General features: G+C 42.0%; 1 protein-coding gene across 1 annotated transcript; it reads left to right on the forward strand.

Annotated features, from left to right (window-relative positions):
* Nucleotides 1-965: 965 nt before the first annotated feature.
* On the forward strand, nucleotides 966-60156 carry LOC145355596 (uncharacterized). The gene is made up of 34 exons (XM_080207846.1): nucleotides 966-1073; nucleotides 4245-4295; nucleotides 6052-6126; nucleotides 6234-6462; nucleotides 10659-10776; nucleotides 12583-12673; nucleotides 14562-14653; nucleotides 16327-16516; nucleotides 18710-18835; nucleotides 19539-19659; nucleotides 19749-19887; nucleotides 19990-20082; nucleotides 20160-20232; nucleotides 20565-20702; nucleotides 21373-21531; nucleotides 22525-22619; nucleotides 24139-24265; nucleotides 29486-29720; nucleotides 29799-29857; nucleotides 29948-30045; nucleotides 32340-32488; nucleotides 32582-32720; nucleotides 35327-35431; nucleotides 35578-35769; nucleotides 39719-39964; nucleotides 43650-43806; nucleotides 44209-44334; nucleotides 46015-46153; nucleotides 49120-49148; nucleotides 49903-49932; nucleotides 50597-52280; nucleotides 52359-53865; nucleotides 59619-59778; nucleotides 59885-60156. The coding sequence occupies exons 1-34, from the start codon at nucleotides 1025-1027 to the stop codon at nucleotides 60139-60141; spliced, it is 7278 nt and encodes a 2425-aa protein (XP_080063972.1). The 5' UTR covers nucleotides 966-1024; the 3' UTR covers nucleotides 60142-60156.
* Nucleotides 60157-62628: the final 2472 nt, after the last annotated feature.

Here is a 62628-nt window from a genome sequence, read left to right on the forward strand (position 1 = left end):
GGGCGCTCCGGTTTCCTCCCACACTCCAAAGATGTGATCTTAGGCTAATTGTTTTTTACCAAATTGACACTATTTCTTCCCTGAATCTGACTGAGTAGGGTTCCATTCGTAGACATGCAGGGTAGAATAGGTGTAGGGTGATGCAGCGGCGCGGGCTCGTTGGGCCAAAGGGCCTGTTTCCCGTGCTGGGTTGTTCTTTGTTCTTTGTTCTTTAAACTTGGTTCGTTCTCACTGGAACAACGGAGGTTGAGGGGTGACCTGATAGAAGTCTACAAGATTATGAGAGGTATGGACAGAGTGGATGGTCAGAAGCTTTTTCCCAGGATAGAAGAGTCTAGGGGGCATACATTTAAAATGTGAGGGGCAAGGTTTAAAGGAGATGTACAAGGCAAGTATTTTTACACAGAGGGTGGGGGGTGCCTAGAATTCGCTGCCAGGGGAAACAATGGAAGCAGGTACAATAGTGACTTTCAAGAGGCGTATTAACAAATGCATGAATAGGATAGGAATAGAGGGATATGGTCCCTGGAAGGGTAAGGGGTTTTCGTTCAGATGAGCAGCATGGTTGGTGCAGGCTTGAAGGGCCAAAGGGCCTGTTCCCGTGTTGTAATTTTCTTTGTTCTTTGTAAGTAATTCTTACTTAATCAAGAAAAACAACGTATCCTATATTACATTTAAGGTTTTGGATTACAAATACAAAGAGCACTGCTTTCAGATTGCAGCTTCAGAATGATATGAACTATGTTTCTTTAGAATGGGACAAAATAATTGAATATAAGTATGAAAGGAAATTCGCAAGGTTCAACTTTGGAGCTTTCATAAGAAAATAGTTTTCTAACTATTGCACCTGTCTCCTGTGATTGGCAGAATTTTAATTATTGGGCACCTCCATTCTTTATTTCCATTTCCTCATTCCATTTAGATAACTTAGAACCGATTGCCAGTATAAAATGCAGAGATCTCAGTATGTAGCAGCACTGTTTGGCATGACATCAAGTTCCAAGTTTAGCCTCGAGCTAATAGAATGAAGAACTCTGTATTAGCAGTGATCTGGGCTCTTGCACTCATTAAAGGTGAGAGTTTCTTCAATGATTTTGTATGTTTGCGCATTTTACTTGTTCCGAGGTATATTTATTGATATATATAGATTGCCTTAGTGACATTTCTGTTTTACGTCCCTTACCAATCTCAACCTCTGCAATTTAGGTCAGGCAGTTCCATTGCCTCTAACTCCCTTTCTTCTCCACCCTACCGGTCTCTCGAACTCCTGTATCTGCTGCAAGTCATACTTTTCAGTACGTTAAGCTCCTGTGATGACAAATGGGGGATGAGACTTGAATGTTGTCCCATGTTATGTTGTCTGCCAGTTCCAGGACCTCAGCCACCAGGGACTTGAGCACCTCATCCCAATAATTTTGTACTGGCTTTGTTTTGGAGGGAGGCATGGGAAATGTTTGCACCATGCTGGGTGACACAGTGACGCAGTGATTAGCGCTGCTGCCTCACAGTGCCAGGAACCTGGATTTGATTCCAACCTTGGGTGATTCTTCATTTGGAGTTTGCACATTCTCCCCGAGTCTGTACAAATGTCTTCCGGGTGCTCCGGTTTTCTCCCACAGTTCAAAGGTGTGCACGTTAGGTGGGCTGGCCATGCTAAATTGCCCCTTCATGCCAAAAAATGTGTAGGGAAATGTATGGGGTTACGTGGGGATATGTTCGGGGAAAGGGTCTGGGAAAAATACTCCATCAGACAGAGTCAGTGCAAACTGAATACTGCCTTTTGCACTGTAGCGATTCTATGATTCAAAATGTGCATTAACATAAAATTGGTAGTAAAATTCTCAGCCACAACAAATATTTTCAATTTCCTGGTTACACAGTCCACTGTGTATAGCAGCTGAAATACAATGCCACCAGTAAACTCACTATAGGCAGTGGGTACTTTGTGCACTTTGGTAGCAATGAATTTGCTATTTCACAGAATGAAATGTGGATTATTTGTGTCAGATAAGATGAATTGTGTTTATATTATGATGCAAAACAATTAAGTTTTCAAGTTCCAACAGTGTTTTCCTTTCCTAAATTGTGATTCAGATGTTCAAAATAACGCAAAACTAGTGTCAATTTTTTGATGGCTGTAAATGGAGTTTGGTAGCGGAAAATCTCATGGATTTTTATTAGCCAAGGATTTTTCTGAAAGACAATTTCTAAAATTTACTCTGATTTATTTTCTAACTGTAAGTTATGTCTTAGTGAGCAGAATGGAAGGCTGTAAATAAAATGCATTTGGTTTGAATGGACCTTTAGAAACAATATTGATGCCAAGCCTTTTATGCAGAAAGAACTCTAAAATCTCTTGCCAGTCAATAGAAAATTGAATTCACCATTTTGTTTCATCGGTTGAACAATGTTGTTGAACAGGAATGTCACCTAAAAGTGAATTATTAGTTTATACTTTCCGAGTAGAAGTTCTGCATTTTCTAATTTTTGTTTGTTTGCCAACATGGATTAGATTCAATTCTAACCCTTTGTGGACTTTCAAAGTACCAATGTTCTTCTGAAACTAATTGTTAGCAGTGGGTGGAATTTGCCTTAAAAAAAGTGTCATAATGGCGAGAATACGGGATCCATATGTGTCGGTCCATCAGGTGCGCTTTGCAAGCCAATGTTCGGGGAGTGTGCTAACCTAACCACTCAGCTTGGCTGCAGCATACAAGGGTGCCCCAATCTCATAGTGCACAGTGTAACAGACCCTTCAACTGTGACACCGGGGTCAGGAAAGTGGCAGGGGGTGGTGGTTCTCAAGAGTGGGGTAGGCGCAAGGGATTGTGAAAGCAAGGAGATAGGTGGGTGCCATTAGATCCAATTCTTGTAGGATCAGATTCCGACTAGTTCAGACTCTCCACTGGAAACAACAATTGGATCACTCTCCTGCCCTACGTCCAGGACTAGAATCTCTTTCCACAAAGCTCAGGAACTGGACTTTCCTCCGACCAAGGAATTGTATCCCTCCTAGGATTGGACCTAGCGGGGGATGAAGTCTCGGATATGTCCTAAGGATTGTAGTTACAGTAGTTTAGGGAGATGCATTTCACACCTTCTCATGTATTTAATGGACATATCTCTAATTATCATACACCAGCACTGGGACTAACATTGAATGAAGGATCAGACTTTTAACAAAGGAAACATTATGCAACAACAGCATCAGATTGGAGGCACTCCTTAAGGGAAATAATCCCTCTATATTATTCATTCTGCTATGGAACAAAATGAACGTAGAAGATATAATAGTCATCCAACACTTGGAGTTTCTTGATTGGTAATTTCACGTTCATTTAGTAATTCTTTTATGGGGATAAATCTAACAAGGTGACTAAATATCAATTTTTGTGAGAAGAAATCAAATTGTCACAATTTCAAATTGAGAATGAGGCACAAATCAATATGACTTTCAATAAAGAAAAATGTGGCAAATCTTCCGATAACTGGTGGGAGAAGCCATTACAAGGAACTCACGGATGCTTTTAAACCATAGGGTAGGATTCTCCAACCTTACCCGCAGCTGGGATTCTCCAGTCCTGCTGCTGTGAACAGAGATTTGACTGAGTGCCAAATTTTCCTTTCTTGCTGGCAGTGGCAACGGAATGTGAATTCTGGCTGCTATGTTCAGGTGTCCCTGAGAGACAGTAGGGGATTGGTTAGCTCATTAGGCTGTACGGCTGTTTCATGATGTGGATTGATGCCAACAGCACAGGTTCAATTCCTGTAATGGCTGATGTTGTCCATGAAGGCCCTGCCTTCTCAACCTTGCCCCTTGCCTGAGGTATAGTGACCCTCAGGTCAGTTGACCACCAGTCAGCTCTCCTTCAAAAAAGGATGGGCAGCCTATGATCCTCAGGGACTATGCCAACTTTCATGGTGTTTTAGGTTGACAAAACCTGACCCTTACCTTCTGTCTCTGGTCTTCCAAGGTGGTTTTCAGTATCTCAAATCAATCACGATGGGAGCTGAACCAGAGCTTATCCTCTTTTTTATGGTAAAATTAGATGGAATCTTTGCTGCAGATAACCAGATTTCTGGCCTGAGACTAAGGGCAATCTTCTGCTCCATTAAGCTTGTATTTGAAAGCTAAAAATGGTAAATGTAGAAAATAAAAAGAAAGGCTCAAATTACATTCGAAATGAGTTATTTTCCTTTGCTTCTTTCATTAAGAAAATGTGATCTTTTTCTTGACATCACAGGTCATGATGCTACTGACTGGACTGATCATGACTATTCAGAATCCACTTTTGGTAAGTTGACGTCGTAATGTAGTACAATCATTTCTATGGTATAGTAAATTCAACTGAACTAAAAGATTAGGTATAAAATATATTATTAATATTTAGAATAGCTAATGAGATGCTGTAATTACATTTTTAGAGTTTTTCTTTATTTAAATTGTCTGTTAGCATCTGTTCATAAAGCATAATTGAGCCTTAATTTGTTTCTTGAAAAACAAATGTTAAGGACCCAAGATCCTGATCTTAGCTCTCTTTCATTTATGGATTTGATTTACAATTTAAAATGCACACCTCTCTGTTTAAATACCTTCATAATCTTTACACATTTTTAAAAACCTCTGCAAACCACTCCAGCCCTTCGCCCTCCCCCAGATGTCTAGTTCTATTAGTGTTTGAAAGAGACTAAGGATCAACTGTACCAAACTGTTGAATACAACATTTTTGTTACCAGCATTATAGCTCTCCTGTTCCGATGCTTGGGATGCAATGAGGTACAAAGTGACCTTGGTGTACAAATTCATAGATCCCTGAAGGTGGCAGCAGAGGTACATAGGTTGGTGAAGAAGGCTTATGGAATGCTTACCTTCATTAGCCATAGGGGCAGGGAAGTCTTGGTACAACTTCAGATTCATCAGGACGTTGCCTAGGATGGAAAATTTCAATTATGAGGAGAGACTTTTTAGGCTGGGTTTGTTTCCCCGGAGCAGAGGAGGCTGAGGGGGAATCTGATAGAGGCATACAAAATTGTAAGAGGCGTAAATTGGGTAGATCGTAAGAATCTTTTCTCCTTAGCAGAGGTGTCTAAGACCAGAAGGCATACATAGGTTTAAGGTGAGGAGTAAGTGGTTTAGGGGGCATCTGAGGAAAATGTTATTCACCCAGAGGGTGGTAGAAATATGGAATGTGCTGCCTGAGAGGGTGATGGAGGCAGGTACCCTTGCAACATTTAAGAAACACCTGGACAACAATTTAAATCACGAAGACATAATAGGCTATAGGCCAAATGCTGGCAAAGAGGATTAACAGAGATTGGTATTTGATGGTCGGCATAGTCATGGTGGACCAAAGTGCCTGCTTCAGTGCTCATGACTCTATGGCATAAAACAGTGACAAGTAATTATAAAGCACTAATAAAATTATGTAATTTTATTAAAAAGAAAACTACACCAGTATATGCTTGGTTTGCTCCAAAGTACTGTGCAAACCCGACAGAGCAGAGAGTGAGGGGTGACGGGATGACACAATGACTGTAGTATAGAGAAAAGCAACATGAGAAGGAAGTGTGACACAGGATCCAGAATTAGCACTAAAATAAGCCCAGGCTGAGGAACATAAGGTAATGATAAACATTCTGTCTAACATAAACTGAGAACAATTTCCTTTCACAAAGAGATAAACCACCAATGTGAAAGGCTTTGATTTTTTTTATCTCAATTCCAACGTAATCAACCAAAATTTCTTCCAATGCCATTCGTCCTCTCTCTCTCGCAAATGATGTTTTGTTACAATGCTGTAAGTATGAGAATGTGAGTTGCAGAGCTTTTCAAAAAAATAACTCCAGGCAACAGGCGTTTGTGCATTTTGGATTTCAGGTAAGAGGTTACACTGCAGTGTAAAATGGTCACAGGTCCTATTATCAGACCTAGTTTTTAAAATTAAACTTGATTGTATAAGCATAGACATAAAATTATGACAATAAACCGTATGTTTGTCGTACATTTCCATAAATAATTAATTTGGTTATAAACCTCTATTTCTGCATTAGATCTGAACCAGGCTACTCTTACCCAAAACTTCAAGCGATCATTGGGTGATCCCTCTCAATCACTGGAAAATCACCGTGAGTATTGAACGTTGAATACGGTATAGAGATGTGACATGACATTGAAGTTATAAAAGGAATAATCCTTGAATATTATAACATAGGAGGTTGTCCTTTTTTTTCAGATACCTGCAACACGTGGGGAGCTGGAGGATTCAAGAATTTTGACAATGAAATTTTCCATTTTGCATCAAGCTGTACTTTTATCATGAGCAGGCTTTGCAATGGCCGGCTTGATGATTATATGGTGCGCATCCAGAGAGGTTCAGATGGAAATCTTGATCACATATTCATCAAAATTGAAACCACCCGTATTGTGTTGACGAATGGGACAGTTCAGGTTAAAGAACAGATGTAAGTTAAACGCAGCAGGATTGCTTTTGGCATTCATTACGAGTCTGAGAGAACCGCTGGAAACCTCTGCCCTCACACCCAGCTAGGATTCTCCAGTCCCTTTGCAATTAACAGAGTTTTGGCTGACTGCCAAGTTCTCCATTCTTGCTGGCAGCGGAGATGGGGCAAATAAAAAAAATCAGAGAATCTGCCTAACTATTGTTTCATAATCTCAGCTCACCCTTTCCTAGCACCTAACATGTTAATAATATATTTGGCATTTAACTTCAAAATGATTCTAATGCTGCAGCAAGAAAGTGGGAAATCTTTCCAAAATAGGGATGTATCTTCTGTCAGAAGATGGATTGATTTGTTTGTGGACTCTTTTAAAATTGTAAAAACATGTTGCTATAAAGTGGGGTAACATTGGGATCACTACTTAACACAATATTACAAAATACTACTTTCTTTTAAATTGTGTTAAGCTGTAGAATATTAAAACAGAGATAACATAGAACATAGAACAGTACAGCACAGTTCATGCCTTTCGGCCCCTGATGTTGTGCCGAGCTATATCCAAACCCAAGATCAAGCTATCCCACTCCCTATAATTCTGGTGTGCTCCATGTGCCTATCAAATAGCCGCTTGAAAGTTCCTAAAGTGTCCGACTCCACAATCACAGCAGGCAGTGCATTCCACACCCCAACCACTCTCTGAGTGAAGAATCTACCTCGGACATCCCTCCTATATCTCCCACCATGAATCTTATAGTAATGCCCTCTAGTAACAGCTACATCCACCCGAGGAAATAGTCTCTGCACGTCCACTCTATCAATCCCTCTCATCATCTTATAAACATCTATTAAAGAGAAAAGCCCCAGCTCCCTCAACCTTTCCTCATAAGACCTACCCTCCAAACCAAGTAGCATTCTAGTAAATCTCCTCTGCACTCTCTCCTTCCACCTCCTTCTTATAGTGAGGTGACCAGAACTGCAAACGATATTCCAAATGTGGTCTCACCAAGGTCCTGTATAGTTGCAGCATAACCCCACGCCTCTTAAACTCAAACCCCCGTTAATTAATGCTAACACCCTATAAGCCTTCTTCATGGCTCTATCCACTCGAGTGGCAACCTTCAGAGATCTGTGGATGTGAACCCCAAGATCTCTCTGTTCCTCCATGGATTACCAATTTACTTGCATATTTCATGTGGACATTGACTTGTTGTCTATTATACCATAGAATAGCTGAGGTGCTAAAGGCTAAATAGATTAGGAAGTATTTCCCTGCTAAATTATGATTAAAAATTTAAGAGGAAGACACAAATAAGAATAGCCAAAATACAGTACCATTATGTAATTTCTCAGCATCAGTCATGATCTAATTATGTTTTTGTTCCCCTGGGACTATTTACATTAGCTTTCAACCATATATTCTGAAATTTTTGAAGCTTGCTAGAATATTGACATTCTCTGTATTAGCAGGAACTTCTTTTTTAAAAGCTTGCCTTTCTTTCCTGAAAATCAGGTACTAACATGTTACATTTCTTCAGCTTTGGTGCTCTGAAAATTAAATGAGTCTGGAACTTTTTGACAGGGAGAGCTGAACCTCTTTCACCAAATTTATGTTCCCTATAATACGAGGCTTCCCTTCTACCATATTTTTCTTGCATTATTTTGCACCTCTATACCTTCTAATAAATGTACTGAAGTTTGATAATACACACAAACCACTGTTCATTTGACCACTATCTAATTCTATTAATTGCGTGTCTTTTCCCTCTTACATCATCAGATTATCTGAAGATCCCATTTTTATTCATTCTGGATTAATTTATGCAACACAAAATGATTTTACTCAAGTATGGGATATGAGGAAAAGAAAAGGGGTTTTGTTCTGAAAATGTGTTTTATTTAAGTAACTGAAGTATGTAGATAGATTACAATGGCCAGAACTTTCCTGCTGTTCACTCTGGCAGGATCTTCTAGTCCTGCCAGTGGTGTACCGCCACCACAGGTTTCCTGGCGGTGTGGGATGGATTCAATGGGAAATCCCAATGACAGCGGCGGGACCAGAAGATCCTGCCATTGGCTAACGGTAGGCCACCCCCCCACCGCTGAGAAACACATCGCAGGGAGGCCGAAGAATCTTACGCAATGTATTTAACTTAACGTCAGAAAAGCTCATTCGTTATGCTGGCATATACCCTAGAAAAGCCTTTGACACCCGTAAAGTGATGTCCATGAACTATCTGAGGAATTGTGGCAGACAATAGAGGAAAAGGCAGGAAAAGGAATTGGTCAATGGGATTTAATGGCTGGAAGTGTGAGGTTAAAAAAGGCAGCGATTGAGTCATTTGGCAGATGTAGTACAGTAGAAGGAAGATTTGAGGGTATAAGAATGTGCCTTTAGTAACTTCTGAGTTAAATCAGGCCCACAGTATTTTTTTAACTTTCAGTTATGTGAAAAATAAAAATGGATTTTTGTTTCATTGAGCTTCTCTGATCTTTACACAGTTTTGTTGTGTCTTACTTTTTCCATTAGTTAACTCAAAACTAAAAGAGTAACGTGAAAAACATAACACATTTTACATATAATAATCCTTACCTGCATTTTTCAAATGCACTTCAATAGTTACTATGATCTTGAATTTCATAATGATGTATACAATGATGTATACAAACACACACACAGACACGCAAACATTCTTATACCCTTCCTTCTACTGTACTACAACTGCCAAATGACTCAATCGCTGCCTTTTTTAACTTCACACTTCCAGCCATTAAATCGCATTGACCAATCTTTTTTCCTGCCTTTTCCTCTATTTTCTGGTTGTAAAGAATGGGTGAGTGGTGATAGTACATATTAGTCATTTTTTTCACTGGTGACTTTAGTCAGGGCAGCCACAGTCCTTCAGATTTGTTTTTAGTTGTAGGCTTATTTACCTTAGTGATGTGGGTACTTGCCTCTCTACATGTTCTCATCACAGCCCTCTGAAATGGACTAGCAAGCCACTCAGTTCAAGGGCAATTAGGGGTAAGCAATAAATGCTGGCCCAGCCAACAAATTCGACATCCGATGAAGGAATAAAAAGACAGTTGTTATGTTCCATGTAACCAGGATGTGGGGGTCACTAACAAGATATGTTAATATAGTAAAGCTGTTCTGTGCTTTTATACAACATTGTAGCTTGCTAAGTAAGTCCTTCAGGTAGTTAGGATTTCCCTTGGGTTTTCTGAACCCTGCCATAAGTGAGTCAGAAATTCACACTGTGTGAGAAATAGTCATTGATTTTTTTCCAGGGTTGACCAATTGATGGCAGAAGGGTGGGTTTGTGATCCAGTAAAGGAACGTAGGCAGACTCTTGAAGTTGGGGGACAAGTAAAAGGGTTGGGGAGGCGGGTCGCGGTGGTGGTTGCTCCAGCACCCATGTGGGCATGGATGTCTTCTATGCCTGTCTAGAGCACTGACCCCTGGTCCGCTGCCAGCAGACTCTCTCGACCCCTAAACTAAACCATGTGCTTGCTGAGACCTGGCAAGTGCCTGTAAAATCACAATTGGCCTCCTTTACTTGGCTTCAAGTAGACTCCACAGAGTTGCATCAGCTACCTGCCATGGGCTACTTACAGTCCCTGTCTGTCTCCAGCGTGGGCAGCTCAAAATCCTATCCTTAGAGTCATCCATACTATTACAGGGGACTTGAATCACTTCCCAGCCTGAGTGGATAGGACCACCAGACCACTTTTATTTAAATCACATACAAATTTTCAAAAACTGCTATGTGGGACTTGTGATTGTGTTTCACTGGATTACAAGACAGAGGTGAGAAGGAATCTCTTCGCTCAGAGGGCCTTTAATATTTGGAATTCTCTCACCCTGCAAGAAACTGATTCTGAATCACATACTTCAGTCTGATTTAGATAGTCTCTTGGTTGACAAGGCAGGCAAGGGATGTGAGACTAGTAGCAAAGTGGAATTAAGGCCATATCAGATCAGCCATGACATTTTGAGTTGCAGGGTAGGCTTGAGGAGGCTGAATGGCCTACTCTACTCCTACCTCCTAAAGCCTTCTGGTCTAATAGTCTGGTGAGAAAACTGCTGCCTTACCAGACACAGAAAGAAGAGATAATAAATGAATATGGATCAAAAGTAACATTTTGCAAAATGTTTCGCAGTCACATTTTTCCACTTAATCCCCATTTTACTATTATAGAAGAAATTTGCCATATGCTGACAAGGTGGTCAATATTTGGAGAAATGGACAAAACATCAAGATTGCAAACAAGAAGCATTCTATATCCTTGTTCTGGAATGAAAAAGATGCACTGATGGTAAGATAGTTTTTAAATGTTGTATTCAGTTTCATTTTTTCTCTTCTTCACTTTACGAATGAAGTATGTATGATGAGGCTTTTTATGAATGTGTTCTCAAGATGTAAAGCTCATGCATGTAGGTGAAATCATGTTTCTTAGAATTAGCTCTGCGCATCATCAAAGAAACATTAATTTTTTGGAGTTTTTGCTGTTTTAATATTTCACCCTTTGCAAATTAATTTTTCTCATATCTGAGCTCAACATGTAACCATCAAGTGATGTCTGTATGCTTCTTCAGCTCAGATAAAATAATTGATAATCATCTCAATTATTACACTTCTATAGGTAAAACTAAATGATTATTTGATGAAATGAACAATAAGAGAGTTCTGATTGCAGAGAAGGTGATCCTTTCCCTCTATAGATGTCTTCTTAGGATTAACATTGAGATTTGTTTTGAATAACAACAATAGCGGTTTTAGAAATTGCTCAGTGTGATCCAATTTTCATTCCTGAGAGAGAGGCATGAGTGAATGCTAATAAGAGTTCAACCAACATTGCCCAGAAATAGTTCAGAGGAAACCATAGAGGTTGCCAGGTGCATAGACAGGTTGTCCAAAAGGCTGGTCTTGGTGATCTGGGACCTCGCCCCAGCTATATATAAAAAAAAATCAACAGTCCTCACCCTTGCCACACCTCCCCCATGACCTATTGATGCCAATCCAAAGCTATCTTGTTCCCCGTAGCACCTCATGCTCAACATGTTAACCTAAGATTCTCTACTTACCCAATACTCCTCATATCCTCATGGCAACCTATACCCCTTGACCCACTTCCATGGTTTATTTATGAAAACCCATTCACAACATTTGCATTCCTTCAACTATATAATCCCTTACAAAAAAAAAGCATTTTTATTAAAGTGCTTAATCTCAGATAAAACACATAGTTATATTTATAGTCCCATATCAGACTTTATAACTACTTGGAGCCGTTAATCACTGATTGTGAGATCAGTCATACAACGCAAAATATATAATGATAGTTCTCAGGCTGATGCAACCAAAATCAAATGGCAAGGATGTTTTTTTTTCAAAAGCCAAATGATTTAAATATCTTCTAGCATGAGAGTGCAATAGGATTTAATTGTCTCGACAGATCGACAGTTCTACTATATTTATCCACATTTTATGCACATTTATGTTTACTTTGCATAATTTCAGTGAATTTGACATTGTCCAAAGAGCATAATCTCTGCCAAAATTGTCCCTGGATCTATCCAAAAGGATATCCTACCTATCCAAATAACATTAGACTTTCTCTTGAAAAGTACAATGAAGCGAAAGCTTCCACATACCCTATCCCCCCTCAGTGAAAATGGGGGGTGCTGGGTTTAGGGATTGGGTTTCCGGAATTTGTTCTCCAGCATCATTTTGGCTACGCTGGAGGCCCTCTCCATTTTTCTGAAAATTCAGAATCCATTATCTATCATCAAAACCACTGTCTGTTTAATTTGGGCTTATTTTTCACCATTTACAGGCCAACTACTATTCTGATGCTTCAACTAGGCCCAGTCATTTCCATTGTCCTGAAGTACATTTGTAATAATGACCACTGCCAATTCGCTCTGATTTGCCCTGAACACTTCATGCTTACTAATTGGGCAATGGAAAGCTGTGCAAATGGCCAAAAAAGAGTACATTTAATATTTAATTGTTAATGATCCAGCTTGAGAGCGACATTGTTCGAAAAAAACTTTCAATAGTCAAATGAGGTAAATATTTCTTCTTTTATTTTAAATACTGCATCTATTTTCTTTTTCAGCTAAAACTTCACCCTAGATACAGTGGACATGTTTGTGGGCTTTGTGGAAATTTTGAAAAGAAAGGGAAGAAGCGTAATAGAATAAAAGAAGGTAAGAGTGAGCACTCAGTTTTTAAGTAAACACCAATTTTCCTACTTGTCTAACCGTTTTTCTCAATGTCACTATTTTTCACAATAAAGGAAATCTTGACACAAATGAAATCCACACAGAATTTTAACTCTGCTCCCTTCTGTGTTTGATATGTGTTTCCTTATTTCATATTACAATTCTATGATGAGATATGGGGCAGAACATTTCAGCCCACATCTTGCATGTTAAAGGTGGAGGGTTGGGGGTGGGGGTGAAGGAGAGGCAAGCGGGGATGGTGGGGGGTTGTTGTGGGGTAAGGGGTAGGTCTTTTTGAGGCTGCGCTGCCGGCAGTAACTTATGTTTTCAAAAGGTGCCTTGATTTAAAAAGTCAGAAAAATAGAAACAACACCCTGATACGCAGAACCACCCCACCTCATGCAATCTCCCTCCCCCCCAACACTCACTACAGAATTCCCTCCACTCCCCCCCCTCCCCCCCACCATGGGGTCCCTTCAACACAATAAAGTGCTCCTCACTTGCATTGCAATTACCCCCCTGCGCAGAATGCAGCCACTACCTAACTCCCTCCCCACCCCCACAATGGGCAGTGCCAGGGAATGGTGCCAGGGTGCTGTCATGGCATGTCCCTGTCCCCCTTTGGGACTGTAACTCACCTGTGGACCTCCAATGAGTTCCTGTCACTGAGTGCACACAGTAGGAGATCCGTACAGGATTCGTACAGGCATGAATGGAGAGTTTAATGTGGGGTGGCTATCATGTGTAAAGGCCTGATAAAGATACTTAAATATATTCAAATTGGGATCCTGGTGTTCAACGTCAGGATACCTAATACATCATTGGTGGGGACAGCAGAGACAATCATGACAGAAATCTTGCTGGCATTTAAAGCTTTCGCTCTGAAGTTAAATCATCGATAGTTAGATATTAAATGTATTCCTTCTTGGCCATTTGGACAGCTTTCCATTGCCGGTGAGTATGAGCTGTTCAGGACAAACTAATAAAATCACAGAAAATTGGAACTCCTGCCGGATTGTCCACCCTGCCAATGTTCAACCACCACCACTCACATCGCATCCCCCCCCCCCCCCCAACCAACCAACCAACAACAGAAGGCACGGTGGCACATTGGTTAGCACTGCTGCCTCACAGCGTCAGGGACCTGGGTTCAATTCCCGGCTTGGGTGGAATTCGCTCATTCACCCCGAGTCTTTGTGGGTTTCCTCCCACAGTCTGAAAGATGTGCTGCTTGGGTGCATTGACCCAAACAGGCGCTGGAATGTGATGACAAGGGGAGTTTCACAGTAACTTCATTACAGTGTTAATGTGAGCCTTACTTGTGAATAAATAAATAATAAACTTCAAACTTTAAGAACCACCACCAAACCTCCCCCCCCTCCACCCCAGCTCATGACAACCAACGCGCTCCCTATGTCATTTCCTTTTTTAAGACCCTAGGAAATAGACCATTAGTTAGAAATGCCAATCTTTAGTTCTAATAGCTTTCTAGTGTCTTTTCTCTCATGATTGTGATTGTTTTAAGTTCCTAACCCTCTTTTACTTCTTGATTTTCCAGTATTTTTGGCACGCTTCTTGAGTTTCAGCACTTCTAAAATCTGTGTGTTGTTTGTTGTTGTTTTCTTGGACTTAAACTCTACTTCTGTTTTCAAACAATTCAAGTCCACTGAGGGATGTGCTACATAAATGATATTAAATAGTCCCAGATGACCACTGGCTGCTCTCCCCTTTGCAGGGGAAGAGCTAACTTGTGATGATTTAACCTGAGGGTCACCGCCCCTCAGGTAAGGTGCATGGTTTTGAAGATGAGCTTTTGTGAATAATAATCAGATTGCAAAACCAAAATGTGTCACTTTCTCCTTCTTTGTTCCAGTGGATGTCATCTCAATCCGTGAATACTCAACTGCACCTGGTAACTGTCCTATCAAAGTACATGGAGACATAAGTTGTGCAGAAGGGAAATCTGTAAGTTATTTATTTCTAGGGAGTTCTGCATTATTGCAGATACAACTCACTTTAGTACAACTTGAATCTGACCTGTGTTCTAGTAAAAAAAAGAGGTGTACTGAGCCAATGATACGAAACATTGAGCTATGAATAACAAATAAACACCGTCCTAGAGATGAAATAATGAGATTATTCTAATATAAGAATGTAAAAAAAAGGAGCAGCTGGATGCCATTTTGTCCCTTAAGTCTCCTATGCTATTCAATTCCATGGCACAGCGGCACTGTGGTTAGGACTACTGCATCATAGTGCCAGCAACTGGGGGTCGATTCTGGGCTTGGGTAACTGTCAGTGCGGAGTCTGCACATTCTCCTCATGTCTGCACAGATTTCCTCCCACAGTCTGAAAGACATGCTGGTTGGGTACATTGGTCATGCTAAATTCTCTCTTAGTGTACCCGAAAGGACTCTGGAGCGTGGCAACTAGGGGATTTTCACAGTAACTTCATTGCAGTGTTAATGTAAGCCTACTTGTGACTAATAAATACATTTTGCAACATATGTGTACATTTGTGAAACTAAGTGAAAGGAAAGGAATAATGTATCATAATCAAACTTGTCATTTTTTTTTCTTGTTAAAACTATTTGTGGTCTTGTGACTCTATTCCTCCATGTTTTCCTTAAAAAAAAGTAAAAATTAGGATCTTTTGAACTGGGGTTCCATTCTGGGATCTACTGGCCTAGTTATAATATCAACTGGGGCCCTAACACTGCTCTTGAAGATGTGCAACAGAGGGTCATTAGATTGATTCTTGTGATGAGAGATTGACTTGCATGACATGATCTTACATTATTTGCAGTTTAGATAGGGAGAGGTGATCTCATTTGAATGTACAAAATTCTTAAAGGGCTTCACAGGGTAAATGCTGAGAGGCTGTTGCCATCCAAAATTGGAGACTCAGTCCACATAAGGAACTTTGTTTGGTTCAAGGGACAATTAGGAATGGGCAATAAGTGCTGGCCCAGCCAGTGACACCCACATCCCATGAATGAATAGAAAACAAATGAATAGAAAAATTTGCAAACCCCAGTAAAAAGTTAGTGATTATGGCACCAGTGTTATGATCTGAGATGGTCCACCTTTCAACTCCATGACCTATATACAGCAAGAGCATCAGACATGGGGGAGTACCACCACTTGGACTTTGCCACGCACTTGGATGTTATAAGACACGGGCTCTGTTTTTCCCATTATGATTCCAGGGAGCCAACTGAGACCATCCCTGAAGTTCCTCCCTCACTTTGAAGGCATTATTAACAATACAATTTGAACCTAAAATCAATAGGGGTGTAAAGTTGCTGGTATTAGAGGCGACCCATTGCACATAGGATATTGATATATATATATATATATATATATACTGTCTTTATGTGGAAGTATTTTAGGGTGTTGTCATATATCTATTAGGCGAGATCTGAGTCATTTTCTCCACGTTCTCCTTCCATAAACAGTCTCCAAGATCTAATCATGAATACTAGTACTTTTAACTCCTTTAGGAAAACTCCTTTGGCAATGCAAAAGATTTTTGAATTTAATCAGAGATCTTCAATTGTAGTAGATTTTACAGATTGAAGACTCAGAAGTAGACTTGTATATCTATAATATTTCACCATTGTGTTTCATTTCATCAGAGATGTCTCAGCATCATCTCAAGACATTTCTTGAGTTGCGTGGACTTTGGACTGTATTTCACAATGTGCAAAAAGGAAGTCTGTTCTTCTCCAAGGAATGATCAGAGCCATTGTCCCGCTTTAACAGAAGCTGCACGTCAATGTGGGGCAGAAATTGTTGGATCCGGTTGGAGGGATACTGCAAAATGTGGTAACTTTTCCTGCATATTTAGAAAGACTCATTAATAATTTCATTCTGAAATCGAAGAATATCTATATAAAAGCAAAATACTGCTGATAGTGGAAATCTGAATTTCCGAACAGTCTTTACCAAAAAGCTGCAAAGTCTGTCCGTCCAAAGACACGGACTCTGTTTTTCCCATTGTGATCCCAGGGAGCCAACTGAGACCATCCCTGAAGTTCCTCCCTCACTTTGAAGGCATGATTAACAATACAATTTGAACCTAAAATCAATAGGGGTGTAAAAGTTGCTGATATTAGAGGTGACCTATTGCACATAGGATATTGATACATATATATATTTAGTGTCCTTATGTGTTGTTATCTATTAGGTGAGATCTGAGTCATGTCCTTCTATAAACAGTCTCCAAGATCTAATGGCCTAGATTTTATTCCTAGCTGGGATGATTCAGAAGCCCTTTAAAAATCACAAAAGTAAGCCAATTCCAGTTTTCCCTGATCCCATTCCCAGCTTTCCAGTCACAAGCCTAGAACCTGGCATTCCTGACAGTGCTGACTTAATTATGGGGATGAGCCCGTTGTTGTCCGTCACAATTTTCATGGAGTTGGGACTTGTCATGGTTGATAGCATCTCAGGGAATTGTGAATCCTGGGATGCATGGGGAAATAATTCAAAAGGCAAGTTCAAAAGGCCAAGCTCTCTTGGCAAATCATGGCACTTCCACACCCATTGTTGCACTTTACACTGTAGAGAACCAATGAATCCTATGGTCACATGGGAAATGTGAAAAAGAGCTTAAAAACAGTTATTCAATCATTCTTTTCATTAGGATAAAAATGTTTTATTACTACAGGACAGTGAAAGTGTCAATCATCCAGACTCTTTGAAGTATCAATAGCAGAAACTGCAAGCACTTGAAATCTAGTAACCTTGTACAAATAAACATTGACAAAAGAGATCAGTGACTTAAAAATGTCAATCAAACAGATTTTCCCTGGGGCTCAAGTATTTCAATAGAGTGCTGAATTTCTGAACACTGAGGCAAGCCTCATTATGCATTCCTGGCTGAGAGCTCAGAGATCTCAGACTCAGTTGAAACATTGGAACCCTAGTGAAAACCCTGATCTCAGTTGGAACTTGACTCTTTATGTAACATTAAGAGGTTTCAAATGTTTGCAGCTTCTGTTAAAGGGTCTGGATGTTTGACACATTTATTACCTTGTAAAATGAATGTGGAAAATAATGAATGAATGACTTTCTTAAAAACCGTTTTTGATTAGAAATCCTATTGATTCTCTTCAGTCAATAGACATGGAAATGCCTTGGCCTGGCATAGGGAATATGGGCAATGGTGTTGGAGGGGTGGAATAGAATCATAGAATCCCTACAGTACAGAAGGAGGCCATTCAGCCTATCAAGTCTGCACTGACCACAATCCCACCCAGGCCCTACTTTTGTAACCCCATACATATTTACCCTGCTCATCCCCTGACACTAGGGTCAATTTAGGATGGCGATTCAACCTAACCTGCACATCTTTGGACCCTGGGGGGAAACCAGAGGACCTGAAGGAAACCCATGCAGACACATGGAGAATATGCAAACTCCACACAGACCGTGACCCGAGGCCGGAATTGAACCCAGGTCCCTGGTGCTGTGACACAAGAGTGTTCACCGCTGTGCCACAGGGCTGGACATGTGGTGGCATGAGGGGCCATAGGGGTGAGTGGACAGGCATAGCCTGACATAAGGGGCATGAATGGGGCATGTGGAATTTGTGGGGAGTGAGGAATTAGAGCTAAGGAGCCTTACTATTTTCATTATAACGTGGCTAAAGTCCACAGCACTAATGCAGGCACCTGGTGGCTCCTGTTGTTGCCTCCAACCTTTTTCCCGTGTTGGCTGGCCTGACTGCAGCCTGCACCCCACTCCCAAACCTCACCATCCGTGAAAATTCCTTCTCTGAGGATACCTTCTGATGAAGTGTCCATGGGAAGCCAGATATCCATTCTCCCAACAAGACGTTATCCGAGTTTGGTGTTAAAAATCCATCCAGACCAATATTTCAGGTCAATGTTTCATCAGAACACCTCCTGATGGAAAGTCATCACCCTGAAATTTTAGATCTTCACCTGCAATGACATTCGTGCATTTGTATTCATGATAACACAAAACATGAAACACATGATTTCTCCTTTCCAGAAAACCCTAGTTGTCCTGAAAATCAGATTTATAAGGAATGTGGTTCAGAAGTTATTTCAACATGTACTGATCCCAAACCTCAACAGAAGGCAGATGTTTGTGTGGATGCTTGCGAATGTCCAGCAGGTAACAATATTGCTTTGACTGAAACAGATTTATTACATTGCATTTTATGGGTCTGATTATACGGATTAAACTCACCTCCTGCTTCTTCATCAGGTGAATCAGGACAGTGTGAGTGAAAAGGGGGATAATCACAGGTTAAAGAGGTGTGAATAGTCTCAAGCCAGGACAGTTCTTAGGAATATCACTCATCTGATGAAGGAGCAGCGCTCTGAAAGCTCGTGATTCCAAATAAATCTGTTGGACTTTAACCTGATGTTGTGAGGCTTCTTACTGTGCCCACCCCAGTCCAACACCAGCATCTCCACATCATGTATTGTACATGGGCAATTGAGATAAATTTTAAATTTTCAGACCTGGTTTGGAAGTTGAGGAATAATGGTACCAATTTGAGACACTAGATGGATAATAGCTCTACTTTTATTTTAACTGGGATGAAGTCCCACAGTGCTGGGACTGATCTTTGAATTGACCTAGCTCTGAACCCAAGAGCCCTCTTTCCCAGGAATTCAGCCCATATCCACTAGCCAGCAATGACAATCCCATCTTTGTGAGCTCTTTCTTGAGTTGGGTGAGAGTTTACCTGACTTCTGCCACCCTGTTTGGTTATAAAATTCCTGCACTATGCCATAACAAGATCTTCAGTGCCGCAATTAATTTTGTCTTAGTTGGATTTCAATGCACTTAGATATGTGTTTTTCTTCAGGCACCGTTCTTGATAACATACGAGGCACCAACAAGTGCATCAGGAAAACAAGTTGCCCTTGTGTATACAGTGGAAAGATTTACAATGTCGGAGACAAAAGAAACACTTCCTGCCAGGCTTGGTAAAACCTCCTAATTCATCTCATATCGAAACAGTCACCAACCATATTGTCAACTAATTCACTAACAACATTTGCCTCTTCTGTCTTAGTGTTTGTAAGAGTGGACTATGGGAGTGCTCTCATCTTAGCTGCCCCAGAAGGTGTAAAATAGAAGAAGGAACACACATCACTACATTTGATGGGAAATATTATAATTTGAGAGGAAATTGCAAATACATTGCAGTTGCTGTACGTGAGATATTTTGCGATATTATGATCTCTATGATATCCATCCTTGTTGCCAGGATTTTGAGTTTCAAATATTAAAATCAAAATTTTTAAATCCCACAGGGAGAATTCTGGCGGATAGAAATTGAGATGCACATATGTCAAATTGCAGTTAGACAGATCTGTCTGCGACGTGTTACATATATTCAGAACAAAGTAAGCACTTTTGATTTTTTTTACTGCATGTCTATTCATTTAAATTACGCCATAAAAATTTACATTTTTCTTCGTAGACCACGTATGAATTCAACAAGAATGGCAACATTTATTCTGGCGGAGAAGAAATTAAACTTCCTTATAAACAGGGTAAAATTATAATTGAAAAAAAATTAATTTCTCCTTTTAAATAAAAAGCTAGTATTGTTCAAATTTAAATGAAGCTGAAACCAGAAGAGAAAAGGCTGGAAAATCTCAACAAGTCTGGCAGCACCTCTAAGGAGAGAAAAGAGCCGATGTTTTGAGTCTCAATGACCCTTTGTCAAAGTCATCTGGACTCAAAACATCAGCTCTTTCCTCTTCTTACAGATGCTGTCAGACCTGCTGAGATTTTCCAGCATTTTTTCTTTTGGCTTCAGTTTCCAGCATCCGTGGTAATTTGCCTTTATTAAATAAAAGTGTGTTATTTTTTAATTTCACAGATGGAGTAATAATATTTCAACAGTCTTCACAGTTCATTCAATTTGCAACAACGTTTGGACTAAAAATGCAAGTGCAAATATCTTCCACAATGCAGCTGTACATTTCAATGCCAGAAAACAAGAAAGGATCTGTAAAAGGTATTGCTAAACAGTTGCTTATGGACTGCTGGGTGTGGGGGTGGAATTCATGGGGCAGGTGGGTGGGGTGCCCCAGTTATGGAGGCTTTTCAAGCAGTCACTCAGATCACTTACATCCAGGAGGATGGTGTGACGGCACGGACCTTTGCAGGCCACCGATTCCTCACTTCTGATGAAGCTGCTGAATTTACTAATGGTCAGAATGCACGAATGACAACTGTTAACATTTATAACCTGCAACCTCGCCACTGCAATTAAAGCCGGAAGCCGTGCCTTTGGAGTGGATTGGCTGTCCACTCAACCTCTGCTCTCACTAAAGGCCAGAAATGGTTAAGTTGGAGATGGATTTGTATCTGGAAACAGGCATAAGGCAAAAGCAAATGTTAAAACGATGTTACAATTTCGGCAGGATTTTATGGCCTCGTTTGACCCAAGACTGGAAAATCCTGCCTGAGGTCAATGGATATTTCTGTTGTCCAACCCTTGCCCATTCTGAATCCATGGCTGGCAGGGCGGTAGAATTCCACCATTTGTTTATTATTGTTTGAGGAATATTCCTTGAAGCTGTTTCAAGAAATAAAGCATTGAATATCTGGCTCTGTTAGAACAGCTAGTCAACCAAATCAGATCATTACATTTTTATGACGTGCCGCAACTGTTTATTTTTCAGGTTTATGTGGAAACTTTAATGACAATGCCGCAGATGACTTCATGTCTTCACAGAACATAGTGGAAGAATCTGTTGTCAATTTTGCTCAATCGTGGCAATTGGATTCAAACTGCAAACCTCCTGAAACAGTAACCCCCAGTTGTATTAGTTCAGAGAAAGGTAATGCTCTGTCTTCTGCACCCCTCATATAGGAAGTCAGGTGCTGCAAAGCTCCATGTTTTCTTGTGCCGGCATCTTGGGCTTTTTCTCCCTTTTTACTTGCTCCACCTTTTCCCTTTTCAGACTTGACAAAAGTGTCAGTGAAATCAAGTTTCTCTGAGCCTTTCCCATGTCTGTAAGGATTTTAGTGATCTTATGCTACCTTTTTCCCTGTAACAGTCTATCATGTAAGGTTTCACTGCCCTCTAATTTTTCATTATCGCTCTCCGCACCTGTTGGGAACTGTGTTTGAAGCTACGTATAATTATGATAATGATTTATGATCATGACAAAGCTCATTCTAGACCCTAAAGTCAAACGTTTTAGAAAAACATGTGAAGAATGAGACAGAATGGCACATTGCTTTGTTGGATTGTGTCATGTCAGACCTGGCCTGTGAGCTTAACTAAAGAGAAGATGTGTACCATAGCAGTCAGAGGCCTTGTGATAAGCAAGACATCCAAGGTTTTATTGCATTATAGCTAGAGAAGTGGACCTTGCAGCGTAGAAGGTGGATAGTTTAGAGCACACATTGCTCCGGGTGATAGATATACTGCAGTTGGTGTTCTGGCATAGATGAGGAGTGGTGCCCAAGTCTTCTGCTTAACAACATTGACATCTTTTGCTCAGCAGCCATTCAGATATTTACCCCCAACAATTGTGCACTGAAACTGGCCAGCTGAATTTTTATTTCTTTTCACTTCAGCATTTACACTGTACAGTTAAAATTGTTTTCTCACAAAACAAACACTTGAAAGCAATCCATTTGAAAATTGCTGTGACCATTTCAATAGCAAACATGTTTTTGGTTGCATTTACAGTCAAAAGTGGAATTTTCAGTCCACACGTGATGATATCTCAAATTGCCTTGACAGAAGTATGATTTATTCTCACTATATTTGTATTAGATTCAGTTGCTGAATGTAAGCAATCACATCTTTGTATTTGTTGCAGATGCCTATGCAAAACAACATTGCTCCATGCTGCTTAACCACAACAGCATTTTTGGTAAATGCCATTCGTTAGTGGATTACCAAAAATACTACGAGGTAAGTGGGAACATTTTGCAAGAATGTGTGAGTGAATACATTTCAGAATCAAAAATCAAATGAAATGGCACAGTCTTTGGACAAAATTCTCTTCTCTCATTGTCAGCATTTCCCTTGGAGGTGGCTGACATCGCGTCACCACCGTTGGTGGGATTCTCTCAACCCACTTCTGTCATTGGGAATTCCATCAGTGTGAATGGCCAGGGAATCCTGGCCTATATTTAACACCTGTGGAACACTAAATGGGGACATGGATTAAACAAGATATAAGATGGTCCGATAATTATTTGATAAATTACTGGCAGTAAAATGTATTACGAAAATCAGGCATTTATTGTAGAAGGGAGAATATTCCTTCAGTACGTTAATGTGTGAGTTATATTCCTATGGTTGCTGCCAGCAAGAATGGAGAATTTGGCACTCAGCCAAATTTCCATTCACATCAGCGAGACCAGAGAATCCCAGCTGTGGGTGAGGTCGGAAAAGTCCGGCCTATTTCTCAAATATTAAAGTAACTCATGCAGAGGAGTCTATAAGGGAAGGTAATATGCTGAGCTAACAATTCAGGGCGTTATTTCAAAAATTAATTTCTCCCCCACCAAAGCTGCACCACTTATAAAATCCCAAAGAATGCAAGGAACTTAAAAGCCGGGATTCTTTGGAATTCTCTGTTCCTGCGGGTAGTAGCCCCCCACCACCACCACCATCCCCATCCCCAACCACAGGTTTCCAGGCTGCATTGGGTTGCTCCAATGGCAAATCCCATTGACAACTGCAGGACCAGAGGTTACACATGTTTTATTAGTCACTTGACAATGTCACTTGGAATTTTATGGTAAATGGAATGATACTGATACAGACAAACACACGTCACCTGTTGGTCCATTACACCAGGATGCATTGTGGGGAAAAATAGAGTAGAAGTCATCAAAAACTTTCAAAAATAACATAGGAAATGAAAGAGCCTACTGCCAGGTCTCCAATAGGGCCCACCTGTTTCAAGCAAGAGGGTCTGTGTAATAAATGAATTTGTATTGTGTTAATAGGATTCCAGTTACTGCACTAACTCAGAACTGGTGGAAGTCTGCATTGTGTCATTTTACTTCTGTGGTCCCCTGAGCAGCACAAATGCTTGCAAATAAACAATCCAGGCTGCTATTGCCCAGGCACCTCACACTCCACCCTCTGTGACCATGATGCCCTCACAGCTCATCTTGCAGCAGTCATCACAGCTTGATAAAGAGCCACAATTTAGCAAGTTGCTTCATGCCACCTCTTTGGTGTACAACCTGATGGCAAGCCATTAAAACCATCAGGACCTTCTCATGGGCAGAATGGACAGACAATAAGTGCACTCCAACAGTCGATTCGACCCCGATATGCTTTGAAAAATTATTTGACTTTGAGCACATTCTGGCATTGTGATTTTGTGATTCGATTAACTCTAGAGATTTGCAAAATATGCATTAAGTTACCAAAGATAAAGAAAATGATCATTTTAATTGCATTTGCTTTAAAGATGTGTAAGAGCTCCATCTGCACCTGTCAGAATGTTGATCACTGCATCTGTGCTGCAATCGGAGCCTATGTTCATGCATGTGCAGAAAGAGGTGTCCTCCTGAAGAAATGGGCTGGAAATATTTGCAGTAAGTTGGAATATCTATCTTTCATAGAATTTTGCACCAGTTTCTGCAGACAGAATTATTTGCTTGAACACAATTTATAGAATTTACAAATGAACATATGTTTATTGATGCCTAGAGCCCATATCTGTACGGTTATCGATTGATGATGTGCCCTTATATCTGCACATTTCGTTTCTTTTTTTTTGTGAAAACGCACTCGAATTTGACAGGAATTTCTTCCCTGATGGATTCAAGATTTAAAAGATAACGGGTTTAAGATCTTCATGTAATAAATTAGTACTACAGTAACTACTTCAGAAAATTGGTCCTTTTCGTTCTTCAATCTGACATCTGAATTGGCTATGTTACATGCTTCTGCACTGTTTTCAGCCATGTTCATGAGATCAGCAGGGTGCTTTGGGTCACTGAGTGAGCTAGATAAACTAGAAAATAGTGTGAGAACATTGTTGAATTGTTTTTTACCTGAATCGTTGAATACACCATATTTATCTGTGACAATTTGAATGTTATTTTAGGGATATATCATAGGTTGGTTAAAAATTATTGGATCATTGTTTTCTATAGAATATGATTGGCAAAACATTTTGGTGGAGTTCCTGGAAAGAAACTGAAGCTGGAGAGAACGAGGTTTTATGTAGTGTGATTGTTGGAAAAGGAAAGTAGAAAATGACAAATTGGGTAGAGTGACATTTGACCAATTCAGAAGAAAACTAACCAATTGTCAGAACTTTTTTTTAAAGTTTATTTATTAGTGTCATGAGTAGGCTTACATAAACACTGTAATGAAGTTACTGTGAAAATTCCTAAGTAGCCACACTGTGCCACCTGTTCGGGTACACTGAGGGAGAATTTAGCATGGCCAATGCACCTAACCACTACATCTTTCAGACTGTGGGAGGGAGTCAGAGCACCCGGAGGAAACCCATGCAGACACGGGGACAACACACTAACTCCACACAGACAGTGATTCAAGCTAGGAATCGAACTCAGGTTCCTGGCACTGTGAGATAGCAGTGCTAACCATTGTGCCACCATGCTGTGTTTTGTAAGCAGCAAAATCTGAGAACCTCTCATATAAATATAACAAAATTTGATTTTATTCAGGGGAGATCCTTAACTAAAATAGGCCCCAGTTAGTGAAGCGATTACCACATGTAGGTGGAAATAAACTGCCAATTGAAAGCTTTCAGCAGACATTTTCATTGTGGAATAAAATGTATTGACTGTTGATGGTTTTTTAAAATGTAGTTATTTAATTATTTAAATGATAAATGCCAGGCCAGCATTTATTGCATAACTCAACTACCTTTGAGAAGGTGGAGGTAATCGTCTTCTTGAACGTCTGTATCCCCTATAGCGCAGTGTGTTTCTCGGTGCTGAATGATAAGAAGTTAAAGATGAAAGATGAATGCTGATATATTTCCATGCCAGGATGGTGTAATCTTGATATTCTCAAGCCCTTGTCTAGCTAGATGGGAAAGGTCACAGATTTGGAAGTTGCTGTCGTTGGACTCTTAATGAGTTGTTTCAGTGCATCTTGTAGATGATATACACTGCTGCCACTATGTGCTGATGAAGGAAGGGATGACTCTTTAGATAGTGGATGGGGTGCCGATCAAGCAGGTTGGTTTCCCCTTGTTCATGTTGAGTGTCTTGCATGAACGTAGGTAGGAATCAGTTGATGTTAAAATCAGATCAGCCGTGGTACAAAAAACAACAAAGAACAAACCAGCACGGGAAACAGGCCCTTCGGCCCAACGAGCCCACGCCGCCGCATCACCCTACACCTATTCTACCCTGCATATCTACGAATGGAACCCCTAACTTAGCCAGATTCAGGGGAGAATAGTGTCAATTTGGTAAAACCAATCAGCCTAAGAGCACATCTTTGGGGTGTGGGAGGAAACTGGAGCGCCCGGAGGAAACCCACGCAACCACAGGGAGAATGCGCAAACTCCCACAGACACAGGCCCAAATCCATGTATCTGCACAGCTAGCAGTGCTAGTCACCAAGTTGTTGCAGCGCCCGTCTACCGGTCCAGGATCAAGCACACACACCGACACGAAGTGCTAGGCCACTCCCGGATCTTCCAAGAGCAGCCCACGCACGACCCACCGTGTGCATGCCCCTCGTTTGACACGAGGTGGACCTCCACCTGCGGAATAAAAAGACAAAAACGTTAATCTTACATGCCTGCTTTTCCGGTGTCTCCCGAGGTTCTAACCTTATTTAATAGCCCCTACCATAACCCTCTATCCTCGTTTTACTCATGTGCCTATCTAACTGAACCTTAAACGAGTCCAACGTTCCTGCCTCCACCACTCTACTCGGTAGCATGTTCCATACCCCCACAACTCTCTGCGTAAAGAACCTTCCTCTCACTTCCAAATTATACCTCTCCCCCCTCACCCTTAAATCATGACCTCTCGTGTTTGTACCCAGTCTAGGGAGCAGTCTCTCACTATTAACTCTATCTATTCCCTTCAGTATCTTATATACCTCTATCATGTCCCCCCTCAATCTCCGTCTTTCCAAGGAGAATAGTCCCAGTTTCTCCAACCTTTCCTCGTAACCCAGCCCCTCCATGCCAGGCAACATCCTGGTAAACCTCCTCTGCACCCTTTCCAGAGACTCCACGTCCTTCCGGTAGTAAGGTGACCAGAACTGGACTCAGTACTCCAAATGCGGTCTAACCAACGTTCTGTACAACTGAAGCATTAGACGGCAGCTTTTATACTCTATACCCCTTCCTATAAAGGCTAACATTCCATAAGTCTTCCTAACAACCTTCTCCACTTGTGACGCAACCTTCATGGATTTGTGAACCTGCACTCCCAGGTCCCTCTGTATGTCTATACTCCTAATCTGTCTACCTTTTATCACATAGCTCCTCTCTGCATTATTCCTTCCAAAATGCATCACCTCGCATTTGTCAGGATTAAATTCCATCTGCCATCTATCTGCCCAATGCACCAACCTATCTATATCCTGTTGTATCACCTGACAATCCAGTTCAGTACCCGCCAACCCTGGTCTTACTGAATGGCTGGGGATTCAAAAGGCCAAGTGGCTTACTGCCTAATTCATATAGAGATGTATGATATTGGAACTATACATATTCATACATGTGAGTATTTCACCACACTTTTCACTTGCACCCTGTGGACAGAGTTTGGGAAATCATGGGGAGAGAAACATGCCACAGAATTCTCAGTCTCTGACCTGTTCTTGCAGTCATGGCAGACTCAGTTAGGTTTGAGGTCAATAGCGATGCCCAGGATATTGATGGTAGAGCAGTCAATAATGATAATGTAATTGAATGTCAAGAGGCGAAGTTAGGCACTCTTATTGGAAATGGTCATTGCTGGTCAATTAGTTAATATTTTCCCCCGGTCAGCTCAGGCCTAGAATACACATGACTGTGTCATTATCTAAGGAATTGTGCATGAAACTGAGCTCTGTGCATTCATCAGGGGTGATTTTGAGCATTGTTGGCATAAATAGCGATGCAGGCTCAAAACCCTGCAAGAATGGGGAGACGAGGTTCTCACCAGCAGAATCTCAGTTCCTGACTTTTCCTGTCCTTTGTTGGTGACGTGACAAAGTTCACATAATTTCAATATATTTCAAAACATTTAGCATCATTAAAGGGCTTTTCAGCCACATGATCCCCGTCACTGAATATTCATACCTCGTCAAAATGACGTCACATCGCTGAGGTTTACAACAGTTAGACGAAAACGCGAATCAGTCAAGGGAACCTACTAGGGGCACCATGATAAGGCTAGGCCACGTGGGGTGGTGGAGGGGTGGGGAGGTGGAGGGGGAGAAGGACATGTTGGGCAAGTGCCCTGGGACTGCCCTTGGCACAAATTGACACTGCCATCTGTCAGTGCAAATCTGGCAGTGCCAATCTGTACCCTGTATGCTTGGTCATTTTGCCATATCATGACAAATGAATCAAATGGGCCATTGATAGTCAAAGTGGGATCCTCAGGAGGAAGCCGGAGTGAATCATCTACTCAGCACATCTAGCTGAAGGTGGTGGAGAATGCTAAAGGCAAAATACTATGGATGCAGGAATTTGAAGCAGAAACGGAAAATGCTGGAAGATCTCAGCAGGTATAACAGCATCTGTGGAGAGATAATGGAGCCAATGTTTCGAGTCTGGATGACCCTTCTTCAATGCTGAATGAAGGGCCAGGGTCTGACAAAGGACCATCCAGACTTGAAACGTTGGGCTGGATTTTACCATCGTGTTGTGCCCGTTTTCGAGCGCGAAAACTTGATAAAGTTGGGTGTGAGGAGAATAGCGTGATCCGTGCCCGCCACCGCGCCAGTTCTTCCTTTACCAGGGCCCAAAAATGGCCACGACAGCTTTACCGCACTCCCCCCTTCACCACCTCATTCACCCATCTGGGATTGGTGCAAAACAGGCATGCTCTATATAAGTCTGATACTGGTGCTTCATTAGTGAGGATTAGTGAGGAGGTGAATGCCTAGCGTCTGATGGGTCTCTGCTTGAGATCAGTTGGGCAGGAGGGTCCGCTGCCACTCTGCCTGAGATTAGTGGGGGTGGAAGGGCATCCGCTGCCACTCTGCCTGAGATCAGTGGAGGGGAAGGAGGAGTCAGCTGCCACTCTGCCTGACTTCAGTGAAGGAGAAGGGGGATCTGCTGCCACCCTGTCTGAGATCAGTGGGGCAGGGGGAGGGGAAAGGTAACTGAGAAGCTATTGATTTGGGTGGTGGGGCAGTGGGGGATAAGGGGGAGGTGGGGCAATGTCTGTGGGGATTGGGGGGACGCATTATTTGGCCTGGGAGGGATGTGACAGGGAGCATCATTCTATCATTTTTTTTCTGCCCATGCGCAGTTGGAGGTGCCAATCGGAGCTGCAGGATTTCAGGTGTGTTAAATCCCGCCCACAGGCTTGTGCAGTGTGATCCAGACTCGCTGGTATTTTTTCAGGCAGAGTGCATATGGGGTGCCTCAGAACGGATTTAAAAGTTGGATCTGAAACATTCCCAATTTCAAGTCTGCTCAGCACTTAGAATCAAAATAGTAAAATAGGGCCCGTTAGCTCTGTTCTCTCTCCACAGATGTTGTTAAACCTGCTGAGATTTTCCAGCATTTTCTGTTTGTGGCGGAGAATGCTTCTTGCTTACCTTTCACTTTCATCAGTATTCTACTGTAATCTGATACTAGTGGTGTCTGTTTCTAGATACAACTTGTGAGAAGAACCAGGTTTTTGACCATAACATGAAAGCCTGCAAGCGGACCTGCAGATTTCTGGGCAAAACTGACTTCACCTGTAGCGTTAACGATGTTGCCGTTTACGGATGTGGCTGTCCTGATGGAAAATATATGGATGAAAATGGGCTCTGTGTTGATAAGGGAGACTGCTCATGTTACTACAAGGGCATGTACATTGCATCTGGAGAGAGCGTTGATGACTGGTAAGCATACTTGTCACGATGTACCAAAGTTGTACCATTAAACATATGAAAAGAGATCCTTATCTTTTCTCTCTTTAGTTTTTGTATAGAAGGAGTCATTACTTGCCATCTGGTTTCTTCCACAACGCAAAGTCCAGGTAAATTATTGATATCTTCTAAAGCTGTCATTACTGGAAGCGTGATTTAGACCTGTATGAGACAATTTCCTGCATTTTCTGTTTCGTTAGGGTGTCCTGTGGGTAAGGAATATCTTAATTGTTCAAGGGCTGGAAACGAAGATCAGAAACACTGTGGGAAAAAATGCAGCAACTTGAATTTACCATGTGTAAGTGACGTCCAACAATACATGCTTGTAAAGAGTCCATACATACTTGCATACAACATAGAAGAGGAACATAAAATATTTCAACAAGTGATTCCAAACAATGGGAGATATATTTCGATCTGTTGACAGAGATAGAACAAAATTCTCTCGTTACATCGTGAAGTTTTGCAAGACAATTTTTCATGATCACCGACTTATAACTTCTGGAAATGCATAGATTCTAGAGTAATCTCCATGGTTACAAAGATAGTAAATATAATCCAGCTGTTTAAGGAGGGAAGCAGAAAGCAGGGAGCTCCAGACTGGTTAGCTTCAGATTAATGATAATGACAGGAATAGGACCTAAGGGCACTTAGAAAATCATAATATGATGAGGCAGGGAAGCATGTGCTCATGAAGAGGAAATTATATTTGACAGTTTTTTAAGGGTGTAGAAAGGAGGGAATCAATGGATGAAATATTTTTAAGCCAGGAGTTTACGGCCCCGCCTGTAGATGCAGTGTGACCAATTTAAATTGCTGTTTGCTCCAGCAGGACTGAATGTTTTGCCAGTTGGGAGGGGTTTTAGAGAATTGCTACACATTGAGTAGTATATTAGCGATAAGGTGTAATACATTAGCATGGATTGAGGATTGGTTAATGGATAGAAAACTATGAGTATGAATGGTTCATTTTCTAGTTGGCAGATAGTAATTAGTTGAGTGCCACAAGGTTTTGGCTTTGGCCCTGAGCTATTTATGATCCACATTAGTAACTTAGATGAGGAGACTGAGTGCAATGTACCTAAGTTTGCTGATGACACTAAACTATGTGGGAAAATATGTTGTCAGCTGGACATAAGGGGCTTCAGAGAGATAGCACCTTGTCGAATGATTGGGTTAGAAGGTGGCAGAGTACAATGTGGAAAAATGTGAAATTGTCTACATCGGTAGGAAGATTAGAAAGGCAGAATATTTTTTAATGGGTGAAACTGCTAAATATGAGGAGCGATTTGGAACCATCACATAGAGCTAACATCGAGGTATATCAAGGAATTAGAAAGATAACTTGTATTTAAATCTAATTTGCAGCGGGTTGATGACTAAGAGGAAAGAGATTTTTCTGAAATTATTTAATAATTTGATGAAAACACAAGTGGAGTACTCTATATTGTTTTGGTCTTCTTAAGGAAGGGCAAAATTGCCTTGGAGGAGGTGCATGAAGGTACATTAGGTTGATTCTTGGGATGAAACAGCTGTCTTATTAGGAGCAATGGCACAGAATAGACCTGTATTCTTTGGAGTTTAGAAGAATAAGATGTAATAATAATAATAATGTCATTGTTGAAATGTATAAAATTCTTAGATCATGAGTTTAGTATCGGGGGCTTGAAGGATTTGATAGGTGGTCGGGGAGCATGAGGTGGCATGGAAGTATTTCCTCATATGCCCTACGCTAAGCTCTGAAATTTCCATGTCCGTCAATCCACTGTACATGTGCTAGAAACAATGAACACCATGTATAGTAGCATGTGTACAACTTGAGACTTGGCTAACAGCCCAAGTTGTTATTACAATAGCTGTACACCAGAGGGAACATTGTTCGATTGGCAGCTCAGACTCCCTAATCTCCGGTCATTCTCACAAGTTTGTTGACACAAATTCCAAGGATTCTGAAGGCCTGGAAAGAAGGTGCAGAACTTGGCATAGGGGGCACGAGAGGACATAGGAGTTGACTCCATGAAAATTGCATTGGAATAGGGCATGCCTATCCTCACAATGGAGCTGATCTGTTCAGGAATGCCAGTTGTGGGCACTTGACAAAATCATGCTTTAAAGGCATTGCTGAAAATTCAACAGCCTAGAATTGGGATTGGAATTCCCAGAATGGGAATCTGCCTGCGATTTTTAAAGGGCTCCCAAGCCAACCCGACTTGGTTAAAATTCATGGTTTCAGGATAAGAAGCTGGTCATTTAAAAATGGCATGAGAAGAAGTTTCTTCACTCAGAACATTATGAATCTCTGAAATTCTGTACCGTGACTCATTATAGTCAAGACTAGGATATGGGGAAAAGTGGAGTTTAACCACCTAAACCATGAATGCTTATTAAATGTCTGAAGGGGCTTTGAGGGTTCATGTAGGCTGGCTCTTGCGACTATTAAAGTGTGTGTGCGTATGTGCATGTTTTCTTTATGCAGTAATTGCAACCTAAGTACGGCATCATTGATAAGCGTAAGTTTATATATTTTTCATGTTACTTGACATCAATATTAAACAATAGAGGATTGACTGAGGAATTTCTCCTTTCTAACAGCCAGACCCATGTGTTCCTGGCTGCGTCTGCCCAGTTGGTAAAGCTGAAGATGAAAATGGAAAGTGTGTACTGCAGGAAAAATGCCCTTGTTTATTTGAAGGAGAGAGTCATACTGAAGGACAAGAAATCATAAAGGATTGCAACAAATGGTGAGATTCAACATATGTCAAAATTGATAAATTGCCAATGTTAAAGGCACCTTAATGTTGTAGAACCCAATATATTTGTTTTTTATGCTACAGCACCTGCCTGGGCGGAACTTGGAATTGTACTCAGAAACAATGTCCAAAGACCTGCAAGGTTTATGGTGAAGGCCATTACACAACATTTGATGTGATGCGCTACACCTATGAGGGTAACTGTGAATATATATTTGTTCAGGTAAGTCACCATGGTTAAATACTTGACTTCCTAATAGTAAGAAATGAATTATGTCTTTGCATTGATTTTAGTTGTGGCTACATTAAGATCCTAAGCAGATATTACAATTCCTGAAGATCCCTGAAGAATAGTGATATGGTGCAGACACAAAAATAAAAGCCTTGATATGAGCATATAGGTAAAGAATCGCTGAGCAGGCTGAATTGTGCAGCCCTGCAGAGCAGAGGTGGCTTTTGAGGTGGTCAGGGATGAGCTGTGGCGGGGGAAGGTGGGGGGAGCGGAATGGGGCGGGGGGGGGGTGGTTATACTCTGGAAATTTGTAACACTGCATGTCATGTCAACTTCATGATGCTTTTCCACCGCCTTGAACTTTTGCCAGAGGTGGGCTCTCACACACACACACACACACACACACACTCTTGCTCTCTCTCTCTCTCTCTCTCTCTCACTCACACTCTGTCACTCTCTCACTCACACTCTGTCACTCTCTCACTCACACTCTGTCACTCTCTCACTCACTCCCTGGGAGATGGGGGAGTTGCTTTCATAATGGGATGTCAGAAATTAATAGAAATTAGAAGCAGAAGTAGGCAAATTGAGCCTTTCAAGCCTGCTCTGAGAATCAATCAGATCATGGCTGATCTCTCCTTGGTGTCAAATCCACCTCCCCATCTGTTCCCATATCCCCTTAGCCCTTTTTTTCATTAGAAATATATTTATCTCCTTTTGAAACCATTCAACGATTCAGACTCCACCGCACTATGGAGAAGCAAGTTCCACAAATCCATTACCCTCTGTGAGAAATAGTTCATCCTCTTCTCATTTTACCTTTACCTTAAAGCACTCATCAACAGCAAATAGCAAAACTGTGGTCCACTCATATCGCAGCTTGCCATTGAATAATGAAAGTATGGAGCTGGCAGGCTCTGATGGCCTTACTGCGCTTTGTTTTCCATCTGCTCCAATGATGCTGACTGTGGTTGCATTGCCACCCTTTTTGACTTTTATGTATGTGTGTAATCTTTCAGAGTTTATGAGCATTAGTCCTGTGGAAGTCAGCTTTCATAGAAGCATTTGATTCAGAAGGGGCTATTCAGAGCATTGTGCTCATGTCAGCATTTGAAAGAACAATCCAATTAATCCCATCCCACTTCCCTGCACCTTCCCCACATCCTTAGAAATTATTCCTCTCTAGAAATTGATCTAATTCCCTTTTAAAGTTACAATTTAAAGTTAAGGGCAGCACAGTGGCACAGTAGTTAGTACTGCTGCCTCACAGCGCCAGGGAGCCATGTTCACTTCCAGCCTTGGGTCACTGTTTGTGTGGAGTTTGCATGTTCTCCCCGTGCCTGCTTCAAGTTTCCTTCCATGTCCAAAGATGTGTGGGTTCAGTTGATTGGCTATGATTAATTGTCCCAAAGTGATTAGGAGGGGCAATTAATCATGGCCAATCAATCATATGTGGGGTTGTGGGGATAAGGGCCTGGGTGGGATTGTTGCCAGTGCAGACTCGATGGGTCAAATGGCCTCTTTCTGCACTGTAGGCATTTTATGATTCTAACTGAACTTGCTTTCATTAGTATTTGAATGAGTGCATTTCAGATCAGAACAACTCACTGCATTAAGCAAGATTCCCTCATCAACACCATCATCCCAGCTTTTTTCCAATTAATCAGTTTGAACAGAATGACATTTCATCACTTTTTAGCAGCAGGACCAAGGCACAGTGGTCTGCTGGCCTCAGTGCTTCAGTGTGAGAGAGAGGCATAAACAGCAATTGAGGCCACAAGGGTATCTCAGCAGTCCCTGGGGAATGGGGGTGGGGAGAATTTTAGTTGACAGTCTGGACACCTGCTGAGGTAAGTTTGGGAGTGACTGGCAACAGCCTTACTATTTGACACGGAGCTGGGAAGGACATAACAGTTTCTCCTGGGTCCACATTCAAGTAAATACTTACTAAATGCTTGCAGTTCCAGATTAGCATATTTAAGGAGCCGTACGTCTGTTTTAGGCTGACTTAGAATCATAGAATCCCTACAGTACAGATGGAGGCCATTTGGCCCATGGAGCCTGCACTGACAAGAATTCCACCCTTTCTCCGCAACCCACATATTTACCTTGCTAATCCCCCTGAAACTAGGGTCAATTTAGAATGGCAATCAACCTAACCTGCACATTTTAGGACTGTGGGAAGAAACTGTAGCACCTGGAGGAAACCCATGCAGACCTGGGGAGAACATGCAAACTCCACACAGTCACCCAAGTCAGCAACCAAGCTGCGATCCCTGGCACTGTGAGGTAGCAGTGCTAACCACTGTGCCATCCACTTCTGCGGTATCTCTGCAGTGACTGGGCACTGTAAATGCACTCCCTAAATTGGAGCTGTGCACATGTTTTCTGTCAGGGAAACTGGCACAGTGACAATACTAAAATATAACAATGGATTATTGTTGAAATTGTGTCGAGTACTCTTTTCATTGTACTGTTGTACACTGGAGTAATATTAATACTATAGTAATATTAATTGTTGAAGTGTTTAAGCCATTTGAAAATATACAGAATATACTTAGTGGGACATACGTATTTAAAGCTACCTTCATTTTCAGGACCATTGCAAGGGCAAGAAAGGCACATTCCAAATTCTAATGGAAAATGTTGCATGCTGTGAAGATGGAGTGACATGTTCCAGGAACATCAAAATTCTATTTGAGGTATATTTTCTAATTTACAATTATTAGGTAGTTAAGTTGCTATTTTAGTAAATTTGTATTTTCCAAAATACAAATTTCATTTGGGACCACTAATACTCTTGTACATTATAAAGCATCATGTTTTCAAATCCATTTGTCTCTTATAGGATAAAGAACTAATTTTGGAAGATGGCAAAGTAAAAGTTCTAAAAGACGTTAGTCAGAAAGGAAAATGCTCGGAAGATTCCTATTCACTCCACACTGTTGGGTTGTATCTAATCCTTACATTCTCTAATGGGATCACTGTGATTTGGGACAAACACACAAGACTCACAGTCACATTGGATGCACAATGGAGGGTAAGTGTAGTTTTGAGTTCAAATATTTTCTCTTACTAATGCCTTTTGATTCTTCACCATTTCTGAAAGCAGACAAATTGATGTAACTTGTAACCAAATGCGAGTTTGACATGAAGGACCCTATTTTACCATTTTGATTCAAAGTGCTGGGAGGACTTGGAACTAGAAGTGTTTCATATCCAATTTTTACACCCAATCTAAAATGGAGGTGCCTCCATATGTACTGTACCTACAAAAATACCAGCAAGTCCAGATTGCGCTGCAGAAGCCCATGGGCGTGGCTTATCTTGACCGAAATCCTGCAGCTCCGATCGACTCATGTGCAGAAAAAATAGATAGAATCCTGCACCCCTCCCACATCCCTCTTGGGCCAGATAATGTTTCCCCCAGGCCCCATAGACATTGCCCCATCCCCATAACATTACTGACCCCTTATCCCCCATATCCCCCACCACCCAGACTGATCGCAGGCCCTTCCCCCTTCCTCCCTACTGATCTCAGGCAGAGTGGCAGCAGACCTCCCTTTCCACCCCACTGATCACAAGCAGAGTGGCAGCGGACCACCCTTTCACCACACCCCCCCACATCACCGATCTCAAGTGGAGAGCCATCAGATGTTTGGCACTTACCTCCTCACTACCCCTCACTGACGGAGTGCCTGAATTGGACTTATATGCTTTGCACTGATTCTGAATGGGCAAATACAGTGGTAAAGAGGGAAGTGCTGGTAAGGTTGGGCTTGAGGACCATTAAGTCAATTTAAATGCATACAAATGCATTTAAATGGCTGTTGCGCCCATTTCTTGCGTAATCCCGATCTCCGCCATTTTCAAGTCTTGGTAAAGGGGGAACCAGCACGGAGACGGGCACCGATCATCTTACTCGCCTCACGCCTGACTTTAGCAAGTTTTCACACCCAAAAACAGGAGCAACACAATGGTAAAAGGGTTATTAGTCAATTGGTTATCTGAGTGATATAAAGAGAAATATTGTGCTGAAATTGTATTTGAACAATCAGTTGAATATCCAAATACTTAGCATAAATGAATATGAAGCAGCCCATGTCCAAATGCAACATGACTTGGACCAAATCCAGGCTTGGAGTGACAAATGGAAAATAACATTTGGGCCACGTAAATGCCATTTCCAGTGAGAGAAAATCCCTTGATACCCCTCGATGCTTAATGGTAATACCATCATTAAATCCCCCACTACCAACATCCTGGCAGTTACCATTGACCAGAAATTGATTACAAATGCTGTGGCTCCAAGTGTAGTTCAGAGGCTAGGAATCCTGGGGTGGGTAGCTCTCCCCTCCTGACTCCCCAAAGCTGGTCTTCCATCTACAACACATGAGTCAGAAATATTATGGAATACTTCCCACTTATTTCGATGAGTGCAGCTTTAACAACACTTAAAAAACTTGACACTATCTTGGATAAAGTAGCTCACTTGATTGGCATCCCTCCGACAAACATTCACTCCCTCCATTGCTGACAAGCTGTAGCAGCTGTCTGTACAATCTACATTTTGCACTGCAGCAACTCACCAAGAGTCCTTAGATAGCACTGTCCAAACCCATATACTCTTATCAGCTAGAAGGACAAGGGAAGCTGACACATGGGAATACCCTGCCATATCACCCGGAAGTTCCTCTTCAAAGCCCTCACCATCCTGACTTGGAAATATATTGCTGTTTCTTCATTGTTGTTGGGTCAAAATCGTCTTCTTCCACCCCAGCCCCCCAACAGCACTGTGGATGTACCTATACCACCTGCACTGTAGCAATTTAAGAAGGCAACTCACCACCTCTTCAAGGGAAATGAAGGATGGGCCATAAATACTGGCCTCACTGGTGATTCTCACATCCCGTAAAAAAGAATAAAGAAGATCATATATCTGGAGAAATTTCACTTAGTGTAGTCAGAATCTATCTCTGTGACTAGATAATGATCCAGAACTTGGTGTCACATGACTAGTAAATGCACGCCTGAAACATTTAGAAAGAAGGCAGCAAGGTCGTTAACATCTGCACTTGGGGCTTTTTCAGGTTTATAACACTAGTTTCAAAAATATTTTTCTATAAAGTAGTTAGCATTCTTCAAAATAGCTACTCCTGGCTGGAAAGGCTAGAACTAGGTATCATGTTGTCGGTATAAGGGCTAGGCTATTTAGAACTGGAATGAGAAAATCTTTCTTCACTCAGAGTATTGGAAATCTTTGGGATTTTCTATCTCACAGCTCTGTAGATGGGCTCAGTCATATATATAACTTTTACAGTTGAATCTATTTAAGACTAATATTGGAAGATTATTGGGCTCTAAGGGAATCAAAGGAACATGAGGATAAGATGGGAAAATAGAGAAAAGGTAGAAGGACAGCCATGAATGTCTTGAATACTGAACCTGGCTTGAGACCCATATGGCCTTCTACTTCTTCTGTATCTGTTTTTCTTACAGATTGAATATACTAATATTGTTGCATTGCTGAACTTCTTCTTGTCATCTTGGAACCATGTTTGGGATCCAAACTTATATATGTCTTTTATTCATTGGAGAAGAAGTTCAGCAATGCAACAATATTAGTATATTCTATCTGTAAGAAAAACAGATACAGAAGAAGTAGAAGGCCATATGGGTCTCAAGCCAGGTTCAGTATTCAAGACGTTCATGGCTGTCCTTCTATATTTTCTCTATTTTCCCATCTTATCCCCATTTTCCTTTGATTCCCTTGGAGCCCAAAAATCTTCCAATATTAGCCTTAAATAGATTCAAATGTAAAAGTTATATATATGACTGAGCCCATCCACAGAGCTGTGAGATAGAGAATCCCAAAGATTTCCAATAGTCAGAGTGAAGAAATGTTTTCTCATTCCAGTTCTAAATAGTCTATCCCTTATACCGACAACATGTCACCTCGTTCTAGCCTTTCCAGCCAGGAGTAGCCTGGCTGTCAAAGACTCTAAGAATGTTACACATTCATTGTGATTATTTATCACTCTTCTAAACCCCAGGGAATGTAGTTCAATTTGACTCAGTCCTTTGTCACAGGAATCCAGTGAACTTTCATTATATCCCCTCTAAGGCCAGTATACCCTTCTTTAGGTAATGACATCAAAATTGCACACATTTCCCCATGCCTGACCTTGCCAAAGCCTTGCATAACTGCAGCATAATGTCCCTACTCTTGTATTCCAATGTATGATGGGAGGCAGAGAACAACATTAATGACTCAACTAAATTTGAGAAGTAAATTGTACTGTAAAGCTCTGAAGAAGCAACTGAAATAAGAATGTGCATTCAAATTTCTAGCATACTCTCAGAAGTAAATTAACCTGCATGGTGTCAGATATTTGCAGATTAGAACAAAATAATTAGGTGCTAATGAATAGGTAACAGATTTTATGACCCCAGTCAAGGGACGTAAATGCAATCCAGCAACAACTAGTCCACAGAAATCAAAATATGATTTTCCCAGTTTTCTGTCTTTGTTTCGCAAAGATGCTGGACTGTGTCACAGAAGGATTTGTTCCCACTTAATGCTCTGGGTCAATTGGTTATTTTTTCAAGGTGACCCTAAAGAAGAGAGGTCAGCAGGTTTGTTGGCGAGTCAAACCCAGTATTAACACGGCCTTTGCCTGTTGCCACCAGTTAATGGTCAGCTGTGACAATCCAACTTGATGTTCTTCCCTGTCTCTTTGCCTAGCCCAGCAATGCAAAACTCATGTTGCTGCCATATCTGCTGAGATGGGCTACCTGAGCACAGATAAGTGATGATGCAACGATCACAGTGATTAAATGGTTTCTCAGATTAATGGTCTTCCTCTGTCGACAGGTAGTTCTGACCTCCAGAGCATGTCTGACAAAAGTAGTTTATTCCGAAGATTTATTTTGAAATGTTAGATTAGTATCCTTAATTTTTTTTTGATTATTTGCAACTTTCATACCAGAATAAAGTATGTGGCCTTTGTGGAAATTTCAATGACGACACGGAAGATGATCTCACAACAAAATCTAATTCCATCGTGAAAAACATCATTGAATTTGGAAACAGTTGGAAATCTGCACAGTCCTGCTCTAATACAATGAATCAGACTTTCCCTTGTGACAGAAACCCATTTTGTCTTCCATGGGCACAGAGAAAATGTGCCATAATTAAAGATGCTAACGAAGTGTTTAAAAAGTGTCACAATAAGGTAAGAAACTTTGTTCCAAGTGTATCATTGCAACTTTGACAATTATTGATGATATATTTAAAGCCATAAAAACAAATTATTTGAGTGAAAATAACAAGAGTGCACTTGCGTGTATACCACGGCTAAGCCACTTAGCTACACAACATTGGACGCTGAGCAAAAATTTATCATGAGCAATCCAGCTAACCTGCGCATCCTTTGATTATGGAAAGGAAACTGGAGCACCAGGAGGAAACCAACATAGATACGGGAGAATGTGCAAACTCCACACACGGACGGTTAACCAAGGCCGGAATTGAACATAGGTCCCTAGCGCTGTGAGGCAGAAGTGTTAACCACTGTCCGTTGTGCTCTCCTAGACTTGTCTGAAATTTGTAAGGGATCAGGGAAGTCTATCTGCATTTGGGCCTACTGGGGTAATTAATGGTGACCTCAGGGCCTCATCTTAGGGTATTCTATCCATGCCAGGAAGGATTCATGACATGTGGGATGCCTGACAATTTTATCTGCATTGGCTGGTTATGAGCAAGTGGGTGGACCTCCTTTGGGGGCCCTCAACCTATCAAAAATACTGCTCCACCAAATCCATATCATTCCACCCACTCCCTACCTCCTTCCCAGCCTCTGAAACTAGCCTTCCGCCCTTTCTAATACTTTCACACCCCCCCCCTCCCCCAAATCCTGGATATGCCTGGTCTCTTCAGCACTGAGGACTGCCTGTAGATCTGGAGTGCCCCACTACTCCTGATGGCTGGTGCCAGTTGGCTGGCAGTTCTTAGAGGTGGGACTTTCATTCAAGGAAGGGCTGAAATCTCACCTTAAAGCTATCTACATTACTCCCGGCATTAACTTTCTGTGGGGAACCATTGTTTATGAGGCTGACATTAGCAAACATTTTTTGCAAAAAATGCTGAGTTGATTACCTTAATATGCCTCTTCCTGAGGTTCCCTTGACATTATCCAGCCAATATATTTCACTTCCCTTGATCTTAAGGAGTGGTTGAGTAAACTGAAGACAAACAAAGGCTATGGATCCTGGCAATATACTGGCTGAAATACTAACTACCTGAGTTCAGAACCATCTGCCATTTTAGCTGACCTGTCATAATGCTGCATTGACAATGTTCCCCACACAACAATGTGAAAAACTTACCATATTCACAAAGATAGGACAATCTATTTCAGTCAAAAATGACCTTATCAGTCTCCATTGGTAAGGCAGTGGAAGGAAAAATAACTTGTGCCATTAAACAACATCTAGCTCCATCTCCCATAACCTGCTCATCAACACAGTTCAGATTCTAGAACAATAATTCACTTGCAGATCACTTTCGCATCACAGCCTTTACTGGGGTATCAATATAAGAACTGAATACCAGAGGGAACATGGCAGTAGCTGCCAAAGAGCATGAAGGCAACATTTGATTAATTTTGCATCAATGAGTTCCAGCACACTTGAGTTCAGTACTAGCCAGGGAGAGAATATTTACATTTCCAGAGTCTTTCCAGATACAATGTATGGTGGTCGCTTTTTTGGTGCAAGCCAATTACTCGATACCCAAGTTATCCTTTTAAGACTTCCTCAGTCCTCATAATCCTCTGCTACTTGCTCAACAACCTTCTGTGCACCATATTTTGAAGAGTAGGATTGTTCATTGACCAATGTTGATTTTCATTCACAACTGCCCTGATATTGAAGCAGCCTCTGCCAGCAAACAGCAGAACCTGATAATTCAGGCCTAGGCTAACAGCTCAGCTAAGTTACACACATGTGCAGCTGCCAGCTGGAAGATCTCGGTCCAGGTTAAGTATCACCTGTGAACCACACGTTGAAAAAACTGTCAATGCAAAACAAAAAAAAATACAGGGAATATTGGTTTGGAATGAGTAGCTGTAGGAAATCTTTGTATTACATTTTGTCTTTATTCTTTCTGATATGTATGCTGGGGGTATGGACAGATCAGGTGGCCCAGGATTCAAGCTCTACCCTGGGAGGAGCTTCCTTGGTCAACCTTGTGCTGATTGTGCTAGGATTAAGACAAGTTAATGTACTGTTCCAGTTAGTTTACTACCACTGACCTTGTGGTTTAAAAGGTAAAGTTTATTTATTAGTCAGAAGTAAGGCTTACATTAACATTGCAATGAAGTTACTGTGCAAATCCGCTAGTTGCCACACGCCGGCGCCTGTTCGGGTCAATGCACCTAACCAGCACATCCTTCAGAATGTGGGAGAAAATAGGAGCATCCAGAGGAAACCCATGCAGACATGGGAAGAACATGCAAACTCCACACAGACAGTGACCCAAGCCAGGGATCAAACCTGGACCCCTGGGGCTGTGAAACAGCAGTGCTAACCACTGTGCTACTGACCACATATATAATACTTGCATATGATATGAGTGTCTCTGGCAAGGCCAGCATTTGTGCAATTCCTAGTTGTACTTCAAATGAGTGGCTTGCAGGGCCATTTCAAGGGGCAATTACGAGTCAACCACATTGCTGTGGGTTTGGCATCACATGTGGGTCAGATCCAGTAAGGATAGCAGTTTTCCTTCTGTAAAGGACATTAATGAATCAGATGGGTTTTTACAACAGTCGATGAAATCTGTCATGGTCATCATTATTAAGGCTAGATTTATATTCCAGATTTTCAAATTATACTAGCTGCCATAGTGAGATTTAACCCATATCCCAAGGGCATAAACCTGGGCCCCTGGATGACCAGTGACATTACCATTATGCACGCCATCACTAAGACTGTGATTATTGATTATTGTCAACAAAGTAGCTGTTTCTAATCTTCAACATCAGCATCATTGTTGAATTCTTCACCAACTACAAACTGGGGTATTAAGATTGACCAGCAACTATATCACCAGCATGACTGCAAGAGCAGGGCAGCAGGCGGGATATAAAACTCCTATTTCAGGTAGTTAATGTTTGGAGTGTAGTATAATGGTTATGCTGCTTAGGTTGAACTGACATTTCTTATTAAGGGTTGTCTCTCAAGGAGTAGTTCAGTAGTCAGAGTGTGGGGACTTTGGTTGAGGCTAAGGTTGGGGGCATGGACAGATCAGGCGACCCAGGACACTACCCTGGGAGGAGCTTGCTTGGTCAATCTTGTGCTGACTGTGCTAGGATTAAGACATGTTAATGTACTGTTCCAGTTAGTTTACTACCACTGACCTCATGGTTTAAAAGGTAAAGTTCATTTATTAGTCACAAGGCTTACATTAACACGGCAATGAAGTTACCATGAAAATAACCTAGTCGCCACAGTCCTTGTCAGCACCTGTTTGAGTCAATGCACCTAACCAGCACGTCTTTCAGAATGTGGGAGAAAACAGGAGTATCTGGAGGAAACCCATGCAGACACGGGAAGAATGTACAAAAGAATGTGCCCCCTCAGATTGTTTCCCTTACACTGCTTGTGCAGTGTTTTGCATCATTGGATGTTGAGATAAATCTTGGCAAGGAAACAAATTAACAAGAGAGGAGGGAAACAAAGAAAGCTAGTTGGTTGGAGTACTACTAACTTGTATAAAAGACCTGATAATTTGTCCACTTGAATGGTAATGCTCACAATGTGTGAAGTAAATGTGGCCTTCTGCATTATTTTTTAATTGAAATATTGTTAAACTCCATCCATATGTTTACTGACGCTGTGTTGTGGCACCTTTATCAGGTAAACCCAGAACCATACTATGATGCTTGCATTAAGGAAGCTTGTGCCTGTGACATGGAGGGAAAATATCTGGGTTTCTGTACAGCAGTGGCAATGTATGCAGAAGCTTGTAACAAAGCTGGTGTTTGTATTCACTGGAGAACCCCAGAACGTTGTCGTAAGTCTAATTTTTTTGATTTTCCCTGAAACTTTTGGGTAAATTCAAGAGGGCTTGCTGCATGATTTAATGAAGATACGTATCTATGGGTGAAGGTAACAGGCAAATTGACCATTTTCTGATATTTAATTTTGCATTAGTTTTTCTACAGTGGCACTTGCCTGGCTTGTGCTTATGGCTGGAATTCTGATTAATCTGAATTACAGACTTTTGAGTCATTAACTTCCAGTGATGACCTTGACCTTGGAGATCAATCTGTCTATCACAGTGAAATGATTTATCCAAAACTGTAGCATAGTTTTGGAGTAGTGTTAACTGTTGACTTTGATGTGAGGTATTAATTTGGGTGCTGGATCAATTTTCTGATTATTTTGCACTAACTGTTGCTATTTTACTTTGCAGCTGTGTATTGTGACTTTTACAACAGGCCCAATGAATGCAGCTGGCACTATCAGCCATGTGGAACTTTGACAGCAAAAACATGCAGTGACCACACAGTTCGAAAAAAGCTCTCCGCTGTCCTTGAAGGTGATATTATTTTATACCTCGGCCATAGTTTAGATATGCCAGAAGCATTGCTTTATTCATTTTCTTTCTACGTATTTTAATATGAAGCAGGTGACTAGTTTCCCATCCCTTTGTCCCTCGCTGCCTGCCCTCCAAAACCCAGCCCTCAACCCCTCTCCACCCTCTGTGATTTTCTAACTCTAAATGCTTGGGACTTAAACTGCCAGCTCTACCACAACCTCTTCACTCTTCTCCTCCTTGCAGTCCCAGCAGTGCCCACTACTGAGCTCTTGTGCTGTCGGGACTGCTGGAGCAGCTGGCCAATCAGATTTGCAGGCAGCTGTTTATGGTGGGACAGAATGGCAGACGTTCCATTCTCCTGCTGAGGGATGGCAGCCCCACTTTTACCTGGTTTTGTCTGCTGGCAGCATGTTATGGTAGTGGGATGGGCTTCTTTCTGGTGTTTTGGGCAGGATGGGTGGCCATTTTGCCTTATTCCGTACAATCCAGTCTGTTAATTTTATTCAGTTACCTGTAGGACTATATAGAGTTTGTGTGAATTTGTGGCACTGGATATAAATATTTTTTAACAATTTTATTCAGTAACACAAGAAATACAATGGAAGAGATATATTGTGAATTTTCATAATTGGATAAAAAAGACACATCAATGTTCCAGAACAAAACTCATTGTTGGAACTAGACGTATTTTTAAATAATCTAGATCAGGAGCATCTTGTATATTCCATTACTGCTGCAGTATGAGCATTTACCTGACAATGTGGAAAATTGTGCATCTCCAGAAAAGCCTAAACTTTCCATCATTAACAGTGGTATCAAGTGGCACTTACTCAGCAGTAAACTGCTCATTGATGTTCAGTTTGTCTTCTGTCGGGGCTACTCAACTGCAGGCCTCATTATAGCCTTGATCAAACATGGATAAAAGAGCTGAACTCCAGATTCGAGATGGGAGTGGCAAACATTGACATTGAAACATTTGATTGCATGTAGCATAAAGAAGCCCCAGCAAAACTGCAAAGAAAAGCATTCACAGTGCTGAAATTTCAGGTTTTCTACTTCTATTACATTTGACCAATAAAAATTAGATTTTTTGTAGGGATTCAAAATTCATATTTTTGGGAATTGAATTAAGCATCTGTATGAGTTAAATTTACATTGCCCAGTTGTACGCACCCCAGACATTCTCTCTTCCACCTTCTTCCTTCGGGGAAGATACAAAAATCTGAGGTCACATATCAACCGACACAAGAACAGCTTCTTCTCTGCTGCTGTCAGAATTTTGAATGGATTTACCTTGCATTAAGTTGATCTTTCTCTACACCCTAGCTATGACTGTAACATTACATTTTGTACCCTCTCATTTCCTTCTCTATAAACGGTATGTTTTGTCTTTTTAGCGTGGAAGAAACAATACTTTTTGCTGTATATTAATACATGTGACAATAATAAATCAAATCAAATCAAATCAAGTCAAATGTATTTGCGTAGTTAATTAATTTTGCTGAGTTCTAAATAATGAACTATTAAAGAAAAAATGGAGACAGTATATGAATGAAAATCCAGACCTGTCACAAACAATAGTCTATAGTGTTATTTACTGTGATATAATTATGATAAAACTGTGATAATATGACAAAGACTTTCTAAGCACCTAATGTTCACATTTTCCCTAATAATTAGGATGCTATCCAAAGTGCCCAGCAAGTGCTCCTTATCTGGATGAAAATACAATGAAATGCGTCAGCCTAAATAACTGTACCTGTTATTACGAGGGTCAGATATATAAAGCAAATGAAAAAGTATCTGGCTGTGAACATTGGTAAGGTATCTAAAATATGCATTTTTAATGTTATGTATTATTACTAATGGGTCATGAAAACAATGATGTTCCAAATCTTCCAGTCTTCAAATCGTTGGTTACTGAGTGTACCTTTGAAGATGTGCATTGGGTCCCTGTGGAAGATCAGATGTGTGGGACTATTTGGGAATTGTCCTGGTAGTTCAAACCTCCCTCAGACAATTCCCTGCTCCCTGAGACCCTCTGTGAATGTATGTGAATGAGGGGTGGCGTTGGAGACTTCGGAAAGTTCATGGTATTTAATTGAATGGTTACCCAGAAAATGTCAAACAGATTGAAACCTAGTCTAACATCTGGATAACTACAGAAATGACCTCCCCAATCACTAATACTGACCCTAATTCCCTCCCCCCTCAACACCCAACAACCACCTGACTAGTTCTCCTGACTACCCAACTAATCTCCTGATCTGACCCAACTACCTACCTCTCCATCTAATTATCTCAGGCTTGACTACTGACATACTAACTCACCCACTTTACCACCTCACCCACCCTACCCAATACATCCACTACAACCACCTGCTACCTCACCCACCTAACAGCCACCCACCTTGGCCACCAGCCAGCTCACTCACCTTATCACTCTACCTAGCTCCCCTACCTATTATCTCATTCACTTTACCCTCCTATCAGCCTATTCAACTCACCCTCCTTATGGGATGGTGGTCCAACGACTGCGCTTCTTTTTGCACGTCTGGATTGTTCGCTCTCAGAATCCTGATTTCAATCACCTTTTTGGTAAAGATCTTCATTATTATCTCCATTGTTTAAAACCTTTAACGTGACCTCGTCACTTTGATATCCATGCCCCATGGATACATGGAAGGCTTCAAAATCACAGCAAACTCCATCCCACAGTAGGAATTAACATTAGTTAATGTCATAATCTCCAGGTATTAAATGACTTCTTGAAAGTACTCTCATAGAAAGGACCCATCAGTTTTACCAGGAATATCTCTTTGTTTTCTCTCATAAAGCCAGTAGCTCTGAAGCCTCTTTCAAATGCTTGCTGGACAGTGGGCCTTCTGATTCACTGGAGGTCTTCCCCTTTCACTTGCAGACAGTAGCACCTTGTATCTGGCTCCTTTGAAGGGCTTTGATGGACAGCAGGGATTGAGTTATAGTGGGGAGTTCGGCTTTTCACTTGCGAAGAGTAGCATTTGGTACCTGATTCTTTTCAAGTGCTTTGATTGACAGGTTGGATCAATTACCCACTTGCTATAGTATTTCAGTTCTTCTTTCCTAACTGCAATGTTTAAAAAATATTTGAGATGCATTTAACTGTGAAGGGAAAGAAAAGGCAAACAAAATCCCTGACAAATCAAATAGGTTTTAAAATGGGCAAATTACTTGTTATAACTCAACATCATTTTCATTCACAAAACATGTTGCATTGAGAATGGCAACTTCATGCTATACAATTCGAGATGAACCCTTAAGGATGTGTTTTTAGTTAAGTGACTTTGACTGTGTCTTTAATAAGGGAACCAAAAATTTTAAAAGAGGGTGATACAGTCATCTATTGAATATTTGAAATGTTTTCACTCTTGGTTGATGGGAACAAAGACATGGATAGTTCATAAAACAATAGGAGCACGAAGAGAAGCTAATAATGCTATTTCCTCTCCTTATGCCTTTTCAGAGTGATGCTATTATTGTAGTATCCTCATCCCTTCACCTGCTTTGGTGCTACGTTAGCTATAAAATAAGTATAACTGGTGCAAAGAATAATTCAAAATATACACATGCTATCAATCCATATAGTGCAATTTGAAAGCTTATTTTAGTATTTTCAATGCCAGGTGAAAGCAAATGAGAATGACAATTTAAATGACTTTTTGGATGTACAGATAGACATGCAAGAAGTTGCGTTTTTCCATCACCAGAGGGAAGCAGAGTTGGCAGTAAAACTCCGATTGCTACTTCTCCAAATAAAGACAACATAAAGGATTTTTTAAAAAAATCTTGGGAGCGATTCTCCCAAAAAAAATTCCAAGTGCTGAATTTGTGGGGAAAATGGTGTAAATCACAATTGTTTTTTCAGTGGGAGTTCAGATTCGAATCTCCCACACCCTGTGCACTGTAGAGGCTGCAATCGTGAAAATCATTATAAGCTCGTGGGGTGGGGCCTATTCATGCCAGGGTCTGACAGTTCCAGGCCTTTGTGCATGCTGAGGCCCAATTGCATGTCCCAACCCCCCCACCCCCCAACCACCCCAAACCATAGCACCGCAATCTCCAGCCACCCCCACCCTCCCCAGTAGTGATGATTCCCCCCAACAGACCCCTCCCCCCCCCCACTGACCCCCTCCCAGCAGACAAATGCCTCCACTGGAGGCAGACTCCCCCCCCCCCCCCCCGCCTCACCACAACAAACCTCCCTACCCAGCCCACCCCAATCTCTGGCCTCCTCCTTCCAGCCCCGACTGATCCCAATGCAGAGTGTCAGTGGGAACCCCCCCCCCCACCCCCACCGATTATTCCTTAGGCCCCGTCCACAAGAGGCCCCACCTCCAGACCCTGCCCCTTGGCACTGCCCATGCCCCCCATTGCTTGATTGCCTCCCCTTCACTCCAGTGGGGTCTCCTGCTAGCTCCCCAAAAGTCTAAACCTGTGGAGTAAAATACTCCTGATGCGGTGGAGGGTCCTTTGGGCCTGGAGAATTCAATCCCGGGCCTGATAATCACATTTACAATAGATTAAAAACAGATTAAAATCACTTACCTGGACTTCCACCTGGTTTCCAGTGTGGTCTCGACCGTGCCTACTCTCCAGCTGTGGGAGACACATGCGCCGGGAACCTGCAAAGTGGCCGACATGTGCATCTTCCAACCTGATGCCCAAAAAAAACTAGCATGTCAGCGTTAGAAGAATTGGGCCCCTTATTTCCTAAACTAAATCATCTAAATATTTAATGTTTTACAGCACATGCACTGAAGGGAAAATCAATTGTGGTGAGTAAACTTTACTTTTCAGTAAATCAGACACCATAGTAAATCATCACAGAGGCAAATGTTGGTGTCAGCCATTGTGGGTAAAGAATTTCCACATCTGTAAAATGATGGGCAGAGTTGTTTGCCTAACTCTGCCCAGGTCAGGGTTGTGCTGCTGTTGGACTGTTCTGGAGTGGCTTAATTAACTGACCTCCTCAGCATTTGCCATTGATTAAGGCCATCAAGTGGTTCCCAAGATGGGAGACCCAGTAGGAGAACCTGCAACGCGAGTAATATGCAACATCACTAGCTAGGTTAGGCATGTGACAGAATGAAACGTGGAAATGCTGTAGGAAATGTTTCTCTGTGTCTAATTCTGTGGAACTCTTACCCATTTTGGAATCATCGTGCTGAAATCCATCAAACAGCAGTGTGACAAATTCTTAATTTTATTATGGGTAGAAACTTAATGGGGATACATTTTAAGGGCGGCTAGTGACTGGTGTAAAAGTGAATATGCAAACTGGAGACATTCTCCAGGGGCACTGACCCGGTATTTGTCACAAAATGGCAATGGTGCAGCAACTTAAAGTAATCATGGTTTTTTGAACCACCTGTGGCTAAAGCTGAAGAGGTTAGGTCCCTCACTTTATCTGCACCCTTTGAAAGATTAAGTTTATACATGATGATGAAACTGTGCTATTGATGGTGATGCTCAAACTCAGCAAATGTGATTGCTATGTAAAGAACTAAGATAACTTCTCTTCCTCTCCAGCTACAACCATTACGACCACCACTTCTACAGGTGAATACCTTTCTCTGATATTGCATGTGGATTTGTGAAAATAGCTGCAAGTTATAAACCTGTTTCAAATCTTAATTCCTATACATGCCAAGAATGTTAAGTAAATTTTTTACCAGGTTATGAAGGATTGTTATCCATGCAGGGTCAATGGGCTGCATGGCTTCTTTCTGCACTGTAGGGACTCTATGACTCTATTCTATGTTACTTGGTCATGTAAGCTTATGAGGGCCTTCGGTACTCCTGCAGCTATTTCCTGTGTTCTGTTGTTAGTCAATATGTATATTCTAAATTAATATTTTATTTGCCACTCGTGCCTGTAGATGTTTATTCCTTCAGAAGGAAAATGTAATTAATATAGTTGATCTAAGTTTTTGGTTGATAGCCTTTAATGGCACAAACTTTGCCACAAACACCAGGCAACCATTTTGTTCCTGATGGCATCAATAAGAACTTCATCTTTCAGCATATTTTACATTAGCCTAGAGTCTGATGAGTCAATATTCTGAAATATCAACAATGCAGTATGTTCAAATCATTGTACTAATTTATATTTTTGAAATGAAGTGAAATTGTTTATTTTGTAATCTATTGAAAAATATGGCTGATACTCTAAATCAATTGGTTTGTTAGTAATCTAATTATCTATTATGATCTTTTTGTTTAGAAACTGCAAGTGTGACAAGTCCAGCAACAACAACATCCCCAACCACAACAACATCAACCACAACAACATCAACTACAACATCTCCAACCACAACATCCCCAACCACAACAACATCAACGACAACATCCCCAACCACAACATCAACCACAACGCCCCCAAGCACAACATCCCCCACAACGCCCCCAAGCACAACATCCCCATCTACAACATCCCCATCTACAACATCCCCATCTACAACATCCCCATCTACAACATCCCCATCTACAACATCCCCAACCACAACATCCCCAACCACAACATCCCCAACCACAACATCCCCAAGCACAACGTCCCCAACCACAACGTCCCCAACCACGACATCCCCAACCACAACATCTACAACATCCCCAACCACAACATCTCCAACCACAATATCTACAACATCCCCAACCACAACATCCCCAACCACAACATCCCCAACCACAACATCCCCAACCACAACATCCCCAACCACAACATCCCCAACCACAACATCCCCAACCACAACATCCCCAACCACAACATCCCCAACCACAACATCTCCAACCACAACATCTCCAACCACAACATCCCCAACCACAACATCCCCAACCACAACATCTACAACATCCCCAACCACAACATCTCCAACCACGACATCTACAGCATCCCCAAGCACAACGTCCCCAACCACAACATCCCCAACAACAACATCTACAACGTCCCCAAGCACAACGTCCCCAACGACATCTACAACCACAACATCCCCAACTACAACATCCCTAACCACAACATCTACCCCAAGCACAACGTCCCCAACCACAACACCCCCAACCACAACACCCCCAACCACAACACCCCCAACCACAACACCCCCAACCACAACACCCCCAACCACAACACCCCCAACCACAACACCCCCAACCACAACACCCCCAACCACAACATCTCCAACATCCCCAACCACAACATCCCCAAGCACAACACCTCCAACTACAACATCCCCAACCACAACATCTCCAACTACAACGTCCCTAACCACAATATCTACAACATCCCCAACCACAACATCCCCAACCACAATATCTACAACGTCCCCAAGCACAACATCTCCAACTACAACATCCCCAACCACAACATCTACAACATCCCCAACCACAACATCTCCAACCACGACATCTACAACATCCCCAAGCACAACGTCCCCAACCACAACATCCCCAACAACAACATCTACAACGTCCCCAAGCACAACATCCCCAAGCACAACGTCCCCAACAACGACATCTACAACCACAACATCCCCAACTACAACATCCCTAACCACAACATCTACCCCAAGCACAACGTCCTCAACCACAACATCCCCAAGCACAACACCCCCAACCACAACATCCCCAACCACAACATCTCCAACATCCCCAACCACAACATCCCCAACCACAACACCTCCAACTACAACATCCCCAACCACAACATCTCCAACTACAACGTCCCTAATCACAATATCTACAACATCCCCAACCACAATATCTCCAACCACAATATCTACAACACCCCCAAGCACAACATCCCCAAGCACAACATCTACAACATCCCCAAGCACAACATCCCAAAGCACAACATCCCCAAGCACAACATCAACCACAATATCTACAACATCCCCAAGCACAACATCAACCACAATATCTACAACATCCCCAACCACAACATCTCCAACCACAACATCTACAACATCCCCAAGTGCAACATCCCCAACCTCAACATCTACAACATCCCCAAGCACAACATCCCCAAGCACAACATCCCCAACCACAACATCTCCAACCACAACATCTACAACATCCCCAAGCACAACATCCCAAAGCACGACATCCCCAACCACAACATCTACAATATCCCAAAGCACGACATCTCCAACCACAACATCCCCAACCACAACATCTACAACACCCCCAACCACAACATCCCAAAGCACAACATCTCCAACCACAACATCCCAAAGCACAACATCTCCAACCACAACATCCCCAAGCACGACATCCCCAACCACAACATCTACAACATCCCCAAGCACAACATCTCCAACCACAACATCCCCAAGCACAACATCTACAACATCCCCAACCACAACATCCCAAAGCACAACATCTACAACTTCCCCAACCACAACATCCCCAAGCACAACATCCCCAACCACAACATCTACAACATCCCCAAGCACAACATCTCCAACCACAACATCCCCAAGCACAACATCTACAACATCCCCAACCATAACATCCCAAAGCACAACATCCCCAACCACAACATCTCCAGCCACAACATCCCCAGTCACAACATCTACAACATCCCCAAGCACAACATCTGCAACCACAACATCCCCAAGCACAACATCTACAACATCCCCAACTACAACATCAAGCACAACATCTACAACATCCCCAACCACAATATCTACAACATCCCCAACCACAACAACTACAGTAGAGCTTTGTTCAGGTTATTGGTCAAGATGGCGCAATAGAGTTACACCAAATATAATATCCAGAGGGGATCAAGAATCCACAGAAAACCTATGTGATTTTGATGAATCATATAATCACATTCAGTGTGAAGCTGTTAAAAATCCCAACCAGCCAATCTCAGGAACAGCTGACAACGTGACATGTGACTTACAAGGACTCAAATGCACCCCATCACCTTCTGATATTAGTCTCATGTGTCTTGACTACAGAATTAGAGTATGTTGCATAGAAATCACAACAATCACTCCCACAACTATCTCCACAACAACCACCTCCACAACCACCATTACAACCACCTCCACAACTACCCCTACAACCACCTCCACAACCACCCCCACAACGATCCCTACAACCACCCCCACAACCACCCCCACAACCACCTCCACAACAACCACTACAACCACCTCTACAACTACCCCTACAACCACCCCGACAATAATCCCCACAACCACTCTCACAACCACACCTACAACCACCCCCATAACCAGCACTACAACCACCTCTACAACCAACCCTACAACCACTACTACAACCACTTCCACAACCACCCTTACAACCACCCTCACAACCATCCCGACAACCACCAGTACAACCACCTCCACAACAACCCCCACAACCACCCCTACAACCACCCCCACAACCACCCTGACAACCATTCCTACAACCACCCCCACAACCACCCCTACAACCAACCCCACAACCACCCCCACAATCATCACTACAACATCAACTCCATGCAAGAAGGTAAGAATTTGCTTTAAAATACATGTTGCGAAAGATTAGGATTCATTACACTGCATGAAAAAGATTTTACAATTTTGACTTTTTTTGAAAGAAAAATATTTCTTCTTCTCAACAAAAATATTACATTGCAGCAATCTGTAAGATTTCATTTACTTTTCTTGAATTCTTATCTTCTATCGATGAACTAAGCCCAAATGAATAAACTTCAACCTAGGGATTTTCATTAATTTCTTTGCTACAACTATTTATGTAACCCATGCAAGACCATGTTACCCATATTATTTTCTGTTTCCCTTTTGATAATGATTGACTCTGTAAAGTGATAAAAGCTAACTGTAAGCAAGGATGCCATTTAGCAGCAACCCCCCTACCCCTCACACTGCCGCCACACCCCCTCACCCCCATCTTTTTCTGTTTCAAACACTTATCTATTTCTCTATTGGAAATAGATATAATGGCTTTAACCCCATAGCCGGAGACTCTGTGGTGTAGTGGATAGTGTCCCTGACTCTGAGCCAGAGGCTCCAGGTTCGAGTTCCAATCCATGATTTGCATGGCTGAAGAAAGTGCACTCTTAATCCAGTCAAGCAGGCTGGCTCTGAACTTGAAAATCCTCACATGGCAGGTGATTAGAGTGTGAGAGATTCCAAGTCAGCTGTGTGATGGGAAGAAATTGGAGCCTCTATTACCTTTATCTATTATTTCAGGCTGCAGTATATTTGTTGCCACAGCAACTCAGACTCCTTGGGAGGCTAGTGTGGACCAGCATAGTGGACCTGGGACTTGATCCTTTATTCTGCCAGCAGTGAAAATTGTGACACTGTGGGCTGGACTTGCCTTCGAGAAGATAATTCAAAAAGAAGACCTGCAACTCATATTTCATTCTGCTACAACTTTCAACATATATATACTTTTCTTGACCACTTGATTCACTCTTTAATATTAGTCTATGTTTAATCAGAATAAGTGATACTCTTTCTCACTATCTAAATGTCTCTGCAAATGGTTGCTCCTATACTTCTTAAATAGTCTTCTCCCTTTTGTTTCGCTTTTGGCAAAGACCCATTTGCCATCATCAATGGACGTCAATCTGCTTTTCGTTCTGTTCGGAAATACTTTCCTCACTATCCGGCACCATTAACTTAAGTTGTTAAACCACTTACGTTCTGCTGGCTAATATTGTTCACAAAACAATCTATAGAGAACTTTAGCTTAGTCATCCACTAAATGACAGTTCAAAGGACTTTCAAAACGTGTGCAGGAAACCTGGAGCTTAGTCGACCAAAGCTTACTGGTATGATTATCTGCCCTCCAATTGCATGAGCACTGAACTTCAGAACGTATTGATGCTATGGTCTGGAAATTCCTGGATCCAAATAGATCAGAGCTTAGAGCCTGCCTGAACTTGGAATGAAAGCTGGTTAGATTGGGCTTCAATTCCATTTACACTGGGCTTCTAAATTCCAATGGAGCCAAGAGAAATCTTCTCACTGTGCTGCTAACCAAGGGATGTTGTCAATGGGAGTTTCTATGGCACGGTGGCACAGGGGTTAGCATGGCTGCCTCACAGCTCCAGGGACCTGTGTGGAGTTTACATGTTCTTCCCATGTCTATGTGGGTTTCCTCTGGGTGCTCTGGTTTCCTCCAACAGTCCAAAGATGTGTGGGTTAGGTTGATTGGTCATACTAAATTTCTCCTTAGTGTCAGGGGGACTAGAAGCATAAATAATTGGTGTTATGGGGATAGGGCCTGAGTGGGATTGTTGTTGGTGCAGGTTCAATGGGCTGAATGGCCTCCTTCGACACTGCAGGGATTTTATGATTCTGTTCTATGATTCTGGGATGTCCCTGGAAATTTCAATGATACTTCCTTTAAAAGGCTTATGATCATAATATCTCACAGCAGTTGAAAACCCTGCCAAAGGTCTTTAGAAGGATCCTGAACTTTTATTAGACCTGCACAATCCATTAATGACATTTTTTCCTGTCAGATCCTTGCTGGGTCTCCTCTCTGCTGTGTGATTGGAATGGTTCTGCCACAGCTTTCTAACTGCCAGACTGCAATGGATGTTTTTGCAAATCCAATGTATTCATCAAGGTCATGTAACTGACCCTGGCACTGTGATTTGGGATAGAACCTGTGTTTTGGGAATGGCAACAAACAGTGCTGGTACCAGCAGAGAGGGCCCTCAGCACTTTCTGAACTTTGGAATTTGATGCAAAACCTTTAAGGCCTCACATTGATATCAAACCTGTATGGTGTAACCAATTGTAAGAGTGAAAACTCAAACAATATCTTGATATTGAAATTCTCATCCCTATTTTCAAATCCTTTATGGCCTCGCCTCTGCCTCCCTATTCTTCAGCCGTACAACTCTCTGGGCTATCTGTACTTCTCTAATTCTGGCCTCTTGTGCATCCCCAATTTTAATTGCTACACCACTAGTCACCATGCCCTAAGTACTGTAATACCCTCTATGCTTCTCTGTCTCTTTAGCTCCTTTAAGACAGTAGTACACTAATCTACTTCTCTGTTGAGGATTTTGGTAATCTGCTCTAATATCTCCTTATTTGTCCCAGTGTCATATTTTGTTTCATAATGAATGTTTCACATGAATGTTTCACGTGAAGCAGTGCCTTTGGACTTTTCATTACGTTAAAGGTGCTATATAAATGTGAGTTGTTGAAAACTAACTCTGGAATGATGTAGATTGAATTTTCTCTATCTTGAGCAACTTGCTACAGTATGTTCAGATGTCAGGTAAGACCTAGATACTAGTTTCACTTGGCAACTAATAGATGTGTAGGAAGAAGTGGGGGGAGTGGGGGGCGGTTCTATGTAAAGTGAGCCACCTCCAATATGCAAACAGCAGCCCCAAAGATTGAACCCTTCCGAGCTTCCTTCCTATCCCTTGATAAATTTGGTTAATAAAATTGGGCTGCCCATTTCCAGGTTTCTTCCCACGACACATGTTTTATGATGTTGAATCTAAAAGATCACATGGTACTGTTTACAGAATAGTGAGGGGGTTATCACAATAGTTATTCCTCAGGGACAATTGCCTTTGCAAATTGTCCAATTGAACCTTGATTATCTGATTAAATCTAACAGAATGGCTGTGGATTTTGGAACCCACCCAGTTCTCTGCAGCTGGGCACCTACCCCAGATTATGGGGTGAATTTGTGGATGGGTGGGAAAGTGTTGAGGCAAGACCCCTATTTTATATTTCCCATGCTGGAAACACACCCAGCAACACGGGCATGTAAAATGCAGCCTCAGGAACTGACCACAAAAATCAACACTAATGCTGTAATGCAGCACTAAGTGCGACATTGTCAGAAACCCGAGCCGGGATTCCCCCAGAAAAATTTTAAGTGTTGAATCCATGTGAAAACTGAAGTAAATTGTGCTATTTTTCCAGTGGGATTTCAAGAATCTCCCACACTCTGTGCACTGCAGAGTGTGTCAGTCTGAATCCTATAAAAGATCCAGGGGCAGGGCCTATTCCCGCTGGAGATGCCAGCAGAGTAGCACTGAATGAGAGGGGGATCCCTCTCACTCCCCCATGGACCGATCGCTGCCCTCAAAACATGCCCAGGCCCAGCCCCAACCACCCCCTTGCCTCAGTCCGCCCCGATCTCCAACATCCTCCCCACCTCCCCCACTCGCCGTGCTTTACCCTCCCCACCCCCCTGGCAGCTGCAACCTCCCCCTGCTGCATTTCCAACCCCTCCCCTGAAGAAGCTGAACCCCCCCCCCCTCACCCTGATGGCCGACCCCCGATTATAGCTTCCCTCCCTCCCCCCACCGATATCCTGATTGCAGCGTTGTGGTGGGATCACCCATCAGGCCCTGTCCCCCACTAGGTGCAACACCCTTGGGCTCTGGTCCGTTCGCACTGCCCCATGCCCAGTGGGCATTGCCAAGATGCCCCTGGGCTTTGGTACTTGGCCCCTTGGGCACAGTGGCGCGCCCAGGCTGGCACTGACAATGTCCCAATGCCAAGGGGGTGCCCCCGCCAGTGCTCAATTCTCTGGGAGACCTCTGTTGCCGCCCCTTCACTCCAGCAGGGTCGGGCAGTGGGGAGCTCCTGTAAACCCCACAAGAGTGAAATACTCCTGGTAGCAGGGGTGAGGTTAGCGGGCCCGGAGACCTTAGTCCTGTACCCATTAATGATATTCAAAATATAATTAAATTGATTTGATTTATTACTGTCACATGTATTAACATACAGTGAAAAGTATTGTTTCTTGCGTGCTATACAGACAAAGCACAACGCTCATTGAGAAGGAAAGGAGAGAATGTAGAATGTAGTGTTACAGTCATAGCTAGAGTGTCGAGAAAGATCAACTAAATGCAAGATAGGTCTCTCAAAAGTTTGCTGGCAGCAGGGAAGAAGTTATCCTTGAGTCGGTTGGTACGTGACCTCAGACTTTTGTATCTTTCTCCCGATGGAAGAAGTTGGAAGAGAGAATGTCCAGGGTGCGTGGGATCCTTAATTATGCTAGCTGCTTTGCCGAGGCAGCAGGAAGTGTAACAGAGTCAATGAATGGGAGGCTGGTTTGTGTGATGGATTGAGCTACATTCACAACCCTTTGCAGTTTCTTGCTGTCTTGGGCAGAGCAGGAGCCACACCACGCTGTGATACAGCTAGAGAGAATTCTTCCTATAGTGCATCTGTAAAAGTTGGTGAGAGTCGTAGCTGACATGACAAATTTCCTTAGTCTTCTTTTGTCTGCTGCATGTATAACTCAGCTCCGTGCCTATCGCCAGTTTGGAGCTGATGGCGCCTGAAATATTCCACTGGGAGATGCGCTTGGGGCCGGATGCCTAACAAGGATCCTGCGGATCGGGCGCCACTTAAATCTCCTGGCCCGCTGCGCTGATTTTTTAGCATGGCGGGATGGGAGACTCACTGTCCCCCCTGTCTTTCGGATGAAATATTAAACCAAGAACCTATCTGCCTGCTCGGGCAGATGTAAAGGATCACATGGCACCATCTTGAAGTCTATCAGTGGAGATAGCCCCAGTGTCCTGGCCAATAGTTCTTCCTTAATCAACATAACAAAAAATATATCATTCCTCGTTATCATATTGCTCTTTGTGTGAGCTTGCTGCACTCAAATTAGCTGCTGCATTTCCTACATTACAACAGTAACTAGACTTTGAGGGTATTTAAGTTGCTGTAAAGAGCTTTGAGACATCTGGTGATGATGAATTTAATCCACTTAACTGCAAGTCTTTCTTTCTTTCCAAAAGAAAAAAATACTGGAAAATCTCAGCAGGTCTGGCAGCATCTGTAAGGAGAGAAAAGAGCTGATGTTTCAAACCCTGATGGCCTTTTGTCAAAGCTGAAAGGCATAGAAAGTGGGAGATATTTATACTGTGGGGCAAGGGAGCAAAAGATGAGTCATAGCCACAAAACCAAGGGGAAAGACTGTTAATGGCAGGCCATAGAGAGAATAGAAGGTGTGAATGGCCAAATGGCAGAGAAGCTGAAATCAGAAGGTAAGATGTGACAGGTGAAGATTAGGGCAAAGGAGGAATGTGTGGGAGAGAGATAAAATAGAGAAAAAGGAGAAAGGAGAAGTAAAGGTGAGGGGGGGGGTGGGGGGCGTCATCTGGACTTGAAATGTCAACTCTTTTCTTTCCTTATAGTTGCTACCAGGCCTGCTGAGATTTTCCAGCATTTTTGCTTTTGGATTCAGATTCCAGCATTCACAATAATTTGCTTTTATCTTTCTTTCACTAGCTCAATGAATCGTGGACTGAAGACTGTATGATCAAAGAATGTGTGGATGGACGTGTTGTTATAAAAAAACAATGCAAACAAGAAAAGCCTGCATGTCCTCATTACTTAAAGCCAATTGCAGTCATAAATGATTGTGGCTGCCAGTCTTGGGAATGTGGATGTTAGTACCTCTTGCCTGATCTAATTTCTATATCATTAGAGCTATTTATTTCATTTCCCTCACCACAAAACTAAACCTTACAAACCATATTCTGCTTACTTTATAGGTGAATGTAGGGTATGGGGAGATCCACACTATTTGACCTTCGATGGGCTGGATTATGATTTCTTCAAGGATTGCACATACGTTCTTGTTGAAGAACAATATCCAAAATATAATTTCACAGTTCAAGTGGATAATTATCAATGCATTTCTCCGTTGCCCTTCTCGTGTCCAAAAGGGCTAAATATTTTTTACAAAGGAATTCAGATGACAGTCTTAACTTACAGAGGTTTTGTGGTAAGTATTCTGCAGTTATATTAGCAGTACTTTCCACTTACATGAAATTGATTGGCCTAATACTCAATTAGTTCCACATATCAATGCAATGTATAAACAGAAATAACTGATTGAATCCAAATGCGTTGTGTGATGAGCTGTTAAAATGTACGATCGCATAGTTACTGGTCTATGCTGCGCCAACCAGAATGATGGGGGAACTACAATTGGACTCCATGGCCTAGACATTCATCCTGTGTTTGGGAACCTGATGTCAGGAGAATGCCCAAGTCCTAACCTGTTGGTATTGCCAGTCAACACCTTTTTTGGAGGAATGGCCAATTCGTGGCTGGGGGTATGCTGGACATCCTGTTAAGGATAATGGGTGGTTCCTAACACTGCAGGCTCAACAGTTAGCCCTCAGACACTGAGAGACTGTTAGCTTGCTAATGCATGTACAGTGGAGTGACAAACCCTCAAGGTAGGCAGCACATTGGCACAATGGTTAGCATGCTGCCTCACAGCACCGGGGACCTGGGTTCGATTTCCAGCTTGGGTCGCTATCTTTGTGGAGTTTGCATGTTCTCCCCATATCTGCATGGGTTTCCTCTGGGTGTTCTGGTTTCCTCCCACAGCCTGAAAGACATGCTGGTTAGGTGCATTGACCCGAACAGGTGCCGAAGTGGGCAACTAGGGGAATTTCACAGTAACTTCATTGCAGTGTTAATGAAAGCCTACTTGTGACTAATAAATAACCTTTTCTTTAGCAGTTTTAAAAAGTTCATAGATAGAATTGGCTACCTGGCATCCATTGTGAAGGGGTAGCACGTGCAGGAAGAAGTGGTGGGATTGTGACAGCAATTGTGGATACATTCCCATGTCAGCACCAGGGGCAAGCTTTAAATGTCTCCGGAGGATGCTCACCTGGTCTGTTAAGCAGCTTTTGCTGGCCATGCTTCAGCAAGGATAGCCTTCCTACAGGAAAATTCCAGTTTGTGCAGCTAAAGCCGCCTCACGGCAGTATTGCTGAAAATATAGTCATTTTTGTCAAAGCTTTTCATTTTGCTCTCATCCTCAGGGCAATTTGCAAGACATACCAAAGTCAAGGGAAACAAGTATTTATGATGAATGAGAAGAGAATGTTGATTGATTGACAAGTGCTTTGACTGATAGAGGTATTAACATGGAGAACACGCCAGTTGATGGTGACTGACTACTTTGTGTTGGTGTTCATTAGTGAGAGAGACAATGTGGATATAGAAATCAGGGAGAAGGACTGTGATACTATTAAAGAAATTAACACGGAAAGGAAGTCCCGATTGTCTGGCAGGTTTAAAAGTACATCAATCTCCAGGGCTGGATGAAATGTATCCCAGGCTATTGAGTGAGGCAAGGGAGTAAGTGGCAGTATTTTCAGTTCCTCTCTGACCACAGGAGAGGTGCTGGGGGACTGGAGGTCAGACAATGTGGTACCATTATTCAAGAAGAGAGGAAGGGATAAACCAGGAAACTGCAGGCCAGTCAGTTTAACCTCAGGAGTGGGGAAACTGTTGGAAGCAATTCTGAGAAACAGAATTAATCTGCATTTGGAATGGCAGGAATTAGTCAAGAACATAGTTTTGTTAAGGGGAGGTCATGTCTGACCAAAACTGTGTATGTCATGTTTATGAACTAAGCTTCACTCATCTGATGAAGGAGCAGCACTCTGAGAGCTCCAACAGATTCCAAATAAACCTGTTGGACTTTAACCTGGTGCTGTGAGACTTCTTATTGTACTTGGACTTCAGCAAATTTTTTGATAATGTCCGATATGGGAGACTGATAGCGAAGGTAAAAACCCACGGGATCCAAGGGAATTCGGCAAATTGGATCCAGAATTGGCTGAGTGGTAGGAAGCAGAGGTCTTAGGTTGGTTTTAAGACTGGAGGCCTGTGTCCAGTGGGGTCCCGCTGAACACAAGTGCAGGCCCTTGCTGTTTGTGAGTAATATGAATGATTCAGACTTGAATATAAGAGGGTTGACCTGTAGTGCATGGATGAAATGAGAATTGGTAGGGTGGTAAATAGTGAGAAGAATAGATTTAGATTACAGGAAGATATAGATGAGCTGGTCAGATGGGCTGATCAATGGCAAATGGATGTCAATCTGGATAATTGTGAGGTGATCCACTTGAGTAGGACAAACAAGGGATGGAAATATATGATGAACAGCAGGATCCTGGGAAACACCAAGGATCAGAGGGACCATGATGTGCGTGTACACTTGAGGTCCCTTAAAGTAGCAATACAGGTGGATAAAGTGGCTAAGAAGACATATGATATCCTTGCCTTTATTTGCCAATGCATAGAATTTAAGAGCAGGTAGGTCATACTGGAACTATATTAAATATTGGCAAGGCTGCAGCTAGAGCATTGTGTACAGTTCTGGAATCCATAAATAAGAGTGATGTGATAGCACTGGAAATGGTGCAGAGGACATTTACCAGGATGTTGCCTTGGCTGGACAGTTTTAGATTTGAAGAGAGATTGAATA

The sequence above is a fragment of the Carcharhinus amblyrhynchos genome, chromosome 19, assembly GCF_965287045.1.
Source record: "Carcharhinus amblyrhynchos chromosome 19, sCarAmb.v2.hapA, whole genome shotgun sequence".
Lineage (NCBI taxonomy): Eukaryota > Metazoa > Chordata > Chondrichthyes > Carcharhiniformes > Carcharhinidae > Carcharhinus > Carcharhinus amblyrhynchos.

What these genes read in the sequence shown, in the direction of transcription:
- LOC145355596 (XM_080207846.1), top strand. Translation starts at nt 1,025, where the DNA reads ATGAAGAACTCTGTATTAGCAGTGATCTGGGCTCTTGCACTCATTAAA. An exon ending in TCAATCACTGGAAAATCACC is followed by an intron (nt 6,127 to 6,233) that starts GTGAGTATTGAA and finishes CTTTTTTTTCAG; the next exon opens with ATACCTGCAACACGTGGGGA. An exon ending in GTTGTGCAGAAGGGAAATCT is followed by an intron (nt 14,654 to 16,326) that starts GTAAGTTATTTA and finishes TCATTTCATCAG; the next exon opens with AGATGTCTCAGCATCATCTC.